General features: G+C 38.8%; 1 non-coding gene across 1 annotated transcript; it reads left to right on the plus strand.

Annotated features, from left to right (window-relative positions):
* Positions 1-34,178: 34,178 nt before the first annotated feature.
* On the plus strand, positions 34,179-34,285 carry LOC141654516 (small nucleolar RNA R71). Its single transcript, XR_012548074.1, has one exon. It is a non-coding gene; the product is annotated as a small nucleolar RNA R71 (small nucleolar RNA).
* Positions 34,286-72,089: the final 37,804 nt, after the last annotated feature.

Raw genomic sequence — 72,089 nt, forward strand, 5'->3', positions numbered from 1 at the left:
CTTTGATGCAATTGCAAACGTTTTCTTTCCTTTTCATTTCTTGAACTCAAATTTTTTTGAACAATTTTTGTGCCCATTCCCTTTGATGACAAAATGTGGTAGAACATGGATGATGGTTGCATGGTTTCAAGGGTCACCTTGAAATAAACGGTAGACAAGGAGTTATCACACCACAAGGTACTCTTGACTAGGCCTTAATCCATGGGTCAAAGGATACTAGCATGACACACTCTAGGGTGTTTTACAAGAATTCTAACAAGCAAAGTCTTAAGAAGAAAAAGAATCTACAAAGGCCTTATATACACTTGTCGAGCTTCCCAAATAGACGGTTTCACAAAAACATTTTAAACATGCAACTACATGCCATGATGCAACTAATATATATACATCCTAATGCATATGCTTCTACCAACTACTATGCCAAATAATCTAAATGCAAGTCCTATAATCACATTGTTTATACCACATCAATCAAAATAATGCCACATATTCATTAACATAAAGAGGAAAAAGGAGATTGGAAAGATCATACCATGCGGTCTTCAATATCCTCATGTCTCGGATGTGGCGTAGTCGATCAATGTGAAAAAGGATGAACAAACACAATATATACAAACGATATATACAAGACTACACTGCAAAGCAAAGGAAATGAACATGTTTTTGGATTTTTGAATTTTTGAATTTTTTTGTATTCTGTTTTAATTAAATTAAAAGACATATTTTTGTATTTTTTAAAAAAATTTTCAATTTTTATCATTTTTGTTTTAAAAAGGTCAAATTAGAATTTCTCATCCCCACACTAGTATGGGCATTGTCCTCAATGGCCAATACGACAGGAAATTATGCAATCTATATGAAAATGCATGATTTCTAAACTAAATGCAAATTATATGATATATAAACAAGAGTGAATGCAAACTAAGATATCCTATATGATACATGGTTTTTTTTGTTATGTTAGAGAACATAATTTATATTAGCTCCCAATGCATATGCATAAACTTCCCCAAACCAAAATAGACATTATTTCTAATGTCAAAAAATGAGGGAGTTCATGCATAAAAATGCTATGCATGAAACTACAATTTGTCATTTTGGATTTTGAAAATGGGAACAATAAAATGAACACCTCAATGGAACCGGGGTGGGAGTCCTCTAGATGATGCTAGGACTCCACAAATCATGATCAAGATGAAATTATAAGAAAAATAAGTGAAGTAGACAAACCATAAAGGAGGTGTAGGAATGTAGGATCCTCCCAAGAGTTTGCTAGTCCTCTCCTATTGCGTCATCACCATCATCATCAACCTCCTCACTTGAGGCATCATCAACCTCCATGGATGTGGAGTCATTACCACTCTCACTTTCACTTCCCTCTTGTTCCTCTTGATGCGTGTCTAATGTATGATGTTTTGCACCTCATTTCACACGCATTTTAGACTCAATTGAGTAGTTTATGCTACTATTTCCCTTGTTTCGTGTATTTCTTCCTTTTCATGTGATTTTCTAGGAATGTGAAGAATATGGCGGAAAATGGACCAAATCTGCCCCGGAGTGTTTAGCATAGGATTTTACATGAAGTATTGACTCGTGGAATGAGCTTGGTGCGCGTTTCAAGGCCTAAAGATAGCAAAAGCATGGGTCCGTACGAGTTTAACAAGCAAAGAAGCACTTCACGATATTATAGCCTGATTCAGATGGCAATATCTCGAGTTCTATAGCTGATAATCGAGTGATTCCGATTGGAGGTGAAATCTTATCCTCTTAGCTTTCCAACGCCGTGTAGAACGCCTGATTTGACCAAGTAACGAAGAAATGGAAGCTGTTTTAAGATCGGTGCGCGCTGCAGGAATCGTCAGAATACAATTCTGTACAGCACTCTTGGTCGATCGACTGGTACAAGTGGTCGATCGACCACCCCACGAGCTGATGCGCAAGTTAAAAGATCGAGAATTCCAAAGCCCATGGTGATTAGGTTTAGGAATAAAGGTTACGCAGGATTATTCCTATATAACATAACCTTAGTTTTCAGAATAACCATCCAGTTTTTATCATCAAGTTCTTAATATACAATTCAATAGTCATTAGTTTAGATTATTTTCCGTCAATAAAGCTTTCTTTACACTCGGTTTCGATCTTTCCTCTTCAATTCTCCCTACGGTATTTTCTGTTCCTTCGTTTAATACTCGCTGTTTTAAGTCATTCGTAGTATATAATTGTTAGGTTAGAATTCCCAAAGCCAATTATCGTTTTATGTTAATTGTTTATTTAATTAATCTAAGCATGAATTTGTTAGCTTTATTTGATAATATTATTGCTGTTTTTATCACAAGTATGAGTAGATAAATCACCATTGCTAGGATGTAGAGGAGCTATAGCGTAGATGGCATAAATTATAGGCGATTTCGATTCACGGTATGGTCGATCGACCGGTACCCATGGTCGATCGACTGGTTACGCGTCTGGTTTTGCTTTGTTTGTTTCGTTAAGTGCTTTATCTTTCAATGAGACCGAGAGGAGACTTGATAGATGCTCAAACTTGACCATCCCATAGATCGAGAGATAGGAATGGACAATAATTAACGAATTAAAACGACTAAATTGCTAAGATCGAGAGATAACGTGATTTAGTTTGCATTAGGAATCATTAATCAAGAAATAGAGTTAGTATTATTGAGACTTAGGGATTAGTAGCATAGGCCGAGAGGTAGCTACTATTTAACATGGACCGAGAGGACTTGTTTTCTCCATCCTTCGCGGCCGTATTTCGAAGTTACCTAGGATTATGTGCCGTCGCAGCTATAGTGAACCGACCGTCTTAGCTCTTCTTTTATCTTTTGCTTACTCTAAATTTTATTCTTTGCTTATTTATTTTTGCATTTTAGACTTAGATAAACTTTAATCCAAAACCCCCAGAAATTCATAGACTAAAATTAAAACAATTAGAATTCCCTACCTCCCTGCGGATCAACCCTTACTACCGCTTGCTAGTTATAGTTTGGAAAATTATAAATATTATTTTTGATACTTACATCAACAGGTATCAAATTTTGGCGCCGTTTCCGGGGAGGCAGCGCTAGTTTTAGTTGTTTTTTATTTTAGTCTGTGTTTCGCCTCAAGGGAAGACTGAGTACCTTGAGGCAGTTCTTATCATTTCCTCTAGTGTTGTTTGTTAGGTCCTACAGGTCCTATCTACAGTACTTAAGAAGGGTGCACCTATGTTCCATTCTCAGGAGCAGCAGGTGCCATTTTGTGGGAGATGCGGGGGAGCGGGACACACATCTGAGGCATGTAGGAGCCCTAATGAGAAGATGTTTGCTTTTCATCAAATTCAGCTCGACAATTCGTAAAATTACGCTCCTACTTCACCGCATCAACCATATGTGCCTCCTTATGAAGCCCCACCACCATCCACTCCGTCACAGCAAGAGTCAAATAATGAAGTTGCAGAGTTGATAAGTCTAGTGCAGCTGCTTATGGTAGAGGTACCGAAAAGTAATGCAGCGAATGAGGTCTCAATCACGGAACTGAAATCTCAATTTTATACATTAGATAAGAATGCAGCTGAGATACCGAGTCAATTTCACTCTCTGAATCAGCGTATTGAGACCGTACATGCAATGGCGCTGAGGAGCGGGTCTGCTCTCGATGGACCCGAGAAAGCTGCTGAAAAAGGGAAGAAGAAAAAGGGTGAGAAAAAGACGATCAGCAGTAATCACGGTCGATCGACCGCATCACCCAGTCGATCGACCAGTCCGCGCAACAGTGCAGTTTCTGGTCCTGAGGAAGCCAGTTGATCGACCGACCTCATTGGTCGATCGACTGAAAACGCAGCTGATAATGAGCCATTTCGTCCTCCAATGCTAGATAATTTGAGGGACTACTTGTTTCAGGGTACTACAGCTCCGAAATTATCGAGGCAAGATCCAGATGTTTATGGGTCCATTCCGATTCCAAAGTATGACCCTACGACGGTCAATGGTTCATTCCTAAGACGATCTGAAGAAGGTTCGAGCTATAACAAGGATAAAGTAGTGGATTTTCAGCCTAAGTCCACCGATGCCGGTATGAGAGACCTAGAGGAGAGGGCTAAGTTACTTTTGCAAGCCCCATATCCAGAGAGGCTGGTACCAACGAAGGATGAGGTATATTTTGAAAAATTTAAAAATGTCATTCAAAGTCTTAATGTGCAAGTGCCTTTTCTTGAGTTGGTAAATCAAGTTCTCGCTTATATGAAATTCATGAAACAGCTTTTAAACAAGAATCGGAAACTTGATAGAGTCGAGTCTGTTAATTTAACTGAAGAATCTAGCTCTTATTTGACTCACACTGCTCCACACAAGTTAGCGGCAGGGTAGCTTTTGGTCCCTTGTAATATTGGTACCTTCTCAATTGAGAAGGCATTATGTGATTTAGGGGCTAGTATTAGTGTCATGCCATTGAGTCTTGCTAGGAGACTAGGATTGACTAGATTTACGGTCACTAATATGACAGTGCAAATGGCTGATCGTTCTGCGGTCCAGCCCGTAAGAGTCCTAGAGGATATTCCTGTGCAAATAGGAAAATTCTTCTTCCCAGTTGACTTTATTGTGTTATACATACCCGAGGATGCCCATATCCCTATCATTTTGGGTAGACCCTTTTCGCACACTGCTTTGGTGCGATTATTCATGTTGGCTCGGGGACACCGACCTTTAAGGTGGGGAAGCGATCCATTAGTTTTGTCCGGACTTATAGGAAGAAAGATGCTATGTGTCCTGTGACTTGTAATGCGATTTCTACTCGTAAGTCTTATGTTGTAATTAATGACACTCCTCCTTCATTACCCGTGCCTATTCTGTTATGACACCTCCGCCCCTGATTGGGAGCAAATTGGAGGAAGATTCTTACATTTTGGCTGCTCTGCAGAACCGGTTTGGGGAAGAAAGAACCGCTGATTGCTCCAGCTGTGAAGGATTCCATTGTTCAGAGAGGCGGTTTGGGATGTCTGAGCTATGCAACTTACGAGGAGCCAGATGAGGAGCCCAAGAAGAAGGAGCCAGTCAAAATTTCCGAGTCGGATCTTGAGTGTTAGGAGCTAGAAGATGATGGCCATGCTTGGGAAGATGCTAGAGATGATCCGTTGAGTATTCCAGGCAGAGTAGAGTGGAGTCCAACTTCTGAGATGAGCACTGCGGCAGCTACTTCATGTAGACAGAAGCCTTGGTCGGAGATTTTCCATGATTTAGTTGATTCGTTTCTTAGACCTTTTTAAGACAATGTATTGCTTTTAGACTATTTATCGTTTTTCGTGTGCGCGAAACTTCGCTTAGTTTGGTTTGCTTAGGATTTTTATAAACTTTAGACTGTTACTTTGGGTTTTGCGCAATTTTGAGCGCATTATTATGTGTATTTGCAGGTTTATAGACCTTGTTAGCTCAATTTATTGAGCTAATTCAAGAAATCGAGGAAATTCTGGTGATTATTTGATTGATGTTGGCCATCTTAGTCGATCGACTTAGCGCTTCTGATTCAGGAGCTTGTTCCCGTCATCTTGGTCGATCGACAGGAGTAAGGTGGTCGATCGATCGTCGTCATTCGTTGTACTGCATTTTCGATCATTCCCATCTTTGTGTTTGGTCGATTTGCGGAATTGAGGGAGTCTTTTCTCCACTTTATTCTCCGACTTATTTCTGTTTTCTTCCATTTCCTTATTGTGCACATAATTTTGCGTTTCATAAATTGCTTTCTCGGAAATTATGCGCGGTACTTTTGTTTGTCTTTTCAGGTACTTGTTGGTAGCACTGCTGGCGACTGAAACCTCCTAGCTCACGTTGGTTTGGGGAGGTTTCCCTTTTTGCTGCGCTTAAAGTCTTGTGAGTTTCCGAGTCCTTCTTTTATGTCAATTTTGGTTATAATTCCGCAACTCCCATTTCCTTTGCTTATTTTCTTATATGATTTTGCACAATGGGGACATTGTGTGATTTGGTTTGGGGAAGGGTTTTGCGTTACATTCACATGTTCAATTGCATTTCTGTTTCACGTTTATTGCATTTCAGTTTGCATTTGTTATTTCATTTCATATATATATATATATCAAGTTCAAAAAAATTAATTGAAAAATTTCAAAATTTCAAAAATTTTCACGTTTATTTTAGCATGTAGGTTGAGTCGGAACGGTAGTATTTCAATGATGACATTGCATTTGCATCTGTTTTATGCCTAAGCCTTGCTAATTAACATGTTATTAGTAGAATCATATATGCATAATCTACGAGTTTTCGTTAATTTATTTGCTGAATCTTGAGACTTGACTTAGATTTTTGGCAAACTACATTATATTCTGAGATTTAGAGCTTATAACTGGTGACATTTATGACCAGTTTATTTAGGATGTAAGTAGTTACTCCTTATAAGTCATGTTACATCAATATGCATAAATATGAACTTAATCTGCTTAATACCCGTATGCATTCGGTTTGTGGTTTGTTGACACATGTGGTAGAGGTCCCCTTTTCTCATTTTACCCATAAGCCTCACATAGCCAAATTTGCCTTTTCGTCCCATAAGCTACATACCATTATTTAGCCTACCCTATCCGAGCTAGTATTGGTAGTTGTGGGAATGTGTTTATTGCATCTTGGTTATATTGCTCTGTATGAGAAGGTTGGTGGAATGTTGAAAGGAGGAAAGAAAGGAAGAGAAAATAGAATTGAAAAAAAAAACGAAAAATGAAAAAATGAAAAGAAGGAACAAATGAAAAGAAAAAAAATCAAAATCGCATAATTCAAAGTCTTTATCATATGGCGATTTTTGCTCCCATGCTTTATTATTATCATTTGGGGAGTTGACTTTTTGTGGAGATTGTGAGATTAGTGCTACTCATTAGCACCGTTTTGTATTGATTTATCTGGAGCAAGAAGTTGGATGTTGCTATAATTTGGACATGTAGTTACTAGCTTGGCTTTAACTCCTCATATCCAAATTTATCTTAGCCCTTCTTACCCATAGCCTCACATATCCATATTTACCTTGGCATGTGTCATCGTCACTGGTTTGGTTGGAATGCATATGTACGGTTGTAGATATTATTTTCATATTAGATTGCAGACATGTTCTTATAGGTCGTAGTTAGGTGAGTGTCGTTACAAAATTACTTCTTTCTATCTTTACATATATTCACCTGTACTTATTTGAGTGATTTGAGCGACCCGTGAGAGTCCAATTTGATAAGTCTCTATAGTTGACGGTTCAGCAGTTTTTAACGACTCCATAACTCGTTTGCATGATTCACAATGCTAATTGATTGTTAGTTGTGCATTAAATTGGTTTAGGCTTTACTTGTTGCATTTCGCTCTGAGATTGAACTCGTTCCATTGGGTTTTAGGATCGAGTCTTGTTCTTGCTTGGGGACAAGCAAGGGTTTGGTTTGGGGAAGTTTGATGCGTGTCTAATATATGATGTTTTGCACCTCATTTCACATGCATTTTAGAGCTCAATTGAGTAGTTTATGCTACTATTTCCCTTATTTCGTGTATTTCTTCCTTTTCGTGTGATTTTGTAGGAATGGGAAGAATATGGCGGAAAATGGACCAAATCTGCCCCGGAGTGTTTAGCATAGGATTTTACATGAAGTATTGACTCGAGGAATGAGCTTGGTGCGCGTTTCAAGGCCTAAAGATAGCAAAAGCATGGGTGCATACGAGTTTAACAAGCAAAGAAGCACTTCACGATATTGCAGCCTGATTCAGATAGAAATATCTCAAGTTCTAGAGCTGATAATCGAGTGATTCAATTTGGAGGTGAAAGCTTATCCTCTTAGCTTTCCAACGCCGTGTAGAACGCCTGGTTTGACCAAGTAACGAAGAAATGGCAGCTGTTTTAAGATCGGTGCGCGCTGCAGGAATCGTCAAAATGCAGTGCAGACAAGACTCTTGGTCGATCGACTGGTACAAGTGGTCGATCGACCACCCCACGAGCTGATGCGCAAGTTAAAAGATCGAGAATTCCAAAGCCCATGGTGATTAGGTTTAGGAATAAAGGTTACGCAGGATTATTCCTATATAACATAACCTTAGTTTTCAGAATAACCATCCAGTTTTTATCATCAAGTTCTTAATATACAATTCAATAGTCATTAGTTTAGATTATTTTCCGTCAATAAAGCTTTCTTTACACTCGGTTTCAATCTTTCCTCTTCAATTCTCCCTACGGTATTTTCTGTTCCTTCGTTTAATACTCGTTATTTTAAGTCGTTCGTAGTATAGAATTGTTAGGTTAGAATTCCCAAAGCCAATTATCGTTTTATGTTAATTGTTTATTTAATTAATCTAAGCATGAATTCGTTAGCTTTATTTGATAATATTATTGCTGTTTTTATCACAAGTATGAGTAGCTAAATCACCATTGCTAGGATGTAGGGGAGCTATAGCGTAGATGGCAAAAATTACAGGCGATTTTGATTCACGGTATGGTCGATCGACCGGTACCCATGGTCGATCGACTGGTTACGCGTCTGGTTTTGTTTTGTTTGTTTCGTTAAGTGCTTTATCTTTCAATGAGACCGAGAGGAGACTTGATAGATGCTCAAACTTGACCATCCCATAGATCGAGAGATAGGAACGGACAATAATTAACGAATTAAAACGACTAAATTGCTAAGATCGAGAGATAAAGTGATTTAGTTTGCATTAGGAATCAATAATCAAGAATGAGAGTTAGTATTATTGAGACTTAGGAATTAGTAGCATAGGCCGAGAGGTAGCTACTATTTAACATGGACCGAGAGGACTTGTTTTCCCCATCCTTCGCGACCGTATTTCGAAGTTAGCTAGGATTATATGCCATCGCAGCTATAGTGAACTGACCGTCTTAGCTCTTCTTTAATCATTTGCTTACTCTAAATTTTATTCTTTGCTTATTTATTTTTGCAATTTTAGACTTAGATAAACTTTAATCCAAAACCCCCAGAAATTCATAGACTAAAATTAAAACAATTAGAATTCCCTACCTCCCTGCGGATCGACCCTTACTACCGCTTGCTAGTTGTAGTTTGGAAAATTATAAATATTATTTTTGATACTTACATTGACAGGTATCACCTCTTCTTCATTCTCTTCTTCTTCTTCACCTTCTTGCTCACCACTCTCATCAACAACCATCTCCTTTTCACCCAAGTTACCACCTCTAAAAGCACTAGGAAATAATGTTTCCTTATCCGCCCAACTAGGCAAAGGACAAGATGATCGAGAAGTCATTGCCTAGCAAGATGTAGGAGGGGCAGATATTGTGCTTTTTAAGCATTGACTCAATCTTCATAAGCTTGCTTGTGCATTTCTTTCATCAAGAGAGTCAAGTAGTCATTCCCCGCCTTAACATTTTCTGGTTGAAATTCATGGTAGGTGAATGGGTAAGGTGGGGTGATAATGGAGGAGAAGGGCTTGGCAACTTCTTCCCCTTGGTGTTGAATAATATATTCGGCTTCCTCGGAGAGTGGGAAAAGGTAGTTGGGCCTATGAACATTCAATCGGCAAATCTTGCTTGGCAATGTGAAGGATTTAGCTTCATTTGTCAACCACCCAAATTTGTTATCAAGAGTATCGTTCTTGACCCATTTGAACTTTTGGACCATGGTGGCTAGATCAATGATATGACCTCCCTTTACCGGTGTTTATGTGTCATTCTTGTTGAAATTCCGGTTAAAGTGATTAGCCAAATAAGTCACTAATCCTCCATTAACAATAAAGGCCGTGCCTTCTTTGCCACAATCAACATTGAGCCATCTTTCAATCAAGAGTCGTAAAGCGTTGTATGGCTTTGTGAACTCTCTTCCAATGTTCAAAGTCGACTCGAGAAGAATAAAGTCAAGTTCGGTGAGATAATTTGTACCTTTCCTAACTATCAAGGTATTCCGGAAATGGCCTTCCATAGAGGAGCGGGGTCATACTTGGTAGGCTTCTTTGTAAAATTTGGGTCATCACTGATGCGTGCCCTAAATATGATGTTTTACACCCTATTTTACACGCATTTCAGAGCTCATTTATGTAGTTTAAGGCTACTATTTGCCCCGTTTCGTCTACTTTCGCGTTTTTATGTAATATTGCAGATTTATGCGGAAATGAGTAGATATTGAGCTAAATCCGTCCCCGAGTATCTTGCACTGCATTTGACGTGAAGTATTTACTCAAGGAACGAGCTTGGTGCGCATTCCGAGGCCCGAATGACAAACCCACGAGAAGATTGAAGTCAACTATCAGCTACCTCAGTCGATCGACCTCTGCCCTTGGTCGATCGACCAGAGCACGAGTTACAGAAGACACTGTTCAGAGCCACTCAGTCGATCGACCGGCCACAGTGGTCGATCGACCAAGTTATGAGCTGATACGCAGATTAAACATATAGAACGAGAAATCCAAAGCCCAAAGCTATATTAGGTTTAGGAATAAAGTTACGTGAGTTTGCTATAACGTAACCTGACTAAAAACTTTAGTCATGGAGTTTTTAATTCCGTTTTTCATCAATTTTAGTTTATCATTAATTAGGGTTCGAGGATTATTTTGGTATTGAATACGATTCACTTTCACATTTAGCTTTGTTCTTTTCCTTCGCAATTCACACGGTACTCTCCTGTTTTATTCAGTTATTTTGCTTTCATTCATAGTTATAGAATTGCTAGATCAGTTTCCCCAAGCCGAATTTCCATCTTATGTTAATTGTTTATTTCTCCGTATTAATCATGAATTCTGTAGTTTATTTAGCCAATTTTATTGTTGCCTTTATCTTCAGTATGAGTAGCTAAATAGCTTGTGCTAGGATGTAGGGGAACTGTAGATTAGGCGGCGTAGAATAGTAGACTGAAATCGTGTGTCAGTCGATCGACCGCCATACCTGGTCGATCGACTGGCCACGTGAGGAATTTCTTCGTTTTAATTGCTTTAAATTCTATATTTGACGAATCGAGTGCACGCGACTAGTTGAATGTTTAGGAAATGACTGACCCATTAGATCGAAAGATAGGGAAGGTTGATTGACCACCAATTAAAATGACTAAACTATGCTGAGATCGAAAGGTAGGTAAAGTTTAGGTTTTTAGTCACTTTTCAGGACGCGAGTCAGTACTAGTGATATTAGGGACCCGTAGCGAGGTCGAAAGATGCTACTTGTTAAGAGTGGACCGAGAGGACCTCTTGTTTTCCCGCCTTATGTGTTTTATTTAGACCTACTTAGTATGATGCCGCCGAAACTATAGTGAACCGACCATCATAGTACCCCTTTTATATATATTTTCATCCGTTTATTTAGTTTACTTTGTTGTATTGTCTTTAGCTATAGACCAATTCAAATCAAACCCCCACACACTGTTACCTTAGGACTAAATTTAGACAATTATTAATTACATTCGCCTCTCTATGGTTCGACCCTGCTACCACTGTCTATAGTTGTAGTTGGATTATAAATTTTATCTTTGGTACTCACAACGACGGGTATCAAATTTTGGCGCCGTTGCCGGGGAGGCAATTGTTCTAATTTTTAGTGGTTTTATTTTTAGTCTGTTTCTTAGTTTAAGGGACATTCGTTCCTTAAACTATTCCCATATTCTTTTTGTAGTTTCTTCTTATGCGCAGGTCACAGGGTGGTAAATTAGTACCTTTCAATCCTGAGATTGAGAAGACCTTGCGTGAGTTGAGACGATCATCTAGAGTACTGCCGACAGAGGAAGAGCTGAGTACTCTGTCTAGTTACTACGAGAACGAGCTATACGAGGAGGATCCACCTTCATCACCCATTTCCACTTCTTCAGCTGAGACAGTCACATCTCCGAATTTCCGGTCATGGCGAAGAAGCGAGTATAGCGATCTCTCAGAGCCCACATTGCAAATCTATATAAGGGGTTCGAATTACCGGGAGCTGATAGAAAATTCAAACCGAAGCCTGCTTATATCAACTTGGTTGAGAGAAACCAATTCAGAGGTGCTGCAAATGAAGATGCAGCCAAGCATATGGAGATATTTATTGATTATTGCTTGAAGAGTCTATTGATCCAAAATACTCAAGGGGGGGGGGGGGGAATTGAGGATTTAAAACTTTTTGAAAGCTTTTTTGATTATGCTAATGTAATTGATTATTTGAAGTTTATTGATTAAACTTTAACTAATCAACTAATGAAGGTAAACGTAATAAAAGAAACAGACGAAAGAACGAAGAGACACAGGGTTTTGAAGTGGTTCAGTTTCACAAGTCGAAACCTACGTCCACTATTCTCGATTAATAAATTTAGTACCTTTCTACGGATTACAAATTTACTAACCCAACTCGTACAACTAACTCTAGCTGTAACTCAATGAGTACCGTTAAATACTCGAGTGACTAACTTACGCTAATAAGAAAGCACTAATGATTCTAACAAAGGTTCACGTTAATGAACAAGTTAAGAATTCAACTAAGCACTATTATCTTATAACGATAAATGAAGAACGAGTATGCGAGTTTTATGACACACGACCTTTCAAAATAGCGAATCGGTTTTTCTGTTTAAAACACACGGTTTGCTTTGTAAAAATTAAAAACAATTTTTATGCTTAAGGTGTCTCTGTTTTATGTTGTAAATAGCAAAGTATTTATAAGAGAAGGAAGAGTAAGCTACACGGTTTTGTCAAACCCTAATAGCCGAAATATTAAGATATAAAAACAAATTATATCTTCTTATTATCTCTTTCCTAAAAGCCTTAAAAGATAATAAAGAATATTCTAAAAGATAGAATATAATCTTTCCAAATATTATCTTTACTATAAATTCTAAGATTATGATAAGATTTTCTAAAACAAGAATATCTTTTACCATAAATAAATATATTAAGTAGGATATGTAAGATATATAAAGATTTTATTATAGAATAAAATCTTAACCTAAAATACCCTAGGCAACACGAATATCACGGCCCATAAACTTCGTGAATCGTGCAAACCCTAATCTCAACATATAATTAGAATTTAGGTTTTAAGAGAGGCTATACAGAAACCCTAATTAGTAGCAAGGTCCAACTCATAAGTTGATCCATCAAGACTACCAATTAACGTTTACAATTTTCGAAACAATTATAAGTCGTGTATAAAAACTCAGCATTTCAATGTTATAGTAGAAGAGCTATAACATTGAGCTCTTTTATAAGTAATGTTATAGCTGCAAAGCTATAACTTTACTAATCAAGAAACTCATTCTTGATTACCATTATGAGATAATCACCTATACTATTCTAATCTTCAAGAAGATCTTTGAGTATAGGCTACGTCATCATCCAAGCTTGATTAATCTTTAGACGGACTTCGTCTTCACATAATACTTGAATGAATCTTTGAATCGTTTGATGTTGAACGAAGGCTTGAACTTCTTACGCAATTGTCACACTCTTCTTTGTTGCTCGTAATAGGTTGGTTCTAAAATACTTAACAAACGATTACACGCAACAAGTATATAAAATATAAAATACCTTGACATCATCAAAACATAAACATATAAATTATATGGTTCAACAAATTCCCCCTTTTTGATGATGGCAAGTCTCCTAAATTTGTGACTAAGTAAAAAGTTCCCCCTCAATATAACACCGTTATCTTGATAATAAAGATTAACGCAAGATCCAAACGATTTTTCGAAAACCGAAACTTAAGGACTTTAAGAGACAATTGGTCTTGACAAGGAGCAAGCTTAGGTAGATGCTTACTATAGACGTTCTTCCCCCTCTTGACATCATCGAAAAGTTAAGAACAAATCAAAAATGACTAGAATAATATAAGACGAGACAAGAGATAAAAACGCCATAAGAAATAGTAATAACACGCAAGACTAGAAGCATCCAAAAGATAATTATCATACAAACTAGGAATTAAACATGTTAAAGCCAAAGTGGGCCGAATAAACACATGTCTAATGAAACACTTGGGCCATAACCACAAGTGCATTGCCAAAATGGGCCGAATAAGAAGTTTGTTAAACACACCATTAAAAGAAATAAAAAGAAATCTAATTAAGGTAAGGGCTAATAATGGTAAGGCAGGGAGATCAAATGTTACGGGTCTTATACGGGTTTACGTAGTCGGGCCTAGTACGATGCTCTAAGGCATCAAGACGGTCAAACGAGCTTGAACCGGTGAGAAAGTGTACCAATGCTCCTCTAAAAGTTAAGCACTTTCAAGGAAAGAGCTTTCGTGGCCTCCAACGTGAGAGCTTGATCACCCGCCATGGCTTTCCCGTGCATAACCAAAGCACCACCCTGACTCGTAAGGAAAGTGAGACGATCACCGTGTGGGAACACTTCCCCACGAATTGCCTTCAACTCCCTTTCAAAACCCGCTAACCTTTTGTCTACTTCCTCCATCCATGAGTACACCCGACTAGCATCCAAGCCCGAGTCTAATGACCGAGATGGTCCAACCCGTGACAACACCGTAGCCAAATTAGTCGAATGCTCTTCAAATTTCTCCATTAAACCATTCATAAATCCCTCCAACTTTGACTCCATAGCTCCTAAACCCGAATCCACCGGGGCTTTCTCAACATCTTTTGCAAGAAGCAACTCGGGTCCATCAACAACAAGACCCATTAGCTTGATCAACTTGTCACACATAAAGTCCCACGCACTAACACCGTAACTATCAGGCCCCACCACTCGTTTTATTTCCAACAATCTAGACACCCACATACCATAAGGCAAATCGATAGTGGTGCTCAACTTCTTCTTAGTTACCGTAAGACTTGTTTGAATTATACGGTGCAACACGACACTTCCCAAATTCACCTTCTGACCTTCCAACCAAGAATAAACCATTATAGCTTCATAACTCGACACCTTATCACAGCCTCCTCTTCTCGGCACCACTGTGTTCCATAAAAAGTTCAAGAGGAACTTGATTTTTGCCGAGAGAGGACGAACCACGATATTTCCTCCCTCCGTCATCTCCTCAAAATACTTCTTTACCAACAACTCCTTTTCACTCACAACATTAGACCACTCAAGACTCGGATTTAATTCAATTCCTTCATCGAGAACCGAAAAAGCAGAGCAAAAATCCGAAACAGAGACCGTCACATCCACGCCATTAACAACCGCATGCAAGACTCGTTTCTTAATTGAAACACTAGCAAAGAATTGAACCACCTCAACTGGGTAAACAGGACCCGAAAACTGACTAATGTGACTCCACCCTTGAAAATCAAGAAAATTAACAAAGAAAGCAAGAGCAGGAACACTAACCAACCAAGATTTCGGATAGTACCTACCACCATGAATGGAATACCTCAAAACTCGATTAACTAAGATGCTTTCATCATGAGTAAGCCGAACACGATTTAACCTTTCCTTGGTCGCGGCTTTTGAAGCATCCCTAAGCAAGGTACGAGCAACACCATTCCGAACTATCACCTCGGGTTCCTCCACATCTTCACTATCACCAACAACTACTTTATTTTTACCTTTGAAAAGACGACGTCTTTTGCCTTCGGACACCGATTCGTCCCGACTACGAAACAGGCGCGAATTTTGGTTTGGTTGTGGTGAAGGACAATTAATGGAGTGAGGATCATGTGGTGGTAAAGGTGATGTTTGGTTAGGAAAGGGGCTGTTTTGGTGGTGACGGGTTGAGGATCGGGTATTTTTTACATGAGATGGATTCATGATGATGGTGATTGTTGAAAAAGGAGGTGATGGTGATGGTTTGAGTAAAGGAGATGAATTGTGGTGATGGTAAAAATTTGAGAGAAAGAAAGGTATGCAAGTGGGGTTGGGTGGACGGGTAAAACGCAAAGGGTAGATATAGGTGTAGGCTTAGGGTTAACAAGTGGAGGTCAATTATGGTAAGTGTCTTAATTAGGAATTAGTATTGTGATAGGTATAGGAATTTATGGTGATAAGACACAAATTAGGAAAAAGATTTTATATATGAGCCGTGTATAGTGGAGCTTATTTGGGAAGATTTTTGTAAATTGGAAGGATAAAAATATGGTGTGCTTTGTTTATTGTGATATGGAATAAGTTTGTATAATAATTAAATTCTAAATAGCAAAAAGAATTTTATGATAAAAATATTTCTATAAACGAAATTATTCATGCAACGCAATATACGGACACAGTCATACAATCTTAACTTAACTAGTCAGTCATAAAAAGATTGAACAGATATAGAAGCTTAGGTACCACTGATTAAACCAATTTCCAACCGTAAAGTCTCAAATCGTTCTCTAGCTAATGATTTTGTCAAAATTTCTGCCCAATGTTTTTCAGTACTACAAAATTCAAGTTTTATATTCCCCTTCTCAACATGGTCTCGTATAAAATGGTGTCTTATTTTAATATGCTTGGTACGTGAATGTTGTGAGGGATTTTTAGAAATTATTATCGCACTAGTATTATCACATAAAATAGGAATACATCCTACATCAACACCATAATCACATAATTGTTGCTTAAGCCATAAAAGTTGAGTACATACCAGTCTTGCAGCAATATATTCGGCTTCAGCAGTTGAGAGAGCAACCGATTTTTGTTTCTTTGAACCCCACGTGATGATACATGGTCCGACAAAAGTGGCGACACCCGACGTGCTTTTTCAGTCTAGAGAACATCCTGCGTAGTCGGCATCGGAATAACCGACTAGATCAAAATTGCACTCCATTGGATTACCATAGGTATAAGTTGGCCGTTCCAATCAAGTAACGTAGAATTTGTTTTACGGCCGTCATATGCAATTCTTTGGGAGACGATTGATATCTCGCACAAATGCATACGCTAAACATAATATCGGGTCTACTAGCGGTCAAATATAACAGTGACCCAATTATCCCACGGTAAGTAGTTTCATCAACTGATTTACCATTTTCATCCAATGTCAATTTCTTGTTTTCGACCATTGGAGTAGGCATAGCGTGTGAATTTTCCATTCCAAATTTCCGAATCAACTCCTTGATATATTTATGTTGATGGATTTTAATGCCTTCATCAGTTTGTTGTATTTGCAGACCTAGGAAGAATTTTAATTCTCCCATCATACTCATTTCGAATTCGGAAGTCATCAACTCAGAAAAATATTTGCATAGGCTTCGGTTGGTTGATCCAAAGATGATATCATCGACGTATATTTGAACAACCAAAAGGTCAGAACCCTCAGTTTTTAGAAATAGGGTTTTGTCGACGGATCCTCTACTAAATCCACTGTCAAGTAGAAACTTAGATAATCGATCGTACCAAGCCCTAGGTGCTTGTTTTAATCCATATAGGGCTTTATCCAATTTGAACACGTGATCCTCAAATTTGATATTCTTAAAACCAGGGGGTTGTTCAACGAAGACTTCCTCTTGTAAATAACCATTCAAGAATGTCGTCTTAACGTCCATCTAGAAGAGCTTCATTCTCTTGTGTGCGGCGAATGCTATCAGAAGTCTAATAGCTTCAAGACGAGCAACAGGTGCGAAGGTCTCGTTATAATCTATACCTTCTTGTTGATTATACCCTTGGACCACCAATCTTGCTTTGTTTCTGACAATGACTCCGACATCATCTAATTTGTTCCTGAAGACCCACCGAGTTCCAATGACTGTACGATCTTTTGGTCTAGGAACTAAATGCCAAACTTTGTTTCTTTCGAACTGTTGTAGCTCTTCTTGCATAGCTATAATTCAATCTGATTCAGCTAGAGCTTCATTGATGTTCTTTGGTTCGATCATGGATAGGAAAGAGTAGAAAGAGCAGAAGTTATTTAAGGAACGTGTTTTTTAAACACCCTTCTTAATATTCCCAAGAATATTGTCCATGGGGTGTGAGTTCTTGTATTTCCACTTTGTTGAAGTTCTTGGTTCTTCATCGTTATTTGAGCTTGTCCCGACTTCATTTGGTTCTGAATTAGAGGAAGTTCCCCTTGAATCCAATCCAGGTGTTGTATTTGAGCCGATTATAACCTCGGACTCTATACCTTGATTTGGATTCAATGTTACGGTAACATCATCTATAACATTGGTTTGGGAGTTCTTGTCTTGAGTCAATGTTATAGTATCATCAACTATAACTTTGCCTTTCTCCTTTTTATCTTTTGAGGAACGAATAAGTTCATCACTTATTCCCTCAATTTCGTTATCCTCTAATTCCAATTCCGGGGGGGTCGTCTCTTGAAAGACGAAAGTCGGGTTCATCCAAGTCTTCTTCCTCATCCTGTAAAGGCTTATTGAACACGTTATCTTCATCAAAAATAACGTGGACACTTTCTTCAATACAAAGAGTTCTTTTATTGAAGACTTTGTAAGCCTTGCTATGATCTGAGTATCCTATGAAAATCACCTCATCACTTCTAGGGTCGAATTTGCTTAAACGGTTTTTACCGTTGTTATGCACAAAGCACTTGCTCCCAAAGCAATGAAGATGGGAGATATTAGGTTTTCGACCTCTGAGAAGTTCGTAGGGGGTTTTCTTGAGGATAAGTCGGATCATAGCACGATTATGGATGTAGCAAGAAGTACTTATGGCTTCAGCCCAAAAATTACGAGGTAAACCACTACACAGAAGCATTGTACGTGCCATATCTTCTAAAGTTCTATTCATACGTTCAACGACACCGTTTTGTTGAGGAGTTCTTGGTGCAGAAAAGTTATGACCTACACCATTAACTCTACAATATTCTATAAACGTTTGGTTGTCAAATTCGGTGCCATGATCCGTACGAATAGATACAAGATTAGTCTTATATTTGTTTTGAACACGTTTCATAAGACAATCAAATTCATCAAAAGTTTCGTCTTTTGAATGAAGAAAGATAGGCCATACATACCTTGAGTAGTCGTCTACAAGAACAAAGACGTACCTGGATCCTCCTCTACTCCTTACCTTCATAGGTCCACATAAATCCATGTGTACCAATTCCAAGGCTTGATTTGTGCTTACTACTCTTTTGGGTTTGAACGATGACCTTACTTGTTTGCACCTTGCACACGTATCACACATCTTTTCTTGGTCGAACTTGATCTTGGGTAATCCTTCTACCAAGTCTCACTTCTTGAGTTTGTTCAAGGTTAGTGAGCTAATGTGACCAAACCGTTTATGCCATAATTAAGGATCGTCAAGAGTAACTTTCATGCATGAAATAGAGTTAGTAGGCACAGCATTTAAATCTACCATATAAACATTTCTTTTCCTGTGGCCTTCTAGAATAACATTGCTAGTTCCTTCGGTAATAATGCGACAACTATCAGTACGAAACACTACTTTGTTACCTTTGTCGCATAGTTGAGATATACTTAGCAAGTTATGTTTTAGACCATCCACGAGATAAACATCACTGATTGCGTGAGACTTAGAAATTCCGATTTTGACAACGCCAATGACTTTTCCCTTTTTGTTGTCCCCGAACGTTACTTTTCCTCCGTTGAAGGGTTTGAGTGAAAGAAACAGATTCTTGTCTCCGGTCATGTGTCTTGAGCATGCACTATCAAGATACCACTGATTATTTTCTTTCACTTCTTCCTGCAGAAAAGATTAGATACAGTTTTTAGGTACCCAAGCTAAGTTGGGTCCTTTATGATTAGTTACACTATATACTAAATCCTTTCGAATCCAAACACGTTTAATGACCATTTTTCTAACCTTAGGTTTTTTTCGCTTAGGAGGAGTTCTAAGGTTAGGGTTTTCTCTAGGTCTAGGAATTTCTCTAGGTCTCTCTTGACTACTTCCCTTGTGAATAGGTTTACTAGGTTGGGGTCGACAAGGGTTTTGTGAAGTGCTAGGTTTCTTAGAGTAGTTAAAGGCCATGTCATAGAACCAACGAAATTTATTGTTCCTTTGTTCGTTAGGTTCGTTAGTGGGAGTTTCCTTATCCTCGACAAACCGTGTCACAGATTTTGGCATGTTCGGCATTTTTTCGTAAATCATGAGCCTTTTTGACACAATTGACTCGGATATGACCCGTATGACCACAGTAATTGCAAATCAAATATTCAGGAAGATCAGCATACTTCCTTTTTCTAAAATCAAAATCCGAAGGTGTTGATTTGCATTTAGAGTGATCTCTACGGCTGTAGCACTCATGTCCTAACCCCATCTTCATATTATTAACAGATTGTTCGGTTAGGAAGTTTAGGACTTTTGTGCTACCTTCCCACTTGTCATGGACCTTTCTAGCGTGTAGAAGAAGGTCTTTTAGGGTTTTAATTTCCTCTTGACATTTCGTGTGATCTACATCATTGTCCTTTTTAAAGTTGTCACGAAAGTCTTGGAATCGTTTATTAAGAATGAACACAACATCGGTGTGTTGTTTCTTAACGTTGATCATATCGGTCTTAGATTCTTTCAATTGCTTTGAAAGAGAATCTATCTCTTTCTTTTGGTCTAAGATCACTTCTTCATTAGATGTGACCTTAGTTTCCAAAAGTTCTTTGACTTTTCTAAGTTCTAAAGTTATAGCTTCATTAGCTATAACTTTGGCTTGAAGGTGTTTGATGTTAAGTTTTAGGTCGGAGGTTATAGCTTCATTAGCTATAACTTTAGACTCTAATTCCTTCTTTTCAGCCATAGTAGAATCTAACGTTGTAGCTTTCTCAGCTATAACTTTAGATTTCAACTTCTTAGCTTTAGTCTTAAGAGTATGATTCTCTTCCGCGATCTCGAGAATCTGTTCCTTTAGATCTTTCAATTCCAAATCCTGTTCGTGACACTTATCAAGAGATTGTTCAAAGAATTCAATTAAAGCACTTTTAGACAATTTCCTAACACGTTTTTTAAGCTCAAGATAACTTACCTCTTCATCGTCATCCTCGTCTGATTCTCCAAGAAAGCAATAGTTCGAGTGAGAAATTGTGCTTTCATCATCACTGTCGGAGATTAGGTCAAGACTAACACTGCTGAGACAAAGGTTTTCTACTTCGTCGTCTTCAGATTCCTCGTCATCTTCTGATTCAAGGTCTCCCCAACACGAAACCATCATAACTTGCTTGAATTCTCTCTTTGTCTTCTCACGCTTTGTCTTGTCCTTTATCTTCTCCCATGTTGGACAATCCTTGATCATATGACCAGATTCTCCACACTTGAAGCAACCTCTATTTGCGAAAGACGATTTTGATTCAGCAACCTTTTTGTTGGACGATTTGTTGTTGTTGTTGTAGGATGATTTTGTTTGTTTATTTCGAAATATTTTGTTTTTAAAACGGCGTGCAAACAGAACGGTTTCATCCTCTAATTCAGAGTCAACTTCTTCGCACTTTAAGGCCATACTCTTATTACGACTTGGTTCAGCGTCATCTTTGTTAAGAGTAATTTCATGGGCCATGAGAGCACCAATGAGTTCTTGATAGGATAGGGTTTCAAGATCTCGTGATTCCTCCATTGCAGTGACCTTAGCACGCCACTTCTTAGTAAGGCTCCTAAGAACCTTTCTAGCAATGTCCTCGGTATAGAATTTCCTACGTAGGTTTTTTAATTCCTTTATTATACTTGAAAACCTTGCGGACATACTATCTAAGGACTCATTAGGCTCCATGATGAATAGCTCATATTTTTGCATAAGCAAATCAATTCGGTGCTTCCTAACAATGGAAGTACCTTCATAAGCTAATTCGAGCCCATCCCATATCTCCTTGGCCGTGGAACATGAAGAGAACCGATCAAACTCGGTAGAAGTCATTCCGTTTTGCAGAAGACTTATTGCTTTAGAGTTCTTTTCGGCTTTCTTGTGGTCGGCCTCGACATAGTCCTGTTCTTTCTTTTCATAGGTAGTGCCTTCCTCGGATGCCACAAGAATTTTGTGTGGTCCGTTTTGAATAATCCTCCAGCACTCCCAATCGTGTCCATTCACATAGTGAGTCATCATGTTTTTCCACAATCCATAATTCTTCCCATCAAAGACGGGACACTTGAGATATTTGGAATCCATTTATCACGTGATAGGCAGCGGAATATAAAACGATAAGATAAATAAAAACAAGATAGATCAACCTCTTTGCGGTTAGGCAATCAAGAGCACGAGGCTCTGATACCAATTGAAGAGTCTATCGATCCAAAATACTCAAGAGGGGGTGAATTGAGGATTTAAAACTTTTTGAAAGCTTTTTCGATTATGCTAATGTAATTGATTATTTAAAGTTTATTGATTAAACTTTAACTAATCAACTAATGAAGGTAAACGTAATAAAAGAAACAAACGAAAGAACGAAGAGACACAGGGTTTTGAAGTGGTTCAGTTTCACAAGTCGAAACCTACGTCCACTATTCTCGATTAATAAATTTAGTACCTTTCTACGGATTACAAATTTACTAACCCAACTCGTACAACTAACTCTAGCTATAACTCAATGAGTACCGTTAAATACTCGAGTGACTAACTTACGCTAATAAGAAAGCACTAATGATTCTAACGAAGGTTCACGTTAATGAACAAGTTAAGAATTCAACTAAGCACTATTATCTTATAACGATAAATGAAGAACGAGTATGCGAGTTTTATGACACACGACCTTTCAAAATAGCGAATCGGTTTTTCTGTTTAAAACACACGGTTTGCTTTGTAAAAATTAAAAACAATTTTTATGCTTAAGGTCTCTCTGTTTTATGTTGTAAATAGCAAAGTATTTATAAGAGAAGGAAGAGTAAGCTACACGGTTTTGTCAAACCCTAATAGCCGAAATATTAAGATATAAAAACAAATTATATCTTCTTATTATCTCTTTCCTAAAAGCCTTAAAAGATAATAAAGAATATTCTAAAAGATAGAATATAATCTTTCCAAATATTATCTTTACTATAAATTCTAAGATTATGATAAGATTTTCTAAAACAAGAATATCTTTTACCATAAATAAATATATTAAGTAGGATATGTAAGATATATAAAGATTTTATTATAGAATAAAATCTTCACCTAAAATACCCTAGGCAACACGAATATCACGGCCCATAAACTTCGTGAATCGTGCAAACCCTAATCTCAACATATAATTAGAATTTAGGTTTTAAGAGAGGCTATACAGAAACCCTAATTAGTAGCAAGGTCCAACTCATAAGTTGATCCATCAAGACTACCAATTAACGTTTACTATAAAACCGGACTTCTCACTAAACCGGGCTCTATTAAATAAATACTTTTACTAAAACATTTAAAACAAACTTTAAACAATTTTCGAAACAATTATAAGTCGTGTATAAAAACTCAGCATTTCAATGTTATAGTAGAAGAGCTATAACATTGAGCTCTTTTATTAGTAATGTTATAGCTGCAAAGCTATAACTTTACTAATCAAGAAACTCATTCTTGATTACCATTATGAGATAATCACCTATACTATTCTAATCTTCAAGAAGATCTTTGAGTATAGGCTACGTCATCATCCAAGCTTGATTAATCTTTAGACGGACTTCGTCTTCACATAATACTTGAATGAATCTTTGAATCGTTTGATCTTGAACGAAGGCTTGAACTTCTTACGCAATTGTCACACTCTTCTTTGTTGCTCGTAATAGGTTAGTTCTAAAATACTTAACAAACGATTACACGCAACAAGTATATAAAATATAAAACACCTTGACATCATCAAAACATAAACATATAAACTATATGGTTCAACATTGCTGCTCTATACCCCCGTCGACCGGTGTGACCCAGGACCAGATAAAGGAGACTATGTTTATATTCTCACTCCGCGATGCTGCAAGGGAGTGGTACAGAGACCTGGAACGAGCTGCTAATGGGATCACCGACTAGAATTCTTTGGCCTTGGCATTCTATAAGAAGTACTTTTCTGCCTCGAAGACGAATGCTATTAGAGCTCAAATCACGAGCTTTAAACAGGGGTCCTGATGAGAACTTTCATGAGGCATGGGTCCGTTTCAAGAAGCTGGTGCGAACCATTCCGCATCATGGGTTTGAGAAGTGGAGCCTATGCAATCAGTTCTACAATGGGCTCTATGACGATCAAAGGGCTATCCTGGACGCGACAACAAATGGCAGATTCCAGGAGAACACGGGGGAGACTAAGGGGTGGAAGATCATTGATGACTTAGCCACCCACAAAGCCGAGTATGGGAATTCCAGGGGAAATCAAAGGAGAGTTGCTGAATCTCCTTCGGTAGCTGCACTAGAAGCTCTCACGGCGAGATTTGACAAGTACGAGTTGGGAGGAGCTTCAAAAGGAGGGATCTACCATGTAAATGCTGTTTCAGGCGGTCCTTTCGTCTGTAAAAGATGTAGAGCTGAGTGACATGTTTCAGACAATTGTCCTAGTCCCTTTGAGTCTTGTGCTACCTTTCAACATTATAGGCAGACAAACACATACTATGAGCCGAATGTCCACCCAAACTAGAGGTGGAGTAGCCAAAATGTCTTGAATCCGACTCAACCTCCACAGCAGCAGCAGCAGCAGAACTATGTGCCCCCTCATAAGCAACAACAGTTCCAAAAGCCTCCGTATGTCCCACAAAGAAAGAAAGAACAAGCCCAAGGTTCTGATTTCAATGAGTTGAAGAATTTGTTGCTGAAGGAATCCCAGGCTAGAGAGGCCGGGATGAAGATGTTGGAGAGCCAAATTGCCCAATTGGCTAGCAAAAATACAACTCGAGTTCCGGGACATTTACCAACGCAGACGGACCAAAAAGAGACCCTTAATGCTATCACTTTGAGGAGTGGGTCTACCCTTGATGGGCCCATTATGGTTGAGGATGTCACTGAAAAATATGAGGCGGAAACAAGCAAGAAGAAGGCAGTGGCGAATAAAAACAAGAAAAAGACGATCAGCAGGTATGTCAGTCGATCGACTGACATACCCGGTCGATCGACTGAAGTGCGACAAACAGTAGCTTCTGGTCCTGTTGAAGTCAGTCGATCGACTGAGATTGCTGCTGAAGGTGATTCTTTTCGTCCCCCAATGCCAAATAGCTTGAGGGATCACTTGTTTCGGGGTACGACAACTCCGAAAGTATTGAGTCAAGACCCGAATGCTGATGGGTCTATTCCGGTTCCGAAGTACGACCCGATGACGATTAATGGTTCATTTTTGAGACGGTCTGAAGAGGGTTCAAGCTTCAACAAAGAGGAGGTGGTGGACTTTCAGCCTAAGTCCACCGATGCCGGCATGAGAGATTTAGAGGAGAGGACTAAGTTGCTACTTTCAGCCCCCTATCCGGAGAGATTGGTGCCGACAAAGGAACAGGTATCGTTTAATAAGTTTGAAAATGTTGTTCGTAGTTTAAACGTACAAGTACCTTTTCTTGAATTAGTCAATCAAGTGCCTGCTTATATGAAATTTATGAAGCAATTACTGTCTAAAAAGAAGTCACTTGAAACTGTGCATACTGTCGCACTAACTGAGGAGACATGCTCTTATTTGACCCATACTGCACCCCTTAAGCTAGAAGACCCGGGTAGTTTTTCTGTCCCATGTAATATTGGCACCTTTCCTATAGAGAAAGCCTTATGTGACCTAGGAGGCAGTATTAGTGTAATGCCCTTGAGTCTTGCTAGGAAGCTCAAATTGACTAGGTTTGCAGTAACAAACATGACAGTACAGATGGCTGATCGCTCTGCGGTCCAGCCTATAGGAGTCTTAGAGGACATCCTCGTGCAAATAGGGAAGTTTTTCTTCCCTGTTGACTTCGTTGTGCTCGATATGCCCGAAGATGCTCACATTCCCATTATTTTGGGTAGGCCATTCCTGCACACTGCTGGTGCAGTTATTGATGTTGGTTCGGGAACTTTGACCTTTAAGGTAGGCAAGCATTCCATTATCTTTGCCCATACGGCTAGGAAGAAAGACCCCATGTGGCCCGTCACTTGCAATACGGTTTCTGAAAAGAAATCCTATTTTATACTACCTGATATGCCTGTCTCTATTCCTACTCCTGTTGTGACACCTCCGCCCCAGATTGGGAGCAAAGTGGAGGAAGATTCTACTGTTTTAGATATTGTAGGAGCTGGTTTGGGGAAGAAAGAGATGCATGCTGCTCCAGCTGTGAAGGAGCCGATCGTTCAAAGAGGTGGTCTAGGATGCCTTAGCTATGGCACTGATGAAGAGCCTGAAGATGAGCCAGTCAAAGCAACAGAGTCTAATCTCGATTCCGACGAGTCAGAGGAGGTCATTAAGTGGGAAGATGTCCGACATGTTGATCCGTTGAGCTTGACGGATGATGAAGTTGAGAAGAGTGTCGCTGAGAAGATGAGCACTGTTGAGGCTACCTCTTGTAGCCAGAAGCCAGTCAAGTGGGCCATTCTATGGCCGTTCTTGATCAACTATTAGTTGACTGAGACTTTTTCACAAACTATACATTTTATTTGCTTTCGTTGAACCTTTTTATTTATTGTTTTTGTGTGCGTGAGACTTCGCATTTTAACTTTGCTTAGGATTTTAAACACTTTAGATGGTTACTTTGGGTTTTGCGCAATTTTGGGCGCGTACTATTGTGCATTTGCATGTTTTTAGACCTCATTAGCTCAAGTTATTGAGCTAATTCGAAGAAATCAGAAAGTTACAGCAGTTATTCTAGTCGATCGACTGACCCTTATGGTCGATCGACCGAGCCGCTGATTACTGAGGAGCTTTTTCGACACATTGGTCGATCGACTGAGTAATGTGGTCGATCGACCGAGGACGCTGTTGTACCTGTTTACGATCACTCCCCTGTTGTGTTTGGTCGATTTGCGGAATTAAGGGAGTTTTCTACTCCACTTTATTTTCCGTCATATATCTGATTTCTTCCATTTTTCTTAATTTTGCACATAATTACCGCTTCAACATTGCTTTCTCGGTTTTATGCGTGGTATATGTTCTCTTTTCATGTACTTATTGGTAGCATCAAGCTCATCGAAACCTCCTAGGTCACGTCCATTTGGTTTGGGAGGTTTCCTTTTTTGCGCTTAAAGTCTTGTGAGTCTCCTTGTCTTCACTTCATGTCTTGTTTACTTAATCTTCTCGCAAATTCCCGTTTTCCTTTTCTTCATTACATGATTTTGCACAATGGGGATATTGTGTGATTTGGTTTGGGGAAGGGTTTTGCGTTGCATTTCATTTGCTTGCATTCACGTTTAATTATTCTGTTTGCATTGTTATTTAATTTCTCTATATATACAAAAAATCCAAAAAAATTGAAAAATTTCAACAAAATTCAAAAAAATCACGTTTATTTTAGCATATAGGTCGAGTCGGAACGGTAGTATTTAAATGATGACATCGCATTTGCATCTGTTTTTGTCTAAGCCTTGCTAATTGACATGTTATTAGTAGAATCATATATGCATATCTACGAGTTTTCGTTAATTTCTTGCTGGACTTGAGACTTGACTTAGAAATTTGGCAAACTACTTATATTTTCTGAGTTATTAGACCCTATAACTGGTGACATCTATGACCAGTTTATCTAGGATGTGAGTAGTTACTCCTTATGCGACATGTTTCATTAATTTGCATAAATATTAACTTAATCTGCTTAATACCTGTGTGCATTCGGTCTGTGGTTAGTTGACACATGTGGTAGAGGTTTCCCTTTATTCATTTTACCCATAATCTCCACACTTCCAAAAACAGCCTTTTTGTCCCATTACTACATCCTACATTTGGCCTGCCCTTGTCAAGCTAGTAGTTTAGTTTTTGGGATTGTTACTACGTTTTTGGTGGCATATGCTCATTTTGAGATGTTGTTGAGAAAATGGAAGAGGAAAGAAAGGAACAAAGAAAAGAAAAAAAAAAAGAAAAAAATGATTCGATAAGGAAAAAAAAAGAGTGTTGTACTGTTCAAAGCAGTCGATCGACCGCTCTACTTGGTCGATCGACCGCTACCCGAGAAGAAGAGAAGGATCAATTCGCATGATTTAAAGTTTTATTTTATGGTGATTTTTGCTCCCATGTTGCATTTATATCTTATGGGGAGTTGATTATTTCGGAAATTGTGAGTTTTGTGCTTGCTATAGCACCTTTTCGATTTGAAGTTTGAGCAAGAAGTGGATATTGTCATATGGTTTTGTTACGGTACTAGCTTGATCACCTGTACCCCCACATTCCCATAAATGTTTTGCCCTTCCTGCCCATTACCTCACATATCCCATATATACCTCGGCATGTGTCATGGTCATTTGTTCGGTTAGAATGCATATGTACGGTTGTAAAGATTACTTTCATATTATATTGCAGGCGTGTTCTTATAGGTCGTAGTTAGGTGAGTGTCACTAACAAAATGAATTCTTTCTATCTTTCACATATGATGGGGCATATTCTGCACCCGCTGACCGAGTCAGCATATTGAGCAAGGTCAGAGATATCCACAGCAAGTCAACGACTTAGACAGCCTAGCCGACGCAGCCTGTCGGCCTGTCTCTTGGGTCTCGGCTGGTACAACTAGCCAGCCGGGGCACATATCCGCGAACTCATATCCAAGACCCCTCGGCGGCGAGTCAACAGGGCCCGCCGGCCTGCCATGGGTCCCTCGGCCGAGGGTAGATCGGTCTTTCCACCTGCTAGCCACTTGGCCACTTGGCCACTACGTGACAAAAGGTGAAAGTCTATAAATACTCCTCAACCCTCATTGAGGAAAGGATCCGAAAAATAACCTAAACACCTCATAATCTGGTAATATCTTCCTTATCTCTCTACAATACATACTTCGCCAAGTAACATTCGACTTAATCCTTTTAAGTTTACTGACTTGAGCGTCGGAGTGAGTTCGCTCGATGCAAAGCCGGGCCCTCAGTTTGTTCATTGTTTCAGGAGACCAAAAGGGAGATTCAATCAAAGACGTCATTCTACAAGCACGGGTGGTAACAAATAACTGCTCTGGAATTACACCCGGAACAACATATATTCACCTTGTCCTTATTTGAGTGATTTGAGCGACCCGTGAGAGTCCAATTTGATAAGTCTCTACAGTTGACGGTTCAGCAGTTTTTTTTGACGACTACATAACTCGTTTGCCTGATTCACATTTCTAATTGATTGTTAGTTGTTGCATTAAATCGGTTTAGGATATTCAGTGTGCATTTCGCTCTAAGATTGAACTCGTTCCATTAGGTTTTAGGATCGAGTCTAGTTCTTGCTTGGGGACAAGCAAGGGTTTGGTTTGGGGAAGTTTGATGCGTGCCCTAAATATGATGTTTTACACCCTATTTTACACGCATTTCAGAGCTCATTTATGTAGTTTAAGGCTACTATTTTTCCCGTTTCGTCTACTTTCGCGTTTTTATGTAATATTGCAGATTTATGCGGAAATGAGTAGATATTGAGCTAAATCCGTCCCCGAGTATCTTGCACTGCATTTGACGTGAAGTATTTACTCAAGGAACAAGCTTGGTGCGCATTCCGAGGCCCGAAAGACAAATCCACGAGAAGATTGAAGTCAACTATCAGCTACCTCAGTCGATCGACCTCTGTCCTTGGTCGATCGACCAGAGCACGAGTTACAGAAGACACTGTTCAGAGCCACTCAGTCGATCGACCGGTCACAGTGGTCGATCGACCAAGTTATGAGCTGATATGCAGATTAAACATATAGAACGAAAATCCAAAGCCCAAAGCTATATTAGGTTTAGGAATAAAGTTACGTGAGTTTGCTATAACGTAACCTGACTAAAAACTTTAGTCATGGAGTTTTTAATTCCGTTTTTCATCAATTTTAGTTTATCATTAATTAGGGTTCGAGGATTATTTTGGTATTGAATACGATTCACTTTCACATTTAGCTTTGTTCTTTTCCTTCGCAATTCACACGGTACTCTCCTGTTTTATTCAGTTATTTTGCTTTCATTCATAGTTATAGAATTGCTAGATCAGTTTCCCCAAGCCGAATTTCCATCTTATGTTAATTGTTTATTTCTCCGTATTAATCATGAATTCTGTAGTTTATTTAGCCAATTTTATTGTTGCCTTTATCTTCAGTATGAGTAGCTAAATAGCTTGTGCTAGGATGTAGGGGAACTGTAGATTAGGCGGCGTAGAATAGTAGACTGAAATCGCGTGTCAGTCGATCGACCGCCATACCTGGTCGATCGACTGGCCACGTGAGGAATTGCTTCGTTTTAATTGCTTTAAATTCTATATTTGACGAATCGAGTTCACGCGACTAGTTGAATGTTTAGGAAATGACTGACCCATTAGATCGAAAGATAGGGAAGGTTGATTGACCACCAATTAAAATGACTAAACTATGCTGAGATCGAAAGATAGGTAAAGTTTAGGTTTTTAGTCACTTTTTAGGACGCGAGTCAGTACTAGTGATATTAGGGATCCGTAGCGAGGTCGAAAGATGCTACTTGTTAAGAGTGGACCGAGAGGACCTCTTGTTTTCCCGCCTCATGTGTTTGATTTAGACCTACTTAGTATGCTACCGCCGAAACTATAGTGAACCGACCATCCTAGTACCCCTTTTATATCTATTTTCATCCGTTTATTTAGTTTACTTTGTTGTATTGTCTTTAGCTATAGACCAATTCAAATCAAACCCCCACACACTATTACCTTAGGACTAAATTTAGACAATTATTAATTACATTCGCCTCCCTGTGGTTCGACCCTGCTACCACTGTCTATAGTTGTAGTTGGATTATAAATTTTATCTTTGGTACTCAGAACGACGGGTATCAATCACTAAGGCCAAATATTTTACCAAACTCTCAATAAGACAAACATCTATCAACATTCTCGAGACGAAACTCAATATTGGTTTGGGTCTCCACCTTGGTGACTTTTAAAGAGCTCAAAAACTCTAAGGTGAGGGAAGAGTAAGTCAATTCTTGCATTTCAAACAATGTAGTCAATCCCATAGACTCGAAAAAGGTCTTTGTTTCCTCTAGGACACCCAATTTCGACAAAGTGTCTTGACAAATGAACTTTTTGGGCAAGATAGTTTTCTTAGCAAAGGAAATGAATTTCGTCCTATGGGAGTCGGAAGTGAAAATTACCTTCGGATAATCGGTTAGTTGTTCAATAACCGGAGTAGTAGAAGTAGTAGCTTCCATAGGAAGATCTTGCTCTTGAATTTCCAACCTTGCATTATGAACTACCAATGCCTTTGATGCTTGAATAGCTTGTTGTCATTTGGAAAGGTTCTTCTTTTGGGATGCCTTACTTCCACCTTTTGTTCTTGCCATGCTCATTTACTTAGTAACACCAAAGAAAGCTTGAAATCTTCAATTTCTAGTAATACTCAAATCAATTTAGGATATTTGAATGTTGCCTTGTACCTCAAAAATTGACTCAAACCTTGAAGATGTTGGTGTTTTAATCACTTGGTATTGCTAAAGGAGTGATTTAATTTTTTTTTTGAGGAAGTTTGGATTTGATTTGGTTGATTTTGGTTGAGAAATTTGTTGTTGGTTGATGGAGAGAATGAGGGTTTTGGGGTTTGGGTAGTGTTTATGTTTGAAAGAATGAAAATTATTGGGGAAAGGGGTTTTTAAAACCCGTTAGATTTGAAAACCAGAGGGGAGACGAGCGGATAGGCTTCGGGACGCTCGGATTCTTCGGTTTTTGGGTTCAGGAAAAAACGCCTGGGGACGAGCGTCTTATAGGCAAGATGAGCGGGTTCTTGAGCTGGGACGAGCGTCCTAAGTTTGAGACGCTCGGATTCCTTTCCAGGGAGAAATCCGAAAAATTGACAGTGTAAAGACGATCGGATTTCTTCTGGGACGACCGTCCTAGCTGAGACGAGCGGATTCCCTTGTAGGACGCTCGGATTCTCAGTCAAACCCAAAAGTTGATTTTGCCAGCTTCACAGGACGAGCGTCTTTGACCCTGGACGCTCGGGTTCCCTTCAAGACGAGCGGATCCTCGTTGGGTTGCTCGGATTGTCCCTCTTCCTCACGGATTCAGGTCCATCCGTGGGTGCTTCGTAACCCATGTCATTCATTCTTCATTTCTTATGGTCTTCATTGTGGGGGCACTACAAAGGCTTGGATAGCCTAGGCAATTGCTATCCCCACACTAAGGTAAAATACTACACAACAATAAACTCATAAGTCTCTCCCTCACTTCTCTCAAAATGATGAAAATCTTGATCAAGGCATAAAAATGTAAATCCAAAATTGACAAAAATGCAATACAATAATTAAAATGCAAGTTAGGGAGTTAGAATATTTAAAAGTGGTGGTTTAGGGAGGACTCCACCAAACTCTCATCCAATAATGAGATGTCAAGGGGGCATGTTCAAGGTGTTGTTGATGTTGTTCAACACCTTGAAAAAGTAGTCGAAAGCTTGTTCATTGTCATGATAAAGATCTTCAATAGACCTTTGCACTTGTTGTTCTTCATGGTGGTCTTGGATCATAGCATTACCGATATAGGGATTCAATGTCCCTTCAAACGCATCATCCAAAAGACCGCATACTTTGTCTACTTGATCCCTAAAAATGTCATGAGTTGATGAAGACAACTCTCCTTCTTTCTTATCTTGGCCAATGAGGCCTTCTTCTTCACTTGTCATGGGTGAGCTTTTCAAGCTCTCTTTGTTACAATTTCCTTGCTCTTTTGATGGAGCATCATCCACTTTCTTCTTCCATTGAAATGCCAACTTCTTTCTATCATCTTGCCGGCTATAGTGATCAACCATAAAACATGGCTCATGTAATCGTGGAGCTCTCATTGTCTTGTCAAGATTGAAAGTGATGGTTTCATCTCCCACTTCAAGGATGAAATCTCCATGTTTTACATCGATCACCGCTCCCGCGGTGTGTAAGACAGGTCTTCCTAAAATAATAGGAATGTTGGAGGCTTATTCCATGTCAACAATAACAAAGTCCACCGGGATGAAGAATTTGCCAGTTCTTACCAGCACATCTTCCCAGACCCCTAAAGATGTCTTCGTAGATCGATCTACCATTTGAAGTGTGATATTAGTGTACTTGAGTTCTCCCATTCCTAGCCTCTTGCACACCAAATACGGCATAATACTCACACTTGCCCTAAGGTCACATAAAGCTTTGTTGATCGTGGTGTCGCCAATAGTGCATGGAATGGAGAAAATTCCCGGATCCTTTGGTTTTGGAGGTGAACTTCCTTGTAGGATGGCACTACTCACTTTAGTGAAAGCAATAGTCTCAAGCTTCCGGATGGATTTCTTCTTCGTAAGAATATCTTTCATATACTTTGCATAGGCCGGAACATGATTGATTAATTCTGTAAATGGAATTGAGACTTCCAAATTCACCACAATCTCCATGAATTTTCCAAGTTGGTCATCAAACTTAGGCTTAGCTTGACGACTTGGAAAAGGAAGTCTAATCACAATAGGCTCCTTCTCTTTAGCCTTCTCTTCATTCTCCTTTGAAGCTTCTTGAATGGTGGATTCTTTTTCTTTGGAGTTTTCAACAACTCTTTCCTTGTCACTAGCATTCACAACATCTTCATCAACGGGCCTCTTGGGCCCTTTAGAGCTTGTACCACTCCTCAAGTGGATGGCACTCACCGATTCTTGTCTTGGGGGATTACCTTGAGGTGGTAATTGCCCCTTTTGTCTTTGTGAACTTGAAGATGCCAATTGAGACATTCGGGTCTCCAACATCTTTGTGTGAGCTAGTATGTTGTTAATGGTGATGTCTTTTGCTTGGCTATCCTTTTGCATTTGAGTGAAACTCTTGTTGGTTCTTTTGCATTTGGAGGACCGCTTTTTGAACATCAAAACCTTTGTTGTTTGTTTGAGTGTATGGAGTTTGATTTTGGTAACCTTGGTTTTGGTTGTAAAAGGGTCATTGGAGGTGGGGTGTATGTTGGTTGAGGGTTTTGAACATTTTGGCTTTTGTATGAGAGGTTGGGATAGAATTTGGTGTTTTCATTGTAATAGTTGCAATAAGGGGTACTACTCTTGTATACTTGGAAAGCATTCACTTGTTCACTTGTTCCCCTACATTCACTTTGGTCATGTCCCAAAGTTCCACAACTCTCACATATTCCACTTGGAATTGATGAAGATGCCACCATGGCATTAACATGTTGCTTAGGTGATTTGGAGGCTTCTTCAAGTTTAGCCATAGCCTTCTCAAACTTCAAATTAATGGTATCAATATGAGCACTATGTTGAGCACCCAATTGAGTAATAGGGTCCACTTCATGCTTTCCTCCTCTAGTAGCCTTCCGAGGTCTACTATATTGTGAGTTATGGACCGCCATTTCCTCAATCTTGTTCCATGTTTGATTATCATCAACTTCGGTAAACATACCATAAATACCATTCCAAAATTGTTGTACCAAGAACCACTCGCTAAGTCTGTGATGAGGACATGAGCGACAAGTTCCTTTGAATCGCTCCCAAGCTTCATACAAAGATTCTTCGTCCCTTTGTTTGAACCCCATGATTTGGGCTCTTAGCATGTTAGTCTTTTCCGGAGGGTAGAACTTTTTGTAGAAAGCAAGTGCCGATTTCTTCCAAGTGTCAATACCAAGAGTAGCCTTATCAAGGCTCTTTAACCATTGTTTCACGGTACCAATCAAAGAAAAAGGAAATAAGACCCATCGAATTTGATCTTGAGTCACTCCGGTTTGTGAAATAGCATCACAATAGTCACAAAAAGTCTCCATGTGAGAATGAAGGTCTTCACTAGGCATCCCCCCAAATTGGCTTCTTTCGACTAATTGGATAAATGCGGATTCTGCAATGAAATTACCGGTCAAATGTTGTCGTACGGAAGAGTTTAAGAATGGCACAGATTTGGAAGAAAATCACAGAAATATTCTGAAAAAGGCAAAAAGAGGGCTGGAGAAGAGGCGCAGCAACCACTGCGACCCTTGGAAGAGGCGCAGCAGTTGCTGCGTCATTTTCCAAGATGTTTCCTCCTCAGCAAGAAAGATTTCCTCGTTTTATTATGGAATTTTGGTAGATTTACACTTCCTTATTCCATAAAACACAATATTACGGTAGATATTTACTTAAAATATTAATTTTAATTAGGAGTAAATATCCAGAGAATTCTAGAACATTCCGGAATATTCCGACTCGGCATTTAAACGGTTTTTAGAAAATGAAGCGGTCTTTGACCCAGACTCCAAATGAACTCTAATTATTGTCAAAACGACCGTATCGGTGCGTAGATGACGACTCAGGGGTTGACTCGAGTGTTTGAGCTATCACTTGATGATGAACTTAAGGGCTGTCAAAAATCGATCCGCGTATCAAACATGTAGCCCAATCATCCCTGGGTGGTTGGCGGGAGGTGTTGAAATGAGATATCTACAATTTCTCAAGCTTCTTATATAACTTATGTTCCCTGAGAATTTTAAACACTGCTTCCAAGTGTGACAGATGCTCAATTGGACTGCTGCTGTAGATAGAGTATATCATCAAAGTAAACTACAGCAAACCTTCCCAGGCAAGGCCTTAGCACCTCATTCATTAGCCTCATAAAAGTGCTTGGAGCATTGGACATACCAAATGACATGACAAGCCATTCATACAGACCATGCTTGGTTTTAAAAGTTGTTTTCCACTTATCACCTTCTATTATCCTCACTTGATGGTATCCCTGCCTGAGATCTATCTTAGAGAAGACCTTGGCTCCACTAAGCTCATCTAGCATGTCATCTAGTCATGAAATGGGGAACCTGTACTTGACAGTGATGTTATTTATAGCCCTGCTATCAGTACAAATCCTCCAAGTCCTATCTTTCTTTGGTACCAGCAAAGCAGGCACTTTACATGGACTCAGTGACTGCCTCACAAATCCCTTTGTCATCAAGTTCTCTATTTGATGCTGCCGTTCTTTGGTTGCTGTGGGATCACATCTGTAAGCTAGCTTGTTTGGCAGCATAGAACCAGGTACAAGGACTATGTGGTGCTCAATTTGTAACACCCCGACCCAAACTGGATCGAGAGCGATTACTTATGATAGCTCACCAGGCTGTGTACATGGCCCACAGATCAACACTGGTCCTTTATAGTGCATTTTGTCCTCACTCATGCGCATCCCAGGAACCTTCCCAGGAGGTCACCCATCCTAAGACTACTCCCAGCCAAGCATGCTTAACTTTGGAGTTCTTTTGCATGGATGACCATAAAAGAAAGTGCACTTTGTTGATATAAGTAGTACTTCTAATCCCTTTAAGAACTAGTCATTTAAGCCTATCACTAGACCTCTTCAATTAACGTGGGGTGTTACAATCACCCCCACTTGAAGAACGCAATGTCCTCGTTGCGCTTGGGAGCATAACCGCTATCCCAGAATCCTCCCCTGCTAGGTGTGTGATTATAATGGAGCGTATAACCACTGCCTTCAGGAGCGTATAACAACTGCCTCAGATCACCACACGGTCGCAGGGTTGCTCTGATACCACTTGTAACACCCTGATCCAAACCGGATCGGGAGCGATTACTTATGATAGCTCACCAGGGTGTGTACATGGCCTACAGATCAACACAGTTCCTTTATAGCGCATTTTGTCCTCACTCACGCGCATCCCAGGAACCTTCCCATAAGGTCACCCATCCTAAGACTACTCCCAGCCAAGCACGCTTAACTTTGGAGTTCTTTTGCATGGATGACCATAAAAGAAAGTGCACTTTGTTGATATGAGTAGTACTTCTAATCCCTTTAAGCACCAGTCATTTAAGCCTATCACTGGACCTCTTCAATTAACGTGGGGTGTTACACAATTCCTCTCAGAGGTGGTAGTCCACTAGGCAACTCATCTGGAAAAACCTCTTTGTATCACTGAATTAGAGGCTCAACCTCTGCAGGCACACTAGTGCTCTCCTCTTTGTTGATCTCCCTTGACAATAGAATTTTCACAGGTTGTTCTTGCCTTATTTCTTTAATTATGGCTGCCTCAGATAGAAACAACACTCCATTAACTTACTCAGGCATGTTAGGACTCTTATAGCCTCTTTGATTGGGTGGCAAGGGAGTCAGGGTGACTTTCTTGCCATTGTGCTTGAAACTATAAGCATTATCCTTGCCTTGGTGAGTGGTATTCCTATCACACTCCCATGGCCTCCCTAGCAGTAGGTGGTAGGCATCCATAGGGACCACATCACACAACACTTCATCTTTGTATACTTTTTCAATTGAAAAGGAAACAACGCATTGCTTATCAACCTTTACCTTAGAGCCCTTGCTCAACCACCTTAATCTGTATGAATTTTGATGCTTGGGTGGGTAAGCTCAGTTGGCTGACCATGGTGGTGGAAGCTACATTGGTATAACTACCTCCATCAATGATCATATTACACACCCTCCCTTGGATAGTGCATTTGCTTCTGAAGATTAGGGACCTTTGATCAGTTTCCAGGGGAGCTGGTTGAGAGTGTATGACCCTCCATATGACCAAACTGTGCCCCGTGTCAGGGTGGCCTACAATCTGTCCTTGATCTGTCCCGTCCTCAGCTTCCACTTCTTCGAGAACCAGAGTTTCATCTTCCTCACACTCAACTAGCCCTTCCCTTTCCCAGTCTTCAATCTCCATAGATGTGAGAGCTCTGTTAGAAGGACAATCCTTCTTGAAATGGTCAAAACCTTGGCACAGAAAGCACTTAATTTTGTCCCTGGATAGAGGTGGTTTAGCTTTAGGGTACATGGGCGCCTTTACCTTGTCTCCTATAGGTTGGGTTGTTGGTTTGGGTGCCTCAGTAATTCTAACACCAGTGGAAGGTTTGAATGCTGGTTTGGTGGGAAACTTGGTTACTATAGGCTTGGTCTTTCCCATTTTCTCAATCCTTAAGGCTAGGTTGACAGCCTCATCAAAGGACCAAACTTATTGCATTCTGACTCTGCTAGAGATCTTAGGATCTAAACCCTCAACAAACCTAGCAATCTTTTGCTCAGGTTTTTCAGTAACTTCACATTGCAGAGTTAGCTATTCAAAGCTCCTAAGATAGGCCTCTACAGACAGTTGGTCTTGTCTCAACTGAGTCAGCTTGATGAAAATATCCTGGATGTAGTCTTTGGCTATGAATTTCTCTTTTAATTTCTTTTTCAGTTTAGCCTAAGACCTGACTGGTTCTTTACCATCTCTAATCCTCCGTTGTTTCATGCTTTCATACCAAAGAGATGCATATCCCTTCAGTTTTGAAATGGAGACCTGAAAGGCCTTCCTGTCATTGAATCCCTTAAACTCAAAGACTCTCTCAACAGATCTAAGCCAGTCTAATAAATCCTCAGGATTTAAACTACAATAGAAATCAGGGATTTCCACTTTGACATCTTTATCCCTAGCTAAGTAGTTACCTTCTTCCATTATGGACTCATCTAACTCTGAGTTGACCTCTTCCGCCATCTCGTGCTGTGGTTGGCCTCTCCCTGCTCCAAAGAGCCCCCTGCCTTTTCCTCTTCCTCTATTGGGGGGTGGTCTTCCTCTTTCTGGAGTGGGAATGTTTGCCATGACTGCATTCACAGTTTCAAGAGTTACATTAACCAGGTTTGTCAGCTGATCCACTTTTGTTTCAATTCCTGCTAGTCTTTCCTCACTCATTGGGTTATTTTTGTGTTTTTGAATGTAGTTAGGAAATGATTTACTCTCACTCAGGACTAACACAAGGTGGGATTGTGTTATAACCTGGGCTAATTTTGAAAGCCTGATAAAGAAACAAGGGATAATTTTTCAAGAAATGCAATAAACTTCAGGAATTTTATAAAAATAGCAAATGACCTTAACAAACTATGAGGTGACAATCTAGTTAAGATAGTGAACTAAAATTGTACCAAAAATCAGAATTTTCCAGCCCTCTAGAAATTTTTAATAAATAGAAAACCAGACTGAAATTGAGGAATCTTCGAACAGTTTTTTCAGCAGAATTTTAGTACTCCCTCCTATTCACCATTTTCTTCAATTTTTCTTTTGCACAAAAAATAAGAAATTAAATTTAGACCACACAAAATACACTACCCCACATGCTATTGAATTTGGACCACACAAATCAACCCAAAAAGGGAAATAGGGAAGAAAACCTTAATAATCCGTTTAAGGAAATAGGGAAGAAAATGGTGAATAGGAGGGACTAATTGTTTTTGTGATATTTTGTGAGTGACAAAGGAATATAACTAACAAACTATTTTTCAAGCAAGCACAGGAAACTAACATGCTAATTTGGGGATTTAAATTAGACCAACTCAAGTAAGCACAGAGCCAAATCTAATTTAAACAAACAATGTGACTCAAAACAGTTCAAGCAGGCACATACCTGTTCTAAGACACACCACATATCCTTAATCACCTTCTAAGAAAGCACAAAAAGATATTAAAACTGACTTATAACTAAGACTCAGCAAAGTTAATAAGATTTGGAAATTTGAGAGAATTCTCAAGGGTTTTTCATTAATCAAGTCTGCCTTGGTGCAGTAGGGATATAGGTCTTTATATAGGCTTCTTTCTTAGAGTTTCAGTACAATAAACCCTAGATAATTCCATCTAAGGACCAGGATTGTCTTAGGAAACAAATAAAGCAATAAAAAATATATTGCAAACGGCTAAAAACTGAATTAAAGCAAGCTGAAATAAGAACAAAAAACTTGCAGTCATGACAGTGACAGGTTGCTCCTTGATTGCTGTTTTCATTTGGCTGGGAGTGTAAGGTCAATTGGTTTTGATTCAGGAATTGACTGAGGCTCAAGGTGTTATCTGAAATGTGTTGAAACAAAGCCAAAAGATCCTTGCTAGAAGTTTTTCCCATGTTTCGCCAGAAATGGTAATTATGCTTTATGCATTTTGTCCTTCGTGCAACTTGCTTTCAACTTGATTTTATAGTGAGATGCATTGGTAATCTGGGCTGGCTCCCTAGGATTAATTTGGACCTAGTTAAATAGGGATTCATCTGGCCACGTTGGCAGCTGGTGGTTGGCCTTGAATTTGTATTTTTGGTCTGGTAAAGTTGGACCGTGATTGAGGTGGCCCGATCATTGTTCTTTGTAATTGTTGTGGACCGACAATGGCCGGCTTGTGGCTTGTTGTGGCTCGGTCGAAACCGGCAATCCTAGGCCTTGGCTTGGTAGTGTAAGGCCATGGCTAGGATATCCCTTGCTCCCCTCCAAATTGTCATTGGCATGGCCTTCAGCTCCTGCTGTAGTTAATCGTTTAGATCTAATGACAAACACCTCTCGGCTTTATTGTCGACCATAGAACGGGTTCTAGTGAGCTCTCGCTATAACATGCTTAGTCTAAATCAATTTTGTGCCTCTCGACTTATAAATGTGAATTAACAAATTTAATCAAACATAGTGATCAATTACCAATGATTGACAAACGATACAAGCATGTGATAGAAACGATTAAACGGTATCATGACATCCTAATTCAACAATTACATAAACTATTTATGCATGGCTTCCCTATTCCCTAGATAAAGTAAACTACTCACTCATGTTGGAAATTAAACTAAAAAGATATGAAATGGTAAACATGATGATAATAGAATTATAACTAAATGATGATAAACATAAATATTAGAAACAACTAAAATAACTAAGGAGTGATGATAACATATGATTAGTAAATAACTATGATGAAATATATGACTGAGAATGCTAGAGATAAACTATGATGATAAAAACTTGATAATAAAATGTAACAAACTAATAATAATAAGGAAATTCTAATGATAACGAAAACAATATAACAACGATAATGATAAATGAAACAACGAAATAAAGCTAGACTCATAATTACCGTAACTAGGAAATAGAACTTGAATAAGAAAGAACACAAATGAGAAACCCAAACTTGAATGGAAAGATTGAATTATAACTTGAAATTGCTTAAGTAAATTGTTTATAACATAAAAGAAATGCTTAAAGAAATGTAAACTATTATGAAAACTAAGAGAATTTGTGTGCTTAAGTGTATGAAAAGTCTAATAAAGATATCCCCTAATGACGGATTAAGGACCCTTTATATAGGAATAAAGGGTGAAACGTAAGAATCCTAGAGGAAGGTCTCCCCGATCGGGGACACCCCACCCCGATCGGGGACGTGATAATCTCCGTTCATTGAGTTTAATCCTTGATTAATTTGCAAATGGCATCCAATGTCCCATATTAATGCTCCTAAATTCCTCGATTAAGAGCACAATTTTGAATCCTATGCTTGCAAGTCCACTTGATCTATTGGACTTTATTTGGGCCTCATCTTCATTCTTTTATTTGTGTATCAACCCATGTTCATTTCTTCATGCTCGGGATTTCTTTGCTCGGAATTTCTCAAAACGCCCTTCCATGGTCAAGTCTTGTTTCTTTTAAAAAATTTGACGGGAAAAAGCTACCGAATGCTTCGTTTCCTACAAAATACAATGAATACAAGCAAAAACACCTAGAACACGAAATTATCCCACATATACACTAATAAAAAGTGTAATAATCAAATGAAACCGAGCTAAAATAAGGGGTAAAATCGAATATAAATTGGACACATCAGGTAGACTAGAAACGGTGTTAACAAGTTGTGGGTAACTAATGGTCTAGGATTAAGGGGCTAATTTCTTAGCCTCTCCTAAAATTGAACACAAAATTGTCACTTTGATTATCAATTCATCACAAATACACTATCAAGCATCCATAAGAACTCTCATTCAACGAAATACTAAGCATATATTGATAAAAGATGTAAATTTTCACTAACACATTACCGGCAAAGAACCATCTCTCAGCCTTTCCTCCTCTTCTTCCTACAAAATATAATGAATACAAGCAAAGACACCTAGAACACGAAATTAGCTCACAGATACACTAATAAAAGTCTAATAATCAAATGAAATCGAGCTAAAATAGGGGGTAAAATCGTATATAAATTAGACACATCAGGTAGACTAGAAACGTTATTAACAAGTTATGGGTAACTAATGGTCTAGGATTAAGGGGCTAATTTCTTAGTTTCTCCTAAAATTGAACACAAAATTGTCACTTTGATTATCAATTCATCACAAATACACTATCACGCATCCCTAAGAACTCTCATTCTAGGAAATACTAAGCATATATTGATAAAAGATATAAATTTTCACTAACACATTTCATCAAACACCTTCAATGCATGTTTAAGAAGACCAATAAATCACCCAAAACATAAATGTTAACAAACCATTCACACCGTCTAACCCTTACTTGAGATCCCCCTAAACCCTAAGGAGAACTACTCACTCATGTTAAAAAGAGACATGTAAACAATTAAAGAGAGAAACACAGTCATAACAATAAACATTATGCTAATTCAAACAACAATTGAAGATGGAATTAGAAATGTAAACAATTAAAAACTAAAGTGAATAAGGAAAGAAATTATACCAACATTTAAGAAAGATGGAACCTTTGGATTAATAATGGAATAATTTCTTCAAACTCTTCACTTACAAACCCAAGTAACAAAGGTAAACAATTCAACTAAACTAGATCTAAACTAAATTATGGAGTAATTAAGGAATAATTAGGGAAAGATTAAAACTTGCTTATGAAAAATTAGCATAAAATTAGGAAATATTTGAGATCTAGGGTATTGTGTCCAAAATGAATTAGGGAGGGGGTATTTATATGGTTTACACAAGAATTAGGTGAAAAACAACAAGGGAGTTGAAAATGCAGAGAAAGGACCCCAGCCGGTGGACCGACCGTTGGTGGCAGTCCCGGCTGTGAGTCTTTTGATGGTTGAAACCCAAAAACTGGGTCATGAGGTGTGCACAACCGGTGGGCCGACTACCGGTGGCCCACCTTGCTCGGGATCTTCTGTAAACCTTCTTCAAAATTTAATGTTACCAGGTATGCACGGCTGGCCCACCGGCCGCCGGTTGCCAGCCCGACTGGGAGGCTCCTGGAACATTTCTTCCATTTCTTCATCAAGGCTTAAGTGGAGGTTCCCAGCCGATAGACCGGCTGAGACACCTTCTCAGCTTTTCTTCCTCCTCTTCCCTATGATTGCTTCAAAACTGCCTTGCTTGCTCCGATTTCCTCATGTCCGCCTCAAGTACTACAATATGGGTCACAAACTCATAGTATGCGGAATCGGGCACAAAATGCAAGTAAACGCATGCAAAACCGTATAAAAACATATCAAAATTCATAAAAAAGAGGGAGTAACTATGACAAGATAAACAACCATCAAAATTCCCCATGCTTAAGTCTCACTCATCCACGAGTAAGTGAGCGAAATTTTTGACCCTTATTAGCTTCACCCGAAGCCCTTTGATATGTTTTATATTTGTAACCTTGCAAGTACAACGAGTGATCGTTGTAGATGTGAGGGTCGAACCCAAGGGACAATAAGTTATGGTTTTAAGACGGTTTAGTTAATCCTAGTTTTATTCTAGCCAAAAGCAAGTTGGTTAGTAACTAAAGATGAATTACGAGTAAGACAAGGAAAACAAAAACAAGCAAGTAAAATACAACATTAAACTCAAGATATTAAGAGATTATGGTGTTTGGGTTCACTAGTATAGGGTATGGTTGACTTATGGTTACAACTAGGGTAGTCTAAGAGTAAGGTCAAGGAAGATATCCACCCCTCGGTGTAAGAAGGTCCTCTAGGCTACGTCGGGTCAAACTCTTGCTCTAACCCTCCCTAGATATGCTATTGCCACACACAAACTTAACACAAGCCTAAGCTCTCACCTAAACATGCAATAGAAGATGAAGGAATTTAAATTCTCATTCAAGTATTCCAACAAACACTTGGTGTGCACAAAAACAAAGCATTTACTCAAAGACTCCCCTTTGTATCAAAATCAACAATCAAGCCATAAAGAACCTAAACAAGGTCCCCATATACCCTAGTATGGAACTAATTCTAACAATAAACATAAAAAGGTGAAGACTTTAGCATGAGACAAACAAAGAAAAACAAGTTTAACAAATAGGAAATAAACAAACATAAACATGTAAACAATTAAAAGGTAATGAAACAAAGACGAGAGTTATACAATACTAATTAAAGGAGGAAACTTGGATTGATATAAGAAAGATGAATTTCTTCAAATCTTCAGATTACAACCCAATAACTAGATGTAAACTATTGGAAAGAGTAAATCTAACATAAAATAAAGAGTAATTAGAGTATAATTAAGGAAAGATTAATTCTTTGATTAAGGAAAGATTGCATATTAGGAAATGATAAGTAGCCTAGGGTAATGTGTACAAATGAATTATGATGGGGGTATATATAGTCTTCCATGAAATTAGGTCACAAATGAAGATTAGGTGCTGAAATGCGTGTTGTCGTTCTCTGCCGGCTGCCGGCAGCGACCCATTTCTATTTGACTTCCTTCACCCTTCAAACTTTGGCTAAGTATGGGACTGGTGTCTCTGCCGGCTAGCTGGCTGCCGGCCTACCAGGAGGAGACACCCTTTCTTCTTCTTTTCCTCTTCTTCTGGCTCTTTCTTTGCCGTGCCACCGGTCGCTGGTACCTCCCGGCAGCTCGCCTATTTTTCTTTTGGAACAAAACCTCCATTTTTCTTCTAAGGCATGAGGGGAGGGTTCCCCGCCAAAGTGAGTCGGTCTGCCGCCCCCCCAGAGAACTCTTCTCTGCTCTCCTTCACTTCTTCTCTTCCTTGGAGATTGGGAGGGGTCCCCTGTCCGCTGTCGGCCTACCGGCAGAGAACCCTCTCTCAGCCTTTCCTCCTTTTCTTCCCAATGCTATCTTCCGGACAACCTTCCTTGCTCCCAATTCATCGCTTCCGTCTCAAACCTGTAAAATGAGACACAAGTCATAGAAAGAGAAATTGGGGCACAAAATACAAGTAAGGACGCATAACCCGCTCAAAATGGGTCATAATGCATAGGAAATGGGAGGGAAAGCGGTCCAAATTAATCATATATCAAACTTCCCCACACTTGAACATTACTCGTCCCCGAGTAAGTGAGAACAATTTTTTACTCTTATTCACCCCTCTACCTAATTTAACTAATAATATACGATGAAAGCAATTAGCGGGCCTTCTCCGTCCCTTCAACTAACAAGGAAACACAACGAGGTATGTGCTTCCTTGCAAGGCAAATGGGGCTTATGGAAATTTTTGACACGTCCAACATTTAAGCACGAATCAACATATAAGATGCATCACAAAAGCCAAACTGTTTTCCTCATCTAAGCGGCCTTTTGTTTTAAAAATGAAAGTTCTAGGTCGGGAGATACCGTCTCAAAATCCCAACAAGGTGCCAACCCTCTAAGGATGGCCCCAGCAACCCAAGTGTGACCACATAAGCTAAAAAACGCATTCTAAGGCGGGAAAGGGGAAGGAACGCTAGTCCTACAAGAATTACATGACACAACTCAATATTCAACCAAGAAAGACCCATGACTAAGGGGACTTAGACTACTGACTTCCTCGCGGTTTTCACTCATCACACATTTGAAGAACGGGTGTTTTCTTGTGCAAAATATAACCAAAACACTCTCCTACTATGACTCGTTGCACGTGCCCTCAATCTAATGTGTAATTCTATCCTATAACCACGTGAGATGCAAAAAGGAAGAACGCACACAAAATGAAACAAAAGGGTTGTAACGGGGCTTAGGGGTAGGCCGGAACGGGATTATTGCAAGCACCATTTGGATAATATGAAGTTCATATCAAAGAGTTGTCAAAATTCCTTCTTCCCAACTTTATTACAACAAATAAATTCAACAAAAGTTATGAATTTAGTTAACAAAAGTCACATTGAAAAACCGATTCATTTGGAAAAACATTATATGCTCTCTTTATATAGCCACGTCTTTTTCTACCCCTTTTATGATGAGTTGGAGTGTTGTTTTGACTTTTTCTCATCTCAACTTAGCATAAAAGTAGGAAATATTTGAGATCTAGGGTATTATGTCCAAAATGAATTAGGAGGGGGTATTTATAGTATACACAAGAATTAGGTCAAAAACTACAAGGGAGTTTAAAATGCAGAGAAAGGGCCCTAGCCGGTGGACAGGTCGTCGGTGGCCTGCCTGGCTGGGAGTTTACTGATGGTTGAAACCCAAAAACTAAGTCATCAGGTGTGCACATCCTGTGGGCCGGCTGTCGGTGGCCCACCCGGCTCAGGATCTTCTGTAAATGTAACACCCCATATACTAAGGTGCCTTACAAAGGACCACCCTAGCATATAAAGCAGCTACCATCTCGATTGCCAGAGTTAAGTATATCAATAGGGACCATCCAAGAACAATTATTAAAGTATTATGTTAATTGATTACATCGTCTCAAAACTGAAAACCAAAGTAAGAAGAATATAAAACCAAGTACAACAAAACCATGTATCTAAAACTCATGACAGCGGAAGCTAAGACTCTAAGTGATGACATCCCATCCTCGTGCCCGTAGCTAATATGAAATTATAACCTGTCACAATCTGCTCACCACTCTCGAATGGATCATCACAGTTTTACAAAAAATAAACGAGGTCAGTTCACTGAATAATCAAGATAACAAAAGCACAAAGACAACCAATATAATACAATCCAAATGTATAACCATTCTCCAAACTCCATCAGTATCCATTAACCAAATAAACACCTAAGTGTGTAGCCCTACCAGATTACCAATCACAACAAGTAATCCTCACCACCAGTGGAGGACCGCAACCTTGCCCACCTAAGCCCCACTCATCACAACGAGCAATAAACCATATCCATTAATGTGCACACCCCTCTTGTGACGGGAACCACAAGGGGCGAATCAAGGGCGTGAAGCCATTCCCGAAGATGACTCCACTCAGCCGAGGACGCACCTCGCAAACATAGACAAACAACAACCAATCCAACATCCAAGATAGACAATTCCAATAATAATTCCAATCATGCCAATACAACAATTAACACCATCTTAAATCAATTAAACAGGCAACTGAGTAGGGAAACCCTACCTTATCACGAATCCGAATCACAAGCACACAGCATAAGCTAGAATTGTTCCTCTACGATTCCTTAACCCAATAACAATCACAACAATTCTAATCACAATCATGCCAATCTACCGTTTCCCCAAATCTAATCATTAGGGCAAAACCTTAAAAGACAAATCTAATCAAAAGACAAAATACTAGTGACTTACCGACAAAACTTATGCGAAAGAGATGAACGAAAGACTAACGAACGATCAATTGCCTTGAAAATGATTAAGAGTGATTAGAGGAGTGTAGAACGTAGTTTAGGCTTTGGTAAAAATGAATATAAACTGTTAAACGAGGTTTATATAATCTTTAATCACCCTTAATCAAACCGCGAAAATTAATCCCGTCAGACCGGTTACTCGGTCGAGTACCTGAATGAAGGTGCTAGACCCCTAATTAGACTCTTCTAATTAGTGACAAAAATTACTTTAATTTTATGTCTTATGTGATCTAGTTATATGCATGTACAAAAGACGGTTTAAGATGCAATTTTTCCTTACATTGCTTTCGGAAAAATGAGGGCACAACACAAGGACACCTTCCTTGTATTGTTCTTGAGCTAAGATCAGAAGTATGATCGTCCTAACCTTCAAGTTTCCTCTATAGTAGGAAACCTCCTTTGGTTTGCACCCGTGATTTAACCCAAAGATACTAATTTTATTAACTAGATAACACTAGTATTAACTCTTGTATTAATATTACTACAAATATTATAACTACTAATAATATTTGATGTATAATATTTTTATGTGATTTATTTTGTGATGATCAACTATTTGATCAATGTTTTGATGAGTAAAGGATGAAGGAAAAATGAAGAGCACCACCCTCATAAAAGAGCCGGCTATGTGGGCTTAATTTTAAACATTTTTGTCCATTTTTTACAACCTTAAAATGTGTGGTATGCTTGGGTATTTATAGACCAAAGTCTAGGAGACAACATGGACATGTGTCAATACACTTGACACATGTATGTGTTCCAATATTTCGGTCCACTTGTCCATAATTTGGTCCATTTCGAATTCCGACATTTGTCCCACAAATATTTATAAGTCTTATATTTAATTATCTTATATAATTAAATATTAATTTAATTATTTAATACTTAATTAATATAAATTAATAACTAATAATCACTTAACTATTAAGTAATTATTACACCAATTTATCAATATAAAATGTGCCTTATAGACCTTTATTAGCTAATTTTACAACGATGGCCACTTGTAAAATTAAATAGATAATTACTTATGCCTCAAAACATACATACACATCGTATAAAATTAATTAATTAACTATTAATTAATAAATTCTATTTAATATTTATTAATTAATTATCATATAATTAAATAATAAATCCCCTTGGCCCGAGTTCGTAACTCATCATCAAAAATAAATTCACTTGACTTAATAAAAGTTAATATATACAAGAAACTAATTATACTTTATCTTATATAAATAATTAGTCTATCCATTGGGGCATCATCCTATAGGTGTGACCTAAAGAGATCAGCTGATCACCGCCGTCACACGACAAGGTAATGTCAAACTCTAGTCACCAATCATGTCACCGATTAACGTTGACTCAGCTAACAAAAATATATGTAATATAAGTCCCTGGTATTCCTTGTATGAGATTTAGTATGTGACTAGCTGACAAAAATATATGTAATGATGCAGTCTGTGATATGTGTCTGGTTCATCAGGAAGATCATCATCATCTTTTGTATGGCTGCCCCTTTAGTGTTCAATGCTGGATCTTGTTCAGAGACTGGTTAAATATTAACATGCCGCTGGTGGGAGTATTGGAATGGGGAGTTCACTGGCGTTGTCGTTCCCTCATAAAGAAGTAGATGATTATGGCTGCCATGGCTACTCTGGTTTATCGGATTTGGATTGTACGAAACAAGTGTAGGATTGATTTCCAACTTCCTCGTCCATGTAGGGTCCTAGCTGAGGTGCAGGCTAATGCTAGACTACATAGCTTGAATACAACTTAAGTTTGAGGCCTATTGATTTTTAGTTGTCTGATGTTGATTGTATGAGGCACAAATGAATTTGTATGGTGACAAACAATTGTATTTCCTAATTATTATTAATATAATTTCACAGTTCACCAAAAAAAAAAAGAGATTTAGTATGTAAACGCACTATTGTGGAGGACACTCACTCCAACAATCTCCCAATTGTCCGACACAAGTGTGCACTACCAATTTTCTTGTCCCAAATTATCTCCCACTCAATGCAAGATGCCTTTCAGATCGTTCTTGCACGTGATCGTATCATGAAGTGGTTTTCTCGATCAGGAGAATGACTGTCTGACCAGATAATCTACTATAGATCTCATACGAGCGTAACCACGCATTTCCAGTCACCTCTCCTCGAGTGGCCTTGAGATATAAAATGACATGGGTGGACAATCCTGTTGACCTATTTTTTTCGTTCGATATAGATCACAATGACCTAGTAGATGCCCATTGGCCTTCTTTTATGGCGCGACCTAGCGCAAAAACCAAAACCACCGTAAAACTGTACCAACTTAGACAAATAGTCGCCAGTCTAAAGAATCGACTCGAAGGAATAAAAGAAATCCTTGCCACGACTAAACAACATGAGGACGCTATAAACAGTCACTGTCCAGCAAATCGTCTCACAATCTACCTATGTAATCGACCAGCCATCCCTATGGCTATATGACAGTCGAACTCGTCATCGGTCGCCTTACAATCTAGTCACTTCGAGTCGTCACCTCATTAAGTAACTAGGGACCAAATACAATGTTAATCCATTCACTTTAATAGGGTTCGACGTTGTCACTACAACCTATTTGGATAAAAGAAAGTATTTAAATTCGATAAAATTGAACAATAGAAATAGAGTTTTACACACTATAATAAACTCAACCGATAAATGCGATTATCATATATGAAATAATTAATACAATATCTAATTATTACTTATCTTATAATTTACAGCAATTCAGGCATTCATCTTAATCCCATAGAGACGACATGACTATCATGTTTCACCTGAGACAAAGGTTTGGTTAAAGGATCTGCAACATTTTCATCCGTCCGAACCTTACAAATTGTAATTTCCTTCCTTTCAATGAAATCTCTAATTACATAATATTTCCTGGGCACATGTCTAAACTTATTACTAGACATAGGCTCTTTTGCTTGAAAATTGCCCCACTGTTATCACAATAAATAGTGATAGGATCTTCGACGGTCAGAACTACCCTTAGTCCTTCCGAAAATTTCCGAATCCACACAGCTTCTTTTGCAACTTCAGATGTTGTAGTGTACTCAGCTTTCGTTGTAGAATCTGCAACGACCGACTCTTTAAAACTTCTCCAGCAAACCACACCTCCATTTATCATAAAGAAAAAACCAGCCTGGGATTTCATATCATCCATATCTGTTTGTAAACTGGAATCCGTGTAACCTTTTACACGTAACTTGGAATCCCCTCCAAATACCAAGAACGAATCTTTAGTCATTCTCATGTACTTAAGAATATTCTTGACGGCTATCCAGTGACTCTCACCTAGATTATTTTGGTAACGACTCGTCATACTCAAAGCATACGAGACGTCGGGACGGATGCACATCATAGCGTACATAATCGATCCAACAACGGAAGCATAAGGAATCGACTTCATGCGTTCAATATCCTTAGGCTCAGTAGGACACTCTGACTTACTCAAAGTAATATCCGTTTAGTTCTATCTCTATATATCCGGATACCTAAGATGCGTTGGGCTTCTCCCAAATATTTCATCTGAAAATGATTTCCCAACCATTTTTTTACCGAAGTAAGCATTGGTACATCATTCCCAATGAGTAGTATGTCATCTACATACAAAATAAGTAATACAACCTTGCTCTCACTAAACTTCATGTATAAACACGACTCCTCGACACTTCGAGTAAAACCATTATGTTTAATAACATGATCAAAGCGATGGTTCCAACTCCTTGATGTCTGCTTAAGACCATAACTGGATCTCTTAAGCTTGCACACTTTGTTAGGATTTTTAGGATCCACAAAACCTTCAGGTTGTGTCATATACACTTCATCTTCAAGAAACCCGTTCAAGAAGGCGGTCTTGACATCCATTTGCCATATTTCATAGTTATGAAATGCATGAATGGCTAACATAATCCTAACGGATCGAAGCATTGCAACTGGTGCAAAAGTATCGTCATAGTGTAAACCATGCATTTGAGTAAAACCTTTCGCCACCAATCGTGCTTTGTAGACATCTTTATCTCCGTCCATGCCAACCTTAATCTTAAAGATCCATTTACACTGAAGAGGTCTAACATCTTCAGGTAAATCTACCAGGCCCCATACCTGATTGTCGAACATGGAATCCATTTCGGATCGCATGGCCTCAAGCCATTTTTTTGGAGTCGGGACTAGATATAGTCTCTTTGTAGGTTACAGGTTCGTTACATTCTAAAAGTAACACGTCATAATCACCATCCCGTTCGATAACTCCCAGATATCTATCAGGCTAGCGACTAATTCTACCTGACCTCATAGGTTCAGAAGGAACTACAACTGAATTAGATGCAGCGTCATTTGCGCAGTTTGTGGCTCTTGAATTTTTGTGGTTCTTGAATTTCAGAAATTTCAAATTTTCTCCCGCTTTGTCTTCTAGAAATAAAATCTTTCTCTTGAAAGACAGCATCGCGAGACACAAACACTTTGCCCTCTTCTCGATGATAGAAATAATAACCACGAGTTTCCTTTGGATAACCTACAAAGAAACACTTGTCGGATCGGGGAAATAATTTATCGTCAGATTTTCTCTTGACATAAGCTTCGCAACCCTATATACAAAGAAACGACAAGTTAGGGACCTTCCCTCTCCATATCTCATATGGAGTTTTCTCGGTTGCTTTAGTCGGACTTCGATTTAGTGAGAATATGGCAGACAAAAGTGAGAAACCCCAAAATGAGTCAGGTTGTTCAGTTTGACTCATCATGGATCGAACGATATCTAATAAAGTCCGATTCCTCCTTTCAGCCACATCGTTCAACTGTGGTGTGCCCGGAGGAGTTAACTGTAAAACGATTCCACAATCTTTTAGGTGATTATCAAAGTCATTACTTAGATATTCGCCTCCACGATCTGATCGTAGGGTTTTGATCTTTCTTTGAAGTTGGTTTTCTACTTCACTTTGAAACTCTTTAAATTTTTCAAAAGGTTCACTTTTATGTCTGATTAAGTAGACATAACCATATTTATTTAAATCATCAGAAAAAGTGATGAAGTAGTTATAACCACCTTTGGCAGTGATTGTCATTGGTCCACATACATCAGTATGTATAAGACCCAATAGTTCATTAGCCCGTGTACTTTTTCCAATAAAAGTGGCATGAGATGAGTCATTTTGCCAAGTAAACAAGACTCGCATATACCATACGATTCAAAATCAAATCGTTTGAGAACTCATGTGGATATGAGTCTCCTTTTACGCTTCTCGTTGATATGACCTAATCTACAATGCCAGAGAAAATATTGATTAGAATCACCTGTATTAATCCGTTTATTATCTATATGATAAACACCTTTAGTTAGATCTAGAATGTATATTCCTCCAATTGCTATAGCTTGGCCATATACCAAATCATCATATGAAAAGGTGAGACAATTGTTTTTAATCACGAATGTGAAATCTTCTGTCTCCAACACAGAAATGGAAATTATATTCTTTCTAAGAGTTGGTACATAATAACAATTATTTAAGTACAACTCTTGGTGTGATCTTAATTTGATTACATATGTTCCTACAGAAACGCATCTACTCTAGCTCCATTTCCCATACATAGGTCAATGTCAGTTTTTGCTTAACGTCGTACGTTAGTTAAACCTTGTAAGTGATTACAAAGGTGTGAACGGCTACCAGTATCAAATACACATGTTGTGGTACTAGCATAGTTTATGTCTATCATATAAATATTGGAAGAAAAAGAGTTTGCTAACGTCAGACGTTCAACTATTTTATCGTCCAAACATTCCGAATAATTTCTTTTGAATCTCATCTTATCCTTAACATTTAAGATTTTTTTTCCAAAACTCCCACTAATTTGTGCATTATTCTCTTCATAAGAGGATTTAACAACGTTTGTTGCACAATTAGAAGGTTTGGGTGAATGAGTTTCAACTAAATTTCGCATGATTTCGTCTGCCTGCATGTTTTTAGGAAGATTAGCCACCCGATTATGATAAATATCTTTTTCCAAGGAAATGCTTCCCAATGATAAACGCTGTTGTGAATAACGAAAAACTGATTTATCGTTGTTTGATGTCATTGTGCGTAAAAACTACAAAACGGAAAAGGAAATATTAACATTTATCGTAAAATACGCGAGAAACAATTTCGATCGATTTAAAGAAATGATCTCTCACCTAAATTATATAAATGATTCCGAGATCCGTCTCTAAATAAATCTCGGCCCAGTGACGCCAGACATATGAGATCTAATTAAATTCAGTGAGTCAACTCTTTGACTGATTCTACTCTTAGAACTCTCGGTCGATAGATTTCACGTAAATCCATCTACTAGCCCTGAAACACAAAACTGGGCCCGGTGAAGCCAGACATATACAATCTTGTAATTCCGTCGAGTCCAACCAACTTTTACGTGTAATAACATTTATTACCCTACTTATCCAACGTAAAAAGGAAACACCATGGTGAGTCGTACCTGCCCCCTAGTGGAGAAAGGATTCATAGGTGTTACTAATTGGGAGGGCTAGTCTCAATATTTAAATAATGTGAGAGATCTTGTCAATTTATTATCAATTACCTTCAAGTGAACTAAATCGGCGAATTCTCGATAATTTTAATTGACAATAGTTGAATAACATATAAAAATGCATGTTTTGGCGATTTGGCATGAATGCATTTGAAAATGTAAATAACAAATCCTAGTATGGCCTCCTAATCTAGTTATTCGAATTAACTATTACAACTTTGGAATCAACTCCTTGGTCCCTTGAACTTCATTGGAACGCCTTCCAATATAGCTTGGTCTTTTGGAAACTCCGGTCTTCATCGGAACTCATTTCCGAAAGTTAGCATCTTTTGGACCTCGCCGGTCTTCGTAATAAATAATTACAAATATAAAAACAAAATGAATTACATAGAAATTCTTATTATACATTTGTAACATTAAAATAAATCTATTAATATTACAAAATGGCGATATGAGATCGCATTTAATTACAAAGAAATTGGTATTCCCTTAAATTACGGGAAATACCAATTAAACTAACTATAGGCCATACTAGACAAATTACATTAATTAATTAAATAAATTTAAATGACATTCATTTAAAAAAATCAGAATTAAAATCATATTTAAACATGCCAAAAAAAATGCCAAATCGCCCTAATAACCATCATATTGATATTAGGCTCGTTACTTTGGTTAGTTAAGCGATTTTTAACCATTAAAAATCACAAATTACTACTTAAATAAAATTTAAGCAGAAGATGACTTACCAACCTGATTTGGGACTCAAAAATTAGTTTTTTCTAATTTCTTGACGATTTCATAACCTTTTATGAATTAATTGCTAATTAAAAAAACATTTAATCATAATTTTTAAGAAATAAATTAAATAAATATAAAAATTATAAAAAATTTAAAATTAATTTTTTTTTGTTCTGAAACATTTTTAGCAACACAAAATTTCTAAAATTTTGTCCATAAATGTATTTTGAATCAAATACTCAATTTAAACATTGTTTTTTTTACAATTTTTGCTCCATTAATTCCAACTTAATTACAAAAATTCAGAAAAATTATCAAATAATTTTTTTAATATTCTGGAATAATTTACAGAACCTGAAAATGTAAAAATAATTTACCAAAAAATTCCGATTAAAAATTGAGAAAAATAAGGTTACATTTTATCGGTTTTATCGAATAAAAATCAATAAACATGCAAAAATTAATCAAATTAATTTTCTAAGTTTACATCCAATGTATACTATATGCAAGTAACCTTAGATAAATTTCTCATGCCAAAAATTACATTTTAACAATTTTTAACCAATATAATCACATTTTAATTATATTTAACTATTAAAAATCAATAATCATGCAAAATTAATCAAATTAATTTTCTAATATTTATTTACTCTAAGTAAATCATGAATGTGAGAATATACTAAAATTTCATGGCCAGAATTAACATGCAACAATTTGTGGTTAACTTTTTACCAATTTTATGCATATTAAGACGGTCTTAAGACGAAAAAAATCTATTAATTAGCAATAAAATTTCATAATTAACCAAATTTGACAAAAAATATGTTTAGGTCTTATACCACTTGAATGTGCTAGACCCCTAATTAGACTCTGCTAATTAGTGACAAAAATTACTTTAATTTTATGTCTTATGTGATCTAGTTACATGCATGTACCCAAGATGGTTTAAAATGGAATTTTTCCTTACATTGTGTTTTGTATGGATTTTGTACAAAGCAAAATCAGGTTAGGGTAGGTCTAGGCAGGGTCAACTAGCTCAAACTTATCTATGAATATGCAGGGTACGAAACTAGAAAAGTAAAGTAAGATAAATAAACAATAATAAGACAAAGAATTTGTACGTGGAAAACTCTTAAATGGGAAAAACCACGGGCACCAAGCCAGGAGAGGATTTCACTATAATATTGATTATTTAGCACACACGATTGTAATATAGCTTGAATATTGTATGAGAGTATTGTATGCTAGAGCGTGAATTATGTCCTGTGAATAATCTCTAAGTGCTCCTTATATAATCCATGCTGAACGGCTGCTGGATCTCCTTCATCAATGCTGAATATTCCGCCTTAATTGCTCGGTTTAATGCGCATTATTGCTCCCTTAATTGTTGTCCTTTATTACCAAATCTTCTCCATTAATGCTCTAATTATCATCCGTGTATTGTCAATATTATAGTCATTAAATTGGTCAAATATTGTCCTTATATTTTGACCGTTGTCCTCTCCATGGCTGGCACCATTCTTCTTGTACCTTGATGGCTTGGTGTCCTGACACCCTGATGGTCAAGCTAGGCTGGAATAGCATCCTGAAGAATTTGCGGATTTCCAGGCCTAACAATTGCCCCTTATCTCCTTATTTTCGCTGGGTCATGCCAGAAATAAGGAGATAACTTCAATCTTTGGAAAACTGCTTTGAACGGTTGGATTATGACTAATCAGATCCTGTAATGGCTAATTGGTGGTTTTATGACGCGTGTTGCCATTACTGCAACTTCTTCAATAATTACTCTGCAAGTTGCGGTTGAACTAGTTTAACCGAGTATAAATAGTCTTCTCTTCATTGATTAAACTCCACCAAAATTCGATCATTTTCTCTAAAAACCTTCATCTTCAAGTTCTCTTAATCTCCAGAATTTAATCTTTAATAAATCTTCAACAAATCTTCGATAATGGTTGCAAAAAAGAAATCTTCCAGGGGAGTGATGTCACCTGGAACTCCATTCGTTCCAAATCCTGAGGAAATCACTTCTGAAAATTTGCCAGGGTCTTCTGTTGTTCAACCTCCTACGGTTGAAAAGCTAATTGACCCCCCTCTTGAAATGATTTCAATCTTTCACTAAGAATTCGAATTTAAACCCATAAAAGCTTTAAAAGATGATCAGCCTCTTCCAAACCGTCTGAAACCCGAATTTGAAAAAATCTTGAAGGATAAGGGAATCATTCCTGCTGATTCCGAAGTCTGGATCCTTGAAAATTCTGTCAGGGCGGACTGGTCATGTCCTGGCTGGTTCTGTATTCATGACTGGGCCTTCAGGGCTGGTTGCAAGCTTCCTTTCTCTCCACTTATAGTGGATGTTATTAAAGAAATTGGTGTGCCTTCCTACCACCTGATGCCTATGGTGTGAAAGGTAGTCTACTCCGTTGAATATCTCTGCAAAAAACATAATATTTCTTTCTCCTTGGAGGACTTGAAGGCTTGTTATGTTGTCAAGACCAATAGTCCTGGCCGTATCAGTTTCAAGGTCAGGGCTTCAGCCACTCCTCTTCTCAGTAATTTTGATATCGGCCATGACAAGAATTGGGCTGCTTTGGGTATATGTTTATCGGACCAGTGTGGGTACTGATCCGCGTACTTGAACTATGATGCATGTGTTGGTGGTATGTATCCTGAATTTTTCTCTTATCCTGCATATTTATTTGTTAGTTTTAAAGAAAGTAGATAAACTTGAATGACTTATACCTCTTTTTGTCTGTAGTTGATAATTGGTCTAGTGAGATCGAGTATCCTACTACAAGCATCTCTGCTTTCCTTGTAATTCCTCAATTGGAGAGGACTTGGCTTCTCGGTTGTAGGGCTGTTCATCTTCCTCGTTGCCTGAAGACTGAAGGTGCTGCTAGAGTGCCCAGGCCTTCAAAAGCTGTTAGTGCTTCTACTTCAGGCAGTAAGTCTTTATGTTCTCTATTTTTATTTTGCTTTTCTTTCTATTTTGGCTTTTTCATGACAGCCTGTCTTTATTGCTAATATAGTGCCCCGTTTTATAGCCACTAGGTCGTCCACCCGCCTTGCCATGATTGGCATGGCTGACCTTTCTGTCGGGCTGGCCAAGGTCAAAGAGGAGAGTTCTCAGGGAGGTAGTGATACTGGGCCTGTCATTGACTTAACTGAGTTGCCTGCTACTCCCAAGGTTTCTCCTGCTCCGGTTGCTCCTGCTGAAACTGGTTCAGCATCCCAGAAGAGGAAAGTGGAGGAGGTTGATCTGTCTGCCCCGGTCAGGGAAGTGCGAGCCAGGGTGGATAATTTGGAGGCTACCAGGGTAAACATTTGGGATTATGCCACTTCCAAATCAGATTTTATGCTTACCCTTGATCCTATTGAGACTGCTACTCAGGCGGTTGCTTCAGTAGATCATGATGTCAGCCTTTTGGCAGGTGCCTTGGATGCCGTGAGAGAGGTATATGTAATTTTTTGTAATATGTATATATCTTTTATTTAGAGGTTTTTATTATTATGACATAATATTTATACTATTTCTGTTTTTGTTCAGGGTGCTGCAGCTTGTCTCCACAATGCTTATTAGGCTACTTCTTTGGTGGCCAGGATTGATCTTATGAGATCTGATTATGATAAGCTGAAGTCTGAACTGGATTTCGCTCGGGCTGATCTGGCTGCAGGGACTGCTAACTTGGTAAAGGTGCAGGCCGAGAGGAGTTCTGCCAAGACTGAGGCAAGCTCGAGTAAGCAGCTTCTGCAGAAGGCACTGGACAGGAATGAGGAGCTTACCCTGGAGAGAGATGAGCTGGAGTTCAAGCTCGATGATGCTTCCTTGTACTTCTTCATCAAGGGGAAAGTGGCTCCCATGTCGGAGCTTGTGGAGGCCAGGGCAAATTGGAACCCTGAAGCTGAGATGGCCTTTGCTGCTTCTAAGTATCCTGACCTGCACAATATGGCCAATGAACAGGAAGTCGACTCTCCAGGGGAGCAAGATGTTGATGCTGACGGGGAGCAGGATGTTGAGGCTGATCAGGCCAAAAGTGGAAGTGCTGATGCTGTTTCCAAGAGGAGCAGTAATTTTATACTTTTCTTTGATGGTATTGGCCCATCCAGGGGAGATGTCCCTGGAAAGACAATTTTATTTTCTTTGTTTCTGCTATGTTTTGGCTGGTCAAGGAGGTTATCCCTGACCTTAACAATTATTTTGGTGCCTTTTCCCCAGGGGGTAAGGGCTTAACAAATATGATGGTGATGGCCTTCCTTGGCTCACCTTACTTATTTCTTGATGCCTTGTTATTTGCTGTTTTTGTCCAAAATTTCCTGCAAACTTTATTTCTTCATTCCTGTTAAATTTTTGAACCTGTTAACCTATTTTTTCCAATTTTTTGTCCCTGTCTTGCGATTAAAGCCATCGTAAGCCATACAACCACATATAGTTTTTACCATAGCGGTTGAAAAGTGGGAAAATTGGCCTGTCAGGAGGGCTTATGTCCCCTGCCTGACTGGAGGGCTTGGTACTCGGCCTATCGAGAGGGCATTTAGACTGATGGTCGGGATAAAACACCCTTGCACCGTCTTACTGCGTCCAGCCGGTTGTGGATGTGTGCAGCAAATAGTCAGGCCAGGCAATATTTTATACCTGATTGGTCCTGCTATTCACTGTATCCGGTGATGGTTACAAACTTCATCAGGCACAGCGGGGTGCAAAAAATTTTAAAAAGTACATAATTAAGAAGTCTAATGTGCAGTAGAGTAGCCGTCAATCCTGAATATTTATGTATATAATCATTTATCATGTATAATTGTTCCGGATTAAAGAAAAATGAGAGAAATTGAGTTAGTTACATATATAGACATGGATTGCACATAGAACATGTGAGACACATAATTTTTCAGGTAGCATGTCAGGGTAAAACACTAATAGTAAAGATGTGATTTTTACCTGAACAGGCCAGGATAAGATTTATACATGGAACAATTTCAAATGAGCTACATTCCAGGATCTTGTGATCATTTCTCCTTCTAATATTTGGAGCATGTATGCTCCTTGTCCGACAATTGAGTCAACTAAATAGGGGCCTTCCCACGTAGGGGCTAGCTTGCCTGCTTATTTTTCTTTTTTATTTGGGAAAACTATTCGTAAGACAAGGTCTCCTTCCTTGAAGACTCTAATCCTGATATTTTTGTTGTAAGTTCTGGCCACTATTTGTTGATACGATGCCATCCTGATTTTGGCAGCGTTTCTTAGTTCTTATGCTAGGACCAGGTTGTCTTGCATCAGGCTGCTGTTTGTTTCAACATTGTTCAGGCTATATCTTGATGTTGGCACCCGGACTTCTGCAGGGATGACAGCTTCACAACCATACACCAAAGAGTAGGGTGTTTGGCCTATTGATGTCTTTGGAGTTGTCTTGTCTGCCCATAGCACCAATGGAAGTTCTTCAGCCCATCTGCCTCGTCTTCTCTTCAGTTTCTTCTTTAAGCAGCTTATGACTACCTTGTTGCTAGATTTAGCCTGGCCATTAGCGTTTGGATATCCAGGGGTAGATGTGACCAGGTTGATGTTCCACTCTTGGTAAAATGTTTTAGTCTTCTTTCCCACAAACTGGGTCCCGTTATCACACACTATCTCTGATGGGACTCCATATCTGCAAATAATATTCGTCCTGATGAATGATATTAATTCCTTTTTGATTACTTGCTTGAAAGAATCAGCCTCGATCCGTTTGGAGAAATAGTCAGTCATGACCAACATGAATACTTTCTATCCTGGGGCTACAGGTAGTTTCCTTACAACATCCATGCCCCACTTCATAAATGGCCAGGGTGCAGAGATTGAGTGACGTAGTTCAGATGGCTGGTGTATTATTGGTGCATGAATTTGACAGGCTTCACATTTTGAATAATATTTCAGGCAGTCAGCCCTCAGTGTTGGCCAATAGTAGCCTGTCCTGAGCACTTTACTCGCCAGGCTCTTTCCTCCTTTATGGTTGCCATAATGTCCATCGTGTATTTCTTGGAGTACTTGATTAGTTTCATCAGGCTCCAAGCATCTCAAATATGGTCCAGCCTACGATCTCTTAAATAAAGTCTTATTGATAATAGAATAGGTTGAAGCTCTGACTTTAAAGGCCCTTGCTTCATGCCTGCCCTGAGGTAATATTTCTTTGAGGAACCAATCATAATAATGTTTGGTCCAAGAATTATTATCTTGATTGATAGGCTTGATTTGTTCAGCTTTACTGATAGCTGGCTCTAATAAGTGAACAATTTTTATTTTATAAAAAACTGCGGGAGTGAAATTTGAACCTAGGCTAGCCAAAGCATCAGCCTGGGTGTTCAGGTCTCTTGGTATTTGGTCTATATCAAATAGAGTAAATTTAGCGGTAAGGTTCTTTTCATATTCTAAATATGAAATCATTTTTGCATCCTTAGCCATATAAATTCCCTTTATTTGATTAGCAATTAAAAGTGAATCAGTTTTTACCTTTAAGTTTTGAACACCGAGGTCCAGACATACCTTTAGGCCTGCTATCAGGGCTTCATATTCTGCTTCGTTATTGGTAGCTTTGAACTCACAGCTTACGGCCTGAGCTATCATGTCTCCCTATGGTGATTTTAGTACTAACCATAACCCTGTCCCTCTGGCATTTGAGGCCTCATCTATGAACAAAGTCCACTCTTGGTCTGGGTTTTTATTTTCTAACTGGTTAACTTCTTTTTTTAGCCAAGGTTCTAGGTTAGGGCTGAAATCAACCACAAAGTCTGCTAAGGCCTGTGATTTAATTGATGCCCTGGGTTCAAAGCTGATATCATATATGCTAAGTTGGACTGACCATTTAGCCATCCTACCTGAAAATTCAGGCTTGCGTAGGAAGGATTTTATGGGTAAGTTGGTCCTGACTATGATAGGGTGACACTCAAAATAAGGACGCAGCTTAGCACATGACATAATTAAAGCTAAAACATATCTTTCAAGTAATCCGTACCTCATTTCAGCGTCTAGCAGGCTTTTACTTACATAATAGACAGGATGTTGCTGGCCTTCTTGTTCCTTTACTAGGACTGCACTTACCGCTGTGTCAGTGACAGATAGTTATACTGACAGAGGTTCTCCTTTCTCTAGTTTAGCTGATAGGTACGATTTCAAGTCCTGAAAGGTTGCTTCATGCTCAGTCGTCCAGTGGAACTGTTTATTTTTTCTGAGCATTTTATAAAATGTTTTACACCTTTCAGGGGATCTTGATATGAACCGGTTCAGGGTAGCTACCAGGCCTGTCAATTTCTGAATATCCTTGACAGACTTGGGTGACTGTAGTTCCAGGATAGCTTTTATCTGTTTTGGACTGGCCTCTATACCTCTTTTTGTCACCATGTAACCATGGAACTTACCCGCAGAGACTCCAAAGTGGCACTTTGCAGGGTTGCGTTTCATGTTATATTTTTCCAATATTTGAAATGGTATTTCCAAGTGCTTCACATGATCTTCCGCATTCTTAGATTTTACTACCATGTCGTCTATATAGACTTCCATGATATCACCTATTTGATCCTTGAACATCATGTTAACCAGGCGCTGGTACATTGCCCCTGCATTCTTCAGGCCGAAAGGCATGGCTGTGTAACAGTATATGCCTCGTTCTGTAACGAAAGCAGAACTTTCCTAGTCAGCAGGGTGCATTTTTATTTGATTGAATCCACTGGAGGCATCCATGAATGTCAGCATCTCATGCCCTGCTGTGGCATCCACTATGGCATCAATATGTGGCAGGGGAAATGGATCCTTAAGGCAAGCTATATTCAGGTCAGTGTAATCTACAAAAACTCTCCATTTACCATTCTTTTTCTGCACAATAACCACGTTAGCTAACCATTCAGGGTACATTACTTCCCTGATCATTCCCATATCCAGAAGTTTTTCCACTTCCTCGTTAATTATCGCATTTCTTTCAGGTGCAAATTTTCGTCTTTTCTGTTGCATAGGCTTAAAAGATTGATCAATGTTAAGTTTATTTGTAATTACATCAACACTAATTCCAGTCATATCAAAATGAGACCAAGCAAACCAAGATGATTTGTTCTTAAGAAATTTTACCAGTTCTGGCCTAACACAGTCTGGGGCATCAGACCCTACTAGAACATACCTGTCAGGATACTCAGGGTCTAGGATTACCTAATCTGTTTCCATCCTGGATGGTGCCACATAAGTGCTCCTGACAGGGTACTGTAATTGCTATGCAAGAGACTTACCTGCCTTGGAAGGCTTCAAGGCTGCTGTATAGAATTCTTAGGCTGCTTTGTGTTCTCATTTGATTGTGGCTATGCCCCAGTCTGCTAGAACCTTGATGCACTGATGATAGGTTGATGGTACAGCCTTGACATTATGGATCCAAGGTCTGCCCAGAATTACATTGTAGGATGGCAAGCAATCCAGGACTCTAAATTTCTCATAGGATGAGACTCCTTCAACATAAGTTGGAAGATGAATTTCTCCAAATGTGCTTCTGGTTTCTCCACTGAACCCTACCAAAACGCTGGATTTCTTGGTAATTTGATCTTCACCAATATTCATGGCTTTCAGTACATCAAGCATGATCAGGTTCACTGAGCTGCCTCCATCTACTAGGATCCTCCTCACTGTAGCGGTTCCAATCTGCATTGAGATTACCAGGCCATCATGATGAACATCAGGAATTCCTACCAGCTCACAATCACTGAAAGTGATTGCTGGGATATGATCTGGTTTGCAGGGTGATGTAGTCCTTGGCGTCCTGGCTATCTTTTTTGCTGCTGAACTGGTCAGGCCACAAATTTCCGATCCACCAGATATGAATTTTACTTCATAGATTGGGGGTGGTGGAGGAAGGTTGCGGTCCTGTTTTTGCTCCTGGTTCTCCTTACTCTAGTCTGCATTCCTGCCTTTCATCCTGATCAGGTCCTTTAGATATCCGGATTTCAACAGGTAGGCCACTTCTTTCCTCAGGGTGAAGCAAGCATCTGTTGTAAGTCCAATGTCCATGTGGAATTCGCACCACTTGGAGTTGTCTCTTCTAGGGTTGGGATTTTCCACCTTCCTAGGCCATCTGACTACTGATCCCATGTTGTCAAGTCTCTGGATCAATCATGCAATATCAACACTGAAGTTATGCTCAGAAATAGGTGGGAAAACTTTAGCCTTACCTTGATACTCAAACGCCAGGTTGACTTCTAAATGGTCTGGCCTGGAATATGGAGTAGGTCTGTAATTGTTTCCTTTGTTGCTCTTCCTATTGCTCTTTTCATAGTCCTTTGATCCACTGGATGATCCAACTTTGTAGCTTTTGTCTTCTTCCAGCCTGATATATGCAAGGGTCTTAGCCTAGACATCATCGAAGGTATGGCAGGGATACTTAGTGAGTTCATTGTATAAGTCACTATGAGGTAGTAACCCCTTCCTGAATGCCTCCACTGTTGTTCCAATGTCACACCTAAGAATAAATACTTTCTCCTTGTTAAACCTGGCGAGGAATACCCTGAGAGTCTCCTCTGGCTTCTATGTAATCCTGTAAAGATCACTGGACCGCTTCTCCAACTCTCTGCTGCTTGCAAACTGTTTGTTGAAGTTGTTGATCAGGTTGGCGAAAGAATGGATGCTCCCAGTTGGCATGTTAATGCACCATTGTAGAGCAGGTCCGGTGAGGGTTGTTCCAAATCCCTTACACATGCAGACATGCTTGAACTCACTGGGATAGATGCAGCTAACATTTTCTGTTTATAGAGAGCTACATGATTTTGTGGATCTGTGGTTCCATCATAAATCTTCATAGATGGAATCACAAATTTTTTAGGCAGATCCACTTTTTCTATTTCGTCTATAAAAGGCGAATCAACATAGTTATCAGGGGCAGCTTCTTCCAGGCTGGCAGGAATTCCAGGTATCTTTTCGAATTTTTCATTCAGTTTCTTGATCTCCTAGGCTACTTCCATCATGATGGCTGCCGCAGATTCATCAGGTTTTTCATTGTTATTGTTTGGCTCACCATCACCATCAACATTGATAAATTTAGAGCCACTTGGACTCCCAAAGCTGGAGAAATCAATGTTCTTGATGATTGATGCAAATAGTGTTCCTGGCTGGAATCTAGAGCCTACTCCTTGAGTTTTCTCTAATTTTTGTCTCAAGGCTGACTCATATTCTCTTAACTGAAGTATTTCTGCCCCAGTTTGGGCTACCTTGTCTTTCAAACCTTCCAACTCAGCAAGTTGTTGGAGGGCTGCGTTCAATTGTTCTTCGATGGTAAGCTGGGCCATTTTTGTAGGTTATTTGGATTTTTGTAAGATAAGGAAAAAAGATTTTAAAGAGCTAGATGCCCCACGGTGGGCGCCAATTGTTTTGTATGGATTTTACACAAAGCGAAATCAGGTCAGGGTAGGCCTAGGCAAGGTCAACTAGCTCAAAATTATCTATGAATATGCAGGGTACGAAACTAGAAAAGTAAAGTAAGATAAATAAATAATAATAAGACAAAGAATTTGTACGTGGAAAACCCTTAAATAGGAAAAAACCACGGGCACCAAGCCAGGAGAGGATTTCACTATAATATTGATTATTTAGCACACACGTTTGTAATATAGCTTGAATATTGTATGAGAGTATTGTATGCTAGAGCGTGAATTATGTCCTGTGAATAATCTCTAACTTCTCCTTATATAATCCATGCTGAACGGCTGTTGGATCTCCTTCATCAATGCTAAATATTCCGCCTTAATTGCTCGGCTAATGCGCATTATTGCTCCCTTAATTACCGTCCTTTATTACCAAATCTTCTCCGTTAATGCTCTAATTATCATCCGTGTATTGTCAATAATATAGTCATTAAATTGGTCAAATATTGTCCTTATATTTTGACCGTTGTCCTCTCTATGGCTGGCACCATTCTTCTTGTACCTTGGTGGCTTGACGTCCTGACACCCTGATGGTCAGGCTAGGCTGGAATAGCATCCTAAAGTTTCTGCGGATTTCCAGGCCTAACATATTGCTTTCGAAAAATGAGGGCACAACACAAGGACACCATCCTGTGTTGTTCTTGAGCTAAGACCACAAGGATGATCCTCCTAACCTTCAAGTTTCCATAGTAGGAAACCTCCTTTGGTTTGCACCTAAGATTTAACCCAAATATACTAATTTTATTAACTAGATAAAACTAGTATTAACTCTTATATTAATATTATTACAAATATTATTACTACTAATAATATTTGATGTATAATATTTTTATATGAATTATTTTGTGATGATCAACTATTTGATCAATGTTTTAATGGGTAAAGGATGAAGGGAAAATGAAGAGCACCACCCTCATAAAAGAGCCGGCTATGTGGGCTTAATTTTAAAGATTTTTGTCCAATTTTCCAACCCAAAAATATGTGGTATGCTTGGGTATTTATAGACCAAAGTCTAGGAGACAACATGGATGATACGGTCATTTTGTACCAAAAATAAATACCTAAGTTACTACTAACAGAAGTCAGCGGTAAGTAGGGTCGATCTCCACAGGGAGGCTAAGTTGCTATCTATCTGTTTAATTCGGTCTGTCAGGGTGTCACATAAATGGGGGTTTTGAATTGATTGTGAACTAACTAAACTACTGAAACTAAAGGCAAGAGAAGGGAATAAAGGAAATTAAAAATAAGAGAAAGGAAGTATGCTAGGAGTCGGTCTACCGTGGCAGCTATCAGATCTTATACTATCGGGAATACTAAGGCGATTAGACTATTGATAAGAAGAGCTATGGTCGTCACCTTTCGGTTCTTAAACCGCCCTAGAGCGTAAACAGCTTAACTTTCGCCCTCACTGCAATACCCTATTGTAATTAAGCAAGCCTTCCCTTCCAACCTTTCGATCTAGGTCGGGGTTAACTAAATTTATGGTCTCCTGCATGCATTCATTCGACCGGATAACAATTAAATTGCCTAATACAATTCCTATCGCAAGACTAATCTATATAAGTCAATTAAAACATCGCTACCACTGCTTCCCTAATCCTAACATACTAGGAGAATTAGCTATGCATAATTAAGAGAGAACAAGAAATAAAGAAAGAACAAATAATAAACATTAAATTAAATTAAAGAGAGAAAAGGGAAGAAAGGATTACTGAAATAAATGATCCAGAAATGGAAGAACAAAAGTAACAAAGTAGCAATAGCCGAACCGTAGAGAAAAGGAACGAAGTAAAGTCTGTGTGAGAGAGTTTACAATGACATACTGACTTCCTATTTATAAGAAAATAGGATTAGCTAAACCTAATTGACGGAAATTAACTAAAAAGTCCAAGCCCGTCAAAGATTGTTGCTCGATCGAGCACTTAAGGCTCTCGATCGAGTATTATTCCTTAGCAATCCTCTCGATCGAGAACAATTCCTCTCGATCGAGTACTTCTTTCCCTTTAATCACTCGATCGAGAAGGAGTAGCTCTCGATCGAGCAAATGGGTTCTCGATCGAATATAAATAGTTCTCGATCGAGCACTTCTCAATACACGTAATTCGCCGCGCACTGAACTTCAAACGGCTGCCATTCCTTCGTTACTTGGACAAATAGGGCGTGGTTGGTGGAGTTGGAAAGCTAAGAGGATAAGCTTTCACCTCCAACTAGAATCACCTTAATAACTGTTGTAGAACTCGAGATATGGCTCTTACAAGCAGGAACTAGCAAATTGAAGCACTCTCTTGGCTCGCCTAACTTCCTTACTCCAATGCGCATCTCAAAACAGCTTCATTCCCGCTCCAAATTCACTCTTCCTCCAAATGCATGCTAAAAGGATGGTAAAAGGCTTGATTTCACTACTTTTGGGTTCATTCCTGCAAATAAGACAAAACAAACAAAAGTAGCATATTCGGGGCATTTCGTAGCATAAAACCACGATAAAAGCATAGAAATACGTGCATAAAATAGGCTAATAAAACTATATAAAATGCACGTATCAAATCTCCCCAAACCAAACCTTTACTCGTCCCCGAGTAAACTAAAATGCAACTAAAGGAACGGAAAAAGATAACTCAGAGCTAGCTACAAATGCCCACTTAAGCCAATTTAATGCAAGCAAACTAACACCTATAGCAAATAGTCAAATGCAAACGAGTTGTAAGATGTCTATAATAAAGCTGAACCGTCGACCTTGCAAGACCTTTAAAATCGGACTCTCACGGGTCACTCTTCTCTCATGAAGCAAAGGGTGAACATATATATGTAAGAGAGAAGGAAAAATAGTCGCTCACCTAGACTACGACCCACATAAACATGCATGCAACCAATATGATAGACAATTCTAGCTACCGTACACACATTCCAACCAAACAAGGTCCCATCAGGTACCGAGGGCTTACAAAAATATGGTAAAGTGAGGCAATGGGTAAGAAAAGGCAAAACAATTATGGGAATGTGGAGGTATAGGTGATCAAGCTAGTACCTAAACAAAACCATATGAGACATATCCATTTCCAACTCAATTATGAATTAAGCACATGCCCCTTCATTTGGCATAAAATCTCACCAAACCAAACCAAACATACTCCTCAAATAATGTAAGATAGATCATAGGAGCAGAAACCGTCAACCAAACAACATTTTTTTTTGAATTTTTTTCTTTATTTTTCTCTCGGTTTCTTCTTCTTTCTTTCAAATTTTTTCTTTTTTTTTTTTTCGAATTCCCTTTTTTCATCATCCTCCTCTTTTTTTCTTCTTGTTTCACGTCTTTTTTTCATCATCCTCCTTTTCTTCATAAATTACCAACTCCGAATCAACAGAATACGCGCCAACATTTGATACAATAGACAATATACCGCAGAACAATCTAAACTAGCTTGACAAGGCAGGCTAAATTTGGAATGTAGCTAAAGGTCAACAGGCAAATTTGGCTAATGTGGAGTTTATGGGTAAAAATGAAAGAAAGGGAAAATGTAAGCACCTCCCTGCATGTGACACCAACCACTAACCCGAATGTATGACGGCAAAAAGCAATTGAATTTCATATACGTGCAAATTGATGAACATGCTATGCAAGGAGTAACTACTCACAATCCTACATGAAACTGGTCACAAATGACACCAGTTTATAAGGCTCTAAATCTTAGAAATTATAAGTAGGTTGCCAAAATTTTAGGTCAAGTCTATTCGTTCAGCTAAATTAAACATTAACTCGTAGATATGCAATAAGACAATGCTAAAAGATAACAGTTTAATGCAAGGCTTAAGCAAAAAGACAATTATAGTGCAATTTCATCACTGAAATCCACCGTTCCGACTCAACCTATATGCTAAATTAAACGTGAATATTTTTTTGAAATTTTGAACAATTTTTTTAATTTTTATGGGATTTTATGAAATTTAACGAAAATAAACAACAATGCCAACATAAATTAAATGTGATAACTGAAATGCAATAAAAACAATATGCAGACACAGATACGGATGCATAACCTCCCCAAACCAAACCGTACAATGCCCCCATTGTACCAAAACATGGAAAGGAAATGCAAACTAAAGGAGAAAGAGAGTAAAAGCGGAAAACTCACAAAATGCGCGAATAAAGAGGCCTCCCCAAACCGACCATGAACATGGGAGGTTTGCTAAAGGCCCGGAAAACCGTCTCAGTAAGCTAATCCAAGTCAAACGAGTGAATGGGCATGCAAAAACTGCTCGATCGACTGGAATAGTGGTCGATCGAGTGGTTCTCTAATCTGCAGGTGGTCGATCGAGTACAATTGCCACTCGATCGAGTGAATTCATCAACAAAAGTGCTCGATCGAGTGGAATGACTACTCGATCGAGTGATCCTCGGTGTAATTCCTGCAAAATGCAATAAAAACAGCCCGCAACTAACAAAAACAAGCTTAACTGAGACCGTCTATGGTATAAAAACCATTTATTACAACTTAAAGTAAATAAAAATGCAAAATAAAATCGCCGGGTTGCCTCCCGGGTAGCGCTAGCTTCAGTCAGGTCCCAACTCGACCTTCTTTTTCTTCGAGCCTCTCTAATTAAATACAATCAAAACAGCTCAAAGCGCGCAGCAACCTGTCAAATAGCTGCGCATGTGCTACACAACAGCATAAGTAGCACCAAAGTGGAATAGCAAAATAGGAAATAAAAATGTTTAACTTTTTAAGTCGTACAAATTTCCTATGAGCGCTCCTAAATTTATCCACAAAACATAGGAGCGCGGGAGCAATTAGCGATAATCTAGGGCTGCATCTCAGATTAACAGTTTGGAAATGATGAGAATGGTGAAAAATTGTTATTTTACGCGTCCACATGTGAGAGGGTATAACATTAACAGAGATAGCACGAGTCAAACGAGGCAATATACTATTAAAACAAACAATAATTAAATTATCGTTTACTACCTCAGGTTGGTCGCTCTCAATGACGGAATCATAGATAAAAGAGTTTATTACCTCTTCCGTGCTAGGAGCAATTACCGGCTCAGCTGTCCTTTTGTCGCCCTCAGTGGAATTCAGCCCACAAATCTCAGCTTCAAGTGTATCCGACTCAGCTTTGAATAAGGGAGATTCACCGTAATCGTCATCATCGTCAAAATCGTCATTCAAAGTGAACCCAAGTGACGAATCAAAGCTCCCCATGGCCAAATCAGTCGATCGAGCAAAATAGTCACTCGATCGACCACCTTCCTCCCGCATCTCACTCGATCGAGTAACAAAATCACTCGATCGAGAACTATCCTCCTGCATGTCACTCGATCGAGAAGAGATATTACTCGATCGAGGACTTTCTTCTTGTACAGCGCTGATATCCTCGCATACACTCTGGAAATACGATAGAAATTCGTCATCCGAAATATAGAAATCATTTTCAGCATTGGGCAACGCGGGTTCTTCATGGGAAAAACCGCTCTTGGTCAAGCACACCTCTTCTGGTTGCCGAGCAACCAACCCAGCTGTTAACCGAGCAATTTCAGACTGCAACTCGGCAATTTCAGTGACTTGAGCACCCATATATCTATCAAATTCTAGAATTAAGGATTTCAGCTCCGCGATTTCTTTTTTCTGTATATCACGAGGATCTTGTTGCGGTGGCCATTGATGGGGTGGATGTGGCGACACAACTACAGCTGCATTGTGCTCAGCAGCACCACATCCCCAAGATTTCTTCCTTTCCCAACTAGCAGGTTTCTCAGCTTGGGCTTCAAACTGAGCAATTAGTCGGGAGACAGATGTCATCTTGGCAAGAGGGATCGAAGGTACTCAAGCCTTCCCTTCGATAATATCCCTCAAAGAGCTTTGCTTTACACCTGTAGGCCTATCAAAACAACACTAACGAAAAAGATAAGACGGCCTCAAGGTACTTAGTCTTCCCTTGAGGCGAAAGGACAAACAAAATAAAACAGATAAAAAGCGTCGCCTCCCAAGAACGGCGCCAAAATTTGATACGGTCGTTTTGTACCAAAAATAAATACCTAAGTTACTACTAACAGAAGTCGGCGATAAGTAGGGTCGATCTCCACAGGGAGGCTAAGTTGCTATCTATCTGTTTAATTCGGTCCGTCAGGTGTCACGTAAAATGGGGGTTTTGAATTGATTGTGAACTAACTAAACTACGAAACTAAAGGCAAGAGAAGGGAATAAAGGAAATTAAAAATAAGAGAAAGGAAGTATGCTAGGAGTCGGTCTACCGTGGCAGCTATCAGATCTTATACTATCGGGAATACTAAGGCGATTAGACTATTGATAAGAAGAGCTATGGTCGTCACCTTTCGGTCCTTAAACCGCCCTAGAGCGTAAACAGCTTAACTTTCGCCCTCACTGCAATACCCTATTGTAATTAAGCAAGCCTTCCCTTCCAATCTTTCGATCTAGGTCGGGGTTAACTAAATTTATGGTCTTCTGCATGCATTCATTCGACCGGATAACAATTAAATTGCCTAATACAATTCCTATCGCAAGACTAATCTATATAAGTCAATTAAAACATCGCTACCACGCTTCCCCTAATCCTAACATACTAGGGGAATTAGCTATGCATAATTAAAGGAGAACAAGAAATAAAGAAAGAACAAATAATAAACATTAAATTAAATTAAAGAGAGAAAATGGAAGAAAGGATTACTGAAATAAATAATCCAGAAATGGAAGAACAAAAGTAACAAAGAGCAATAGCCAAACCGAGAGAAAAGGAACGAAGTAAAGTCTGTGTGAGAGAGTTTACAATGACATACTGACTTCCTATTTATAAGAAAATAGGATTAGCTAAACCTAATTGACGGAAATTAACTAAAAAGTCAAAGCCCGTCAAAGATTGTTGCTCGATCGAGCACTTAAGGCTCTCGATCGAGTATTATTCCTTAGCAATCCTCTCGATCGAGAACAATTCCTCTCGATCGAGGACTTCTTTCCCTTTAATCACTCGATCGAGAAGGAGTAGCTCTCGATCGAGCAAATGGGTTCTCGATCGAATATAAATAGTTCTCGATCGAGCACTTCTCAGCGCGTAATTCCTGCTTCGCGCACTGAACTTCAAACGGCTGCCATTCCTTCGTTACTTGGACAAATAGGGCGTGGTTGGTGGCGTTGGAAATCTAAGAGGATAAGCTTTCACCTCAAACTGGAATCACATTAATAACTGTTGTAGAACTCGAGATATGGCTCTTACAAGTAGGAACTAGCAAATTGAAGCACTCTCTTGGCTCGCCTAACTTCCTTACTCCAATGCGCATCTCAAAACAGCTTCATTCCCGCTCCAAATTCACTCTTCCTCCAAATGCATGCTAAAAGGATGGTAAAAGGCTTGATTTCACTACTTTTGGGTTCATTCCTGCAAATAAGACAAAACA

The sequence above is a fragment of the Silene latifolia genome, chromosome 4 (genome assembly GCF_048544455.1).
Source record: "Silene latifolia isolate original U9 population chromosome 4, ASM4854445v1, whole genome shotgun sequence".
NCBI classification, from domain to species: domain Eukaryota; kingdom Viridiplantae; phylum Streptophyta; class Magnoliopsida; order Caryophyllales; family Caryophyllaceae; genus Silene; species Silene latifolia.